At 45.2% G+C, this 72,089-nt stretch overlaps 1 protein-coding gene and 1 long non-coding RNA gene across 2 annotated transcripts in view; one reads left to right on the top strand and one right to left on the bottom strand.

Moving 5' to 3' along the window:
* Window positions 1-10,653: 10,653 nt before the first annotated feature.
* LOC141047775 (parvalbumin beta-like) lies at window positions 10,654-43,651 on the top strand. Its single transcript, XM_073543062.1, has 5 exons — window positions 10,654-10,703; window positions 13,084-13,151; window positions 33,105-33,237; window positions 33,419-33,528; window positions 41,426-43,651. The coding sequence occupies exons 2-5, from the start codon at window positions 13,088-13,090 to the stop codon at window positions 41,458-41,460; spliced, it is 342 nt and encodes a 113-aa protein (XP_073399163.1). The 5' UTR covers window positions 10,654-10,703; window positions 13,084-13,087; the 3' UTR covers window positions 41,461-43,651.
* Window positions 43,652-68,903: 25,252 nt separating this feature from the next.
* LOC141047886 (uncharacterized) overlaps window positions 68,904-72,089 on the bottom strand; it is a 4,445-nt gene continuing 1,259 nt past the window's right edge. The window contains exon 3 of the long non-coding RNA XR_012219924.1: window positions 68,904-69,094. This is a non-coding gene — a long non-coding RNA (uncharacterized lncRNA). The remainder of the gene's footprint in view (window positions 69,095-72,089) is intronic.

A 72,089-nucleotide genomic window follows, 5' to 3' on the forward strand; every position in this document is an offset into this window, starting at 1 on the left:
TACCCTGCTAGGAGTTCTCTTGCAGCTCCTAGCTCTCTGGAGTTTAGGCCATGCCCCCAGCAGTCACGTGCTTCAGGTCCTGCGGCTCTGAAGTACGCATCTACTCGGCTGCTGCCCGCTCCACAGGTATTCTTGAGCACAGTTCGCTTTACTCAGGACACGTGCACTGGCTCAGTGAGCAAGTTCAGTGTGGTGTTCCTGACAATGAGCAACAGTTTTCTTTGTAGACAGTTGTGGTAACTGAGGCCTATTATTCTTATCATTTCTATGGTGTTATCGTCTAATAGATACACGGCTCTTCAGTCAGTATCACACAGAATAGGATTAGATACACAGCTGAGCAGTCAGTATCACACAGGATAGGATTAGATACACGGCTGAGCAGTCAGTATCACACAGAATAGGATTAGATACACGGCTGAGCAGTCAGTATCACACAGAATAGGATTAGATACATGGCTGAGCAGTCAGTATCACACAGGATAGGATTAGATACACGGCTGAGCAGTCAGTATCACACAGGAAATGATTAGATACACGGCTCAGCAGTCAGTAACACACGATAGGATTAGATACACGGCTTAGCAGTCAGTATCACACAGGATAGGGTTAGATATACAGCTCAGCAGTCAGTAACACACTGGATAGGATTAGATACACGGCTCAGCAGTCAGTATCACACAGGATAGGATTAGATACACGGCTGAGCAGTCAGTAACACACGATAGGATTAGATACACAGCTCAGCAGAAAGTATCACACAGGAGAGGATACTTGGGTAATCGTTTAGTTAATTTGTGTTGAAAATCTAGTGTTGAATACATGATGTGAAATGTTTTTATGTGCAATAAAATCATTATAATTTGTTATAACTAACCACAGTTGGTTACTATGCCCAGACAATGCCGGGCTCTTCAACTAGTATATATCTAATGTATAAAGCTCAATGTGGGTGTGTGTGTATGTCCGGGATTGGCATCTGCACCGTCGCAGCTACAGCCACAAAATTTGGCACAGTCACACGTCTGGACCCCGAGAGCGTCGTAGGTTATGTTGTGAGGTGAAATTTTAACCCTGCGCGTTCCAAATTACCAAACAATTTTGCCCCTATCTACATAATGGGGAAAAAGTGTATGTATGTATTGGCATCTGCACCGTCGTAGCTACAGCCACAAACTTTTGCAAAGTCACACATCTGGACCCCGAGAGCGTCATAGGCTATGTTGTGAGGCAAAATTTTAACCCCGCGTGTTCCAATTCACGAAACAATTTTGCCCCTATCTACATAATGGGGAAAAAGTGAAAGGAAAAGTGTAGGAGGCAAATTGACAGCTGCCAGATGTGAACAAGGGGGACTTAAAGAAGGAGAGCAATGGCGCCAAAGAGTATATACCATACAGTTGCTAAGGTGGGGCCCTGACATGGGATACTCACCACACACGGGGATATGAACACAGACACAAAATGCGCCACACACTAACACGTGCTTCAACACACATGCTGTCATGATCCACTACGGGGTTTCGCTTTAGCCAGTCCTGATCAGACTGGGGATTAATTGTTCCGCCTCTCTCTGGCAGAGGGCAGCTATTTAATGCTCACTGGACCTAGGTCCGGTGTCAGTTATACTCCTGCCCTCGGCTGAGTTAGTTGACCTTGTGCATACGTGTGCCTTGTGCCTGATATCTTGCTTGCTTGTTTGGTTTTGATTCGGTTCTGTCCCTGTTACGAGTTCTGCCTGCCCCTCTTGTACTGCGTTAGCTCTCGTGTATGACTCTCTGCTTGTGACCCGACTTCTCTCTGCTCGTCCCCTTGGTACCACGTCACCCTCTTGTGTATGACCTTTGGCTTTGTCTGACTACCCGTCTGTTTGTCGGGGGCTCGGGATGTTACATTAGTTTCCCCTGAGTCTCCGGTTAAGTTACCAGATACCTTTTCTGGAGATAAAAGGAAATTCAGAGGTTTCAAGGAGGGCTGTAAGCTTTTTTTTTCATTGAGACCACACTCTTCTGGGGATGAAGGTCAGAGAGTGGGGGTAATTATCTCTGTTAAGGGGAGCCCCCCAAGCTTGGGCTTTCTCCCTTCTGACCACGGCCCCTGAGCGTATGAATGTGGATGCATTTCTTGAAGCCCTGGGGCATATTTATGATGAGCCTGATCAAATGCGTATGGCTGAGGACATGGTGATGACTGTGTGCCAGGGGAAGCACTCAGCTGAGTGGTTTTGCTCAGAGTTCAGACGTTGGGCTGCTGAGGTCTGCTGGAATGACGCCACCCTCCGGGGTTTGTTCCGTAGAGGCCTGTCCAAACATCTGAAAGATGCCTTGGCTCTCCACCCTCCGCCTGATTCCCTGGAAGAGGCTATGACACAGGCTGTCCGAATGGATCGCAGGCTACGGGCGAGGGGAGTGATGCAAATTGAGAGACCGTTATTCTCCCAAGGAAGGGGAGCCAGTCATACATTGGAAGTCACGGAGATGGGAACCATCGACCTCAAAGAAAATGAAAGGAGACAACGGTGCATGGGAAAATGCTGTTTTCACTGTGGCAATTCTGGACATTGGAAAAAGGATTGCCCCTCCGGTCCACTGACCAACAAAGCGACTGAGCCCGGGTGATTGTCATGGAGGTCACCCAGGCTCTCAGGTACCCTTTTCTGCCTTCTCTAAAATGTTGTTACAAGTGGAACTTTGTTGTGGGAGTGTCTCTACATCCACTTCTGCCTTCGTGGATTTCGGTTCATCATTCAACTTTATTGACTCGGACTTGGTGGCCAGGTGTAAGTTAGGGACAGTTAGGTTGGAGACTCCTATTCACATTGTTGCCGTTGACAAAACACCACTGGTTAAGAATAACGTTATGTTTCGCACTGAAGAGTTTCTCCTTAAAGTGAGTTCCTTACACGAGGAACATATTTCATGTTTTGTTATGTACAACCTGCCTGCGGGACTGGTGTTAGGGTTCCCCTGGTTACAATTGCATAATCCTGTAATTAATTGGGAATATCGGGACATTGTTAAATGGGGTCCCTATTGTTATGAAAAATGTCTTGTTACGGTGTCTGTGTCGTCCGTGGGTCTGGAAGGTATTCCGGAGTGCCTGAAAGACTATACAGACGTTTTCTCCGAAAAAGAGGCTGAGGTTTTACCACCACACCGCCCATTTGATTGTGCCGTTGACCTGGTTCCAGGTGCTAAATTGCCCAAAGCCCGCTTGTATAACCTTTCGGGTCCAGAGCGGGCCGTGATGAAAGAATATATTTCCGAAAGTCTCCGTAAGGGATACATTCGTCCTTCTGTTTCTCCCATAGCGGCAGGGTTCTTTTTTGTAAAGAAAAAAGACGGTGGTTTACGCCCATGTCTCGATCTTCATGAGTTAAATAAGATAACTGAGGAATACGTATCCCCTTCCACTTATTCCTGATTTATACAATCAGTTGTCCGGAGCTAAGTGGTTTTCAAAGTTAGATCTACGGGGAGCGTATAACCTTATCCGAGTCCGGGACGGAGATGAGTGGAAAACCGCTTTTCTCACTACTGAAGGGTTGTTTGAAAATTTGGTCATGCCTTTCGGTCTGACCAATGCTCCAGCGGTTTTCCAAAATTTCATTAATCATGTGTTCTCTGATTTCATTGGACGTTTTATGGTGGTATATTTGGATGACATATTGATCTACTCTCCTGATAAACAGGCTAACATTGGTCATGTTCGGGCAGTTCTCCAAAGGCTCCAGGAGAACTGTCTCTGCTAAATTAGAAAAATGCTTATTTTTTGTCCAGGAACTGTCTTTTCTGGGGTTCATTGTGTCTGCTGAGGGGTATTGCATGGATCCTAATAAGGTGCAGGCCATTGTCAAGTGGGTTCAGCCTTGTGATTTGAAGGCTCTGCAGCGTTTCCTAGGATTCGCCAATTACTACCGTAAATTTATAAGGGGGTTCTCACAGGTGGTTAAACCCCTCACAGACATGACTCAAAAGGGGGCTGATATTAAGAATTGGTCAACCGCAGCGGCGTTTCAGTGTTTAAAAAAATGTTTCATGTCTGCCCCGGTTCTTATTCATCCAGACCCGTTGGAACCATTTATTGTTGAGGTAGACGCCTCAGAGGTGGGGGTGGGGGCGGTATTGTCCCAGGGACCCGCCACTTTGACCAATTTGAGACCTTGCACCTTTTTCCTAAAGAAGTTCTCCCCTGCGGAGAGAAACTATGATGTGGGGAATCGACAACTTCTGGCCGTAAAGTTGGCCTTTGAAGAATGGAGGCATTTTTTTCGAGGGGGCTGTCCATCCTATAACAGTAATTACGGACCACAAAAACCTAGCTTACATTGAGTCAGCTAAAAGGTTGACTCCCAGACAGGCTAGATGGTCACTTTTTTTTTCCCGGTTCAATTTCTCGATCACTTTTCAGCCAGGATCTAAAAATTTCAGAGCAGATGCCTTGTCACGCAGTCTAGATCTGGTGTCCCCCCCCAGAACCTCCGTCCTCCATTCTTCAGCCTGGGGTGGTGGTGGCAGATATTTCTAATATGTTGGAACGGGAGATTCGGGAGGCTCAGTCTCTGACACCTCCAACTAAGCCGGTGGATAAGCTTTTCGTGCCAGCTCAGTTTCGCCTCAAGGTCCTCCGGGAGTTCCATGACTCAGTTCTGGGTGGACATCCAGGGATCTCAGCTACCCGGAAGGCCATTGATAGAGTATTCTGGTGGTCTGCTTTAGGCTCTGATTTTGGGGAATATGTGTCTGCTTGTGATGTTTGTGCCTGTGCAAAACTCATTTGTCCATGGATTTCATCACCAACCTTCCCCCCTCCAAGGGTAATACTGTCGTTTGGGTTGTCGTGGACAGGTCTAGTAAGCAGGCACATTTTGTACCTTTGGCAGCTCTACCTAATGCGGAAACGTTGTCCAGATTGTTCGTTGAGCATGTGGTGCGGTTGCATGGGGTACCCTTGAATGTGGTGTCTGATAGAGGAGTGCAATTTGTTTCCAGATTTTGGAGGGCTTTTTGCAAGAGGTTGGGTATTGGTCTGTCCTTTTCATCTGCTTATCATCCTGAGACTAATGGGCAGACCGAGCAGACCAATCAATCTCTGCAGCAAATTTTGCGTTGTTTGACCTCAGCCCGACAGGATGATTGGTGTTCTGTGTTACCGTTGGCCGAGTTTGCATTTAACAACCGCATTAACCAGTCTACTGGTCCATCTCCCTTTTTCTGTAATTATGGGTTTCATCCTCATTTTGGAGAATTTTCCCGTTTGAATTCTGGGTGTCCTGGGGCGGATGAGACGATCCAGCGGTTGGGGGAGGTATGGCGGGAGGTCCAGAGTAACATTACGAAGGCCCAGGACAAATTTAATTTTTTTGTGGACAAAAAACGATCCGCGGGACCGGTGTTTCAGATTGGGGATAAGGTATGGTTGTCCACCAAGAATATAAGGCTCAAGGTCCCCTCTGCGAAGCTTGGACCCAAGTTTACAGGTCCTTATGTAATTACCGAAGCAGTTAACCCGGAGGTTTTTCGGTTGCGGCTCCCGCCATCTCTGCGGATCCCAAATGTTTTCCATAAGGCCCTTTTGAAACCTGTGAGGTCCGGTGGGGAGGGATCATCAGCTTCCCCACCACCGGTTTTAATAGACGGGCAGTCGGAGTACGAGGTGGAACGAATGGTCGACTCTAGGTTGGTCCGTCGTGCCCTTCAATATCTGGTACATTGGAAAGGCTACGGTCCTGAAGAACGGTCGTGGGTTCCTGCTCGATCGGTCCATGTGGATCGGTTGGTCCAGGCCTTTCACGCCAAGTACCCTGAGAGACCTGGGGGTCCGGTGGCCCCCCCCATTGAGAGGAGGGTACTTTCATGATCCAGGATGGGGTTTCGCTTTGGCCCGTCCTGATCAGACTGGGGGTTAATTGTTCCGCCTCTCTCTAGCAGAGGGCGGCTATTTAATGCTCACTGGACCTAGGTCCGGTGTCAGTTATACTCCTGCCCTCGGCTGAGTTAGTTGACCTTGTGCATACGTGTGCCTTGTGCCTGATATCTTGCTTGCTTGTTTGGTTTTGATCCGGTTCTGTCCCTGTTACGAGTTCTGCCTGTCCCTCTTGTACTGCGTTAGCTCTCGTGTATGACTCTCTGCTTGCGACCCGACTTCTCTCTGCTCGTCCCCTTGGTACCACGTCACCCTCTTGTGTATGACCTTTGGCTTTTTCTGACTACCCGTCTGTTTGTCCCTCCTGTGCCTTGTTTGCCCGTACTGTTGTGACCTCCGTTTTGCCTGACTCTGAGTTGTTGTATGGTGTCCTGTCATATCTGAAAGCAGGACGCTAAGCCCCGCCCCCTTGCAGTCACCTGACCATAGGTCCTGTGCCAGCTTGCTAACTTCAGTGTCCGCAGGTCCTGTGCCTCTTTACTTTCCGGCGCTGACTGGACCCTGACGCTAATAGTTTGAAGCACGCATTGTCACCTCTGCTGCCCTGCTCCACAGGTATCTTTTAGCACTGTTTCTGTACTCAGGACACGCGCACTGGCTCTGTGAGCGAGTGTAGTGCGGTGTCTCTGACACATACCACCCTCAGCACACATTTCACCACACATACACCAACCTCGCCACATAAAAGCCGAAACACAAAAGTCACCACTCAAAACTCGCCACGCTGTCCCAGAGCTGTTAAAAGATGAAAAATGAGCTGTGATTGGTTGCTATCAGCACCAGTTTTCTTTGTAGACAGTTGTGGTAACTGAGGCCTATTATTCTTATCATTTCTATGGTGTTATCATTCCTCTGTAAAGCTGGAAATAACACAATTTATTACCGTTTCAACACAGACCACCCTCTGACACAGACTGCAGGGGGAGCCCAGTATCACACAGGATAGGATTAGATACATGGCTCAGCAGTCAGTATCACACAGGATAGGATTAGATACACAGCTCAGCAGTCAGTAGCACACAGGAGAGGATTAGACACATGGCTCAGCAGGCAGTATCACACAGGAGAGGATTAGATACACAGCTCAGCAGTCAGTATCACACAGGAGAGGATTAGATACATGGCTCAGCAGACAGTATCACACAGAATAGGATTAAATACACGGCTCAGCAGTCAGTATCACACAGGATAGGATTAGATACACGGCTCAGCAGTCAGTATCACACAGGATAGGATTAGATGCACGGTTTTTATGTGCAATATAATCATTATAATTTGTTATAACTAACCACAGTTGGTTACTATGCCCAGGCAACGCCGGGCTCTTCAGCTAGTATATATATATACACACACACACACACACGTCATTGAGACACATATATATATTTATAGTTCATAGAGTTCTACATTGTGACGAGCGTCAGCTTACGCTGAGTCATTTTTCTTCTTAGAGTGGACCCTCTGGGCCGTGGCACCCACCCACCTAGGGCGAGCTGACCTAGTGAGAACCCACCCCCTGTATAGGGAGTGTCAGGGGCAAGACCAAGGGGGTGAGCCACCACGGCAGCTGGACCAGACGGCCGGCTCAGGGAGACACTATTGAGTGTCTAGCAACAGGATGGACAGGATACGAGACATAAAGAGAGGTCACAGGGTTTCTTCAACAAACGTGGTCTCACACTTTAATCAGGTGCAAGGCATAAACAGAGAATCAGGTGCAGGGCACAAACAGTGAAACACGGCAAGGCGTGTGCAAGGGCACGCCAAATGTTCCAGACATAACACGTGCTAGAAAACATACCAGGGTCCAGGGCATACGTGTTAGGTGTCACACCAGAGTTCCTAGGAAGGATGCGTGCTAGGGCACGCCAGAGTCCAAGGCAGGGTGCGTGCTAGAAGACACGCCAGGGTCCAAGGCAGGTGCGAAGGCATCGGACTCTGAAAGACTGGCAAGGACTGACAGGATCCAGGCATCAGGATGTAGTAATCTGGTTCCGGACCTCTGGCAGCGGTCGGCAGGCTTCGGGAATCCGGCAGACAAACCATGATACGAGGCAGGGTGCTTGCTAGGAGACACGCCATGGTCAGGTTCAAGGACGGAGGCCTGCGTGTGCAGAAGGCACACCAGGGACAGGTACAAGGACGGAGGCCTGTGCGTGTAGAGGGACACGCCAGGGACAGGTACAAGGACGGAGGCCTGCGCGTGTAGAGGGACACGCCAGGGACAGGTGCAAGGACGGAGGCCTGCGCGTGTAGAGGGACACGCCAGGAACAGGTGCAAGGACGGAGGCCTGCGCGTGTAGAGGGGCACGCCAGGCACAGGTGCAAGGACGGAGGCCTGCGCGTGTAGAGGGACACGCCAGGGACAGGTACAAGGACGGAGGCCTGCGCGTGTAGAGGGACACGCCAGGGACAGGTACAAGGACGGAGGCCTGCGTGTGTAGAGGGACACGCCAGGGACAGGTACAAGGACGGAGGCCTGCGTGTGTAGAGGGACACGCCAGGGACAGGTACAAGGACGGAGGCCTGCGTGTGTAGAGGGACACGCCAGGGACAGGTACAAGGACGGAGGCCTGCGCTTGTAGAGGGACACGCCAGGGACAGGTACAGGCAAGGACCTGTACATGCGAGAGGGCATGACAGGGTACATGTCAAAACCTGCGCGTACTTTTACAGAAGCACGGGGAGGTATGCCATGGGACAGGCGAGAGCCTGCGCGTGCTAAGAGAAGCACGGAGAGCACAGTGCTGAGACAGCGTAGGTGCAAAGAAGCACAGCGAGCACGGCTGGGCACTGGCTAGCTGGACGGGCTGCAGCACAAACAGGCGGGTAAGACTCCAGCGAACCCGACTGGGCCATAGCAGGCGACACAGCTGTCACTGACCGACGAGCACAGCTGAGGCACAAGCAGGCGGGCACGGCTAGGGCGGGTACGGCTGAGGCACAAGCAGGAGGCTAGGAAGGCCAAGTGCATGCAAAGGGCACACGAAGAAACAAGGCAAGGCAAAGCAAAAAACAAAGCAAAGCTAAACAGGGTACGTAAAACCAGGCAGAGACAAGAAACATGAGAAGTACTACAAGGCTCAGAATAGCAAAGACCAGACATGGTGAAACAGGCTAAGGCAGAGAACAGCGGAAGTACTACAAGGCAAAGCAAGGCAAGGACAAACATGGCACGAGAGACAACCCAAGACATGGCACGAGACAGGAGACAGAGTACAAGCACAGAGCGTGTGCAGAGACGCACTACAGAGCAGAGTGCAGGGGCACAGAATACAGGGAGCGACTGAGCAGGCCAAGCAGCCATGCAGGGAAGCAACACGATACTCAGGCCCTGACTATAGGGAGGGGCGGTCTGATATAGCACCATAGCACCAGTACTTCCAGGTCAGAACCAGGGAGGGACTTTGGGTTCAGATCTTCCAGAATCATAGAGAAGGTCACATGATCAGTGGTTTCAGGAATACAGCGGATTGCAGAACCAGAGCAGGGCTGGAACATAGGAGACGACACATGATCAGGGGTTCCAGGAATACAGCGGATTGCAGAGTCAGACAGAGACGGATGGTTACCCAGCAACAGCGTGCAGCCATGAGGTAAGGCGCACATGCACTGCACACTGCTCCAGGCATCTTGCGGCATGACAGACATGGCGGACATGACAGACATGGCGGCCATGACATACATAGCAGAATAGCCGCTAAATCACTTGCTGGCTTCTGTAAAATCATTCCCGAACCCGATATGATATGACACAAGGTTTACATATAGTAAACCATGTCATATCAAAACGATTTATATATGTTAGTGTTTACTACATTTATTAGTTTGTGTTAGGAAAAATTTGGAACTCTAAGGGTCAAATTTAAAGCTATAATCGAGGAAAAATATTGCGTGGGCTCCCGCGCAATTTTCTCCGCCAGAGAGGGAAAGCCAGTGAGTGAGGACAGATATTAATAGCCTAGGAAGGAACCATGGTTATTACCCACCCACCTACAAACATCTGCCCCCAGTCACTCCAGAAAAGGAGCATCTGTAAGATGTATTCTATGTGTATATACAGTATCTATTCATTCTATTCTTTATTAAACATGTCAGTGTGATTTTACTGTACAGCGCACTGAATTGCCGGCTTTTGCAAAGGACACCGGTACGTCTGGTCCATGTGTAATCTGTATTTTTCTCCCTACCATAGACTTGCATTGGGGTTTTATGGGAGCAATATGGTGCAAATCGCAGCATGCTGCGATTTTCTCAGCACGTATAATACGGCCGAGAAAAAAATCGGCTGATGGGAGCTGCCCCATAGATTAACATTGGGACTGATGTTCACTTGTGTGTAACTATAGGCACTCTGGTGTAGTAGACTTCAACAACCCCTTATATAGATGGTTCCTCCCTGAGCTTCCCAATAATTGTCTTTTCTTACCAAAATTCCTGCAGTTGGCCATAGTTTTCACAGCACACTTGTAATATAAATGCATAAACAGCTATGTTGATGCATTTCTTAGCACAATACAAAGCAATTATGATATGATTTTCAGGGGGTGCAGATCATTCTTACACTTATGCCTTTTGTCTGTATTTCTCAGCTACTTGTAGAAGGACTTGTAATCAGATATGATGTAATCAGGGCTATTAATCTTCCTCCAACAGATAATAACTTTGTCACTTGTTTTGTTCTTTAATGTGTTCCGCCCTATATGTGGTGTATATATAGAGGGCGATGAGCCGTCAGTATAACAGAATATCTACTACATCGAGAATACAAGTGACAGGTGAGTATACTGATGTACAGCAAAAATATACTGTGGCACTGAGGTAGGGAAAATGTAAGTGATGTTATATGTTTTTATGTCAAAAAAAGGCAAAAGTAAGATACAAGCAATACATTTACAGGCAAATTAGAAAAAAATACCAGTTCAAGTTTTCCGTTGCCAGAGGATCTTTAATCAGACAAGTTGACAAACCTGCTAGATGAATGGTTTTTCTGGTAAGATATTATAGGTACCACTCAAGTAATTTTATCTTTAGCACAAAAAATGTATTAAAGGGCTTTTTTTTCAGGTTCATGACAGAGGTTTATAGTCACTCTGACTACAGATTGCCGAACTGTGGTAGGGTGCGGTGTGGATGCGATCACTATTCCCCGATATTGCCTGTGCAAGTCGGGGGTCACGTGGCTGAATGTATATGATACTTGCAGACTTTTTGTCCCAAGACTGGACAATCCCTTTAATCTCATATTTAAGTGTCTTGTAATGTATGTACATTTGTGACCAACTGACACTGGGTTAGAATAAGAAATTTGGAAAATTTTCCTTTTCCTCTCTCAGTTATTTACCGTCACTCTAATCTGTGAAGCAGAAGAGTAAAAAGCAGGGGTGGAACTACAGCAGTCGCAGCGGTCGCAGCTGTGGCGGGGCACTGAGATCTCAGGGGCTCGATCACGGAGCTGCAGCCGCTCATTGGCTGTACAGCTCCGTTCTTTGATTGGCTGCTCTGTGCGCACAGGACCTGTGATGAGGTCACAGGAGGGGAGGAGTCAGGGGGTCACATGATCAGGGGCCTCTGTCTGAGGCCCCCTGATCATGTGACCACCTGACTCCTCCCCTCCCGTGACCTCATCACAGGTCCTGTTTTCACAGCAATCAGTGTCTGCAGGACTCCGCTGTGCTGGTTGTCATGGTGCACTGCTGGATGAGGACCGGACTCAAGATAGTCTGCAGTTAGCTATTAGTTAGCTATTAGATTTTCATGATAAGTTCACCAATCATTTTTTTGGCAAACATTATTCATGTCATTGAGCTGGTCACTTTCACTACTAGTGGTCCAGGGTACCTCTTTTCAAATTGAACTTCTCATAAAAATCTAATAGCTAACTAATAGCTAATAGCTAACTGCAGACTAACTTGAGTCCGGTGGATGAGAGTAAGTTTATGTGTGGGGTGAGGGGTTTACAGGGCGGATGTAGCAGAGCCGTGTGTATATGAGGTGTGGGTAGCTGTATGTGTATGGAGAGGAGCCGTATGTACGAAGTGTATGGAGCGGAGCTGTGTGTGTACGAGGTGTATGGAGCGCAGCCGTGTGTGTACGAGGTGTACAGAGCGGAGCCGTGTGTGTATGAGGTGTACGGAGTGCAGCCGTGTGTGTACGAGATGTACGGAGCGGAGCCGTGTGTGTACGAGATGTACGGAGCGGAGCCGTCTGTGCGAAGTGGAAGTGAAACTGTGTGTGTACGGAGTGCAGCCATGTGTGTACGAGGTATACAGAGGGGAGCAGTGTGTGTATGAGGTGTACGGAGCGGAGCCGTGTGTGTACGAGGTTTACGGAGCGGAGCCGTGTGTGTACGAGGTGTACAGAGTGGAGCCGTGTGTGTACGAGGTGTACGGAGCGGAGCCGTGTGTGTACGGTGCTCAGCCGTGTGCGAGGTGTACGGAGCGGAGCCGTGTGTGTACGAGGTGTATGGAGCGGAGCCATGTGTGTGCGAAGTGAGCGGAGCCGTGTGTGTGCAAGGTGTACAGAGCGGAGCCGTGTGTGTACGAGGTGAGCGGAGCCGTGTGTGTACGAGGTGTACGGAGAGGAGCCGTGTGTGTGCGAGGTGTACGGAGCGGAGCCGTGTGTGTACGAGGTGTATGGAGCGGAGCCATGTGTGTGCGAGGTGAGCGGAGCCGTGTGTGTGCGAGGTGTATGGAGTGGAGCCGTGTGTGTGCAAGGTGTACGGAGCGGGGCCGTGTGTGTACGAGGTGAGCAGAGCCGTGTGTGTACGAGGTGTACGGAGAGGAGCCGTGAGTGTACGAGGTGAGCGGAGCCGTGTGCACGAGGTGTACGGAGCGGAGCCGTGTGTGTACGGTGCTCAGCCGTGTGTGTATGAGGTGTACAGAGCACAGCCGTGTGTGTACGAGGTGTACGGAGCAGAGCCGTGTGTGTACGGAGTGCAGCCGTGTGTGTATGAGGTGAGCGGAGCATGTACAAGGTGTACAGAGTGGAGCCGCGTGTGTACGAGGTGTATGGAGCAGAGATGTGTGTGTTTTTTGGCACTGGGGGGCCCATTTGAAAGTTTGCACCGGGGCCCATAACTTTGTAGTTACGCCACTTTTAAAAAGTTTTGGAGTTTTTACAGTTGTAAACTTTCTTTTCTTCTCTATATACTTGTAGCACAATGACGTCAATTACAGACATTTTATCTCCTGAGGATATTGATAAGGCCATGGCTCTTGTACAAAGTAAGTGACAGATTCCAAGTAAATAAATTATACTTGATTTGTTTATTTATGATTATTGAGGTTATTATTTATTAGGCCAGGTTCAGATGAGCAGAACTGACATTTTTCAATTTTTGGATGAAACTTGTCCATTGACATCTATAGGTGCACAAAAAAATGGATCCCACACAGTTTATAAATATATATTTATTTTTTTAACGGATACCTACTTTTCATACATTTGTCTGAACTTGGTCACTGTAGAGAAATAATAGAGATATATACAGGTATCAATATTACATTTTGTGGGTGACCGGTGACTAATAGCAGTAGGGGTATGTGCAAGCGGACCTGCAGTTTTTTTTAAGCAGAAGATGCTTCAGGAAACAGTGGCACTTTTTTGTCCTGAAGTGTCTAGTGTCATTTTTATCTATCTTTTCCTGGGTGTTTTTTCAATATGGTATTGGCTGCCGGTGTTTATTTTCATTTATTTTTTTTAGGTTTTTTCCCTAGGTTTTTGTGACATATTTTTGCTGTCTTTTTCTGGAATTTTTTTCTCAGTTGAATAATTAAAAAACCGCTAGTGTTATTTTTAATTATTTTTAATGCAAAAACAATGGCAAAATACTTGGAAATATGTATGGGCATCTTTTGAACTTTTCCATTAACTTGTATTGTAAAGTAAAGAACATCCTCCAAGCAGAAAACGCACCTAGAGCGGTCAGGTGACTTCTTTTAGCCGTTTGGCGTCTTTTTGAAACCTGAAGCAGTTAAAAGAAGTTCTAAGGCTAAAGTTCATATGAATAGGAAGTCAATCTACCTAGAAATGTATATGTTGATTTTTTTTTTAGCATTTTCTGCTAAGTTTTCCAGATGATTTCTGCTGTGAAATCCACCTGAATAAAACATTGTGTGCATATCCCTAATTTAAAGGGATTCTGTCAGCAGCTTTTTTCTATGTAATCTGAAGACAGCAGCAGGAGAGGGTTTGAAACACAGATTTCAAGGATGTGTCACTTATTAGACTGTGTGCTGTTGTTTACTTGAATATTTTACCACTACGGCATTATCACCGCCTGGACTGCAGCTCACGCAACTGCTAGCGTGACCACGCCCCCTCCACTGATCAGCAGCTCACTGTTAGTAGACAATGTATATTAAAAGGTCTGATGTGGGCAGGGTTAGCTTTCTGAGCTCTGCTACTTGCAACTAAAGTTGAGCGACTTTGGTCGGATCGGGTTTCGTGAAACCCGAATGAAACAAAATAAGTTTCAGATGAAACTCGTCCGACTAGAGCAAAAAAAGTCGGAGTTTCGTCCGACTTTTATTTCCCATTGACTTGCATTGGGGTCGGGTTTCGGACGAAGCTCCGACTTTGTTTTGCTCTAGTCGGACGAGTTTCATCTGAAACTTATTTTGTTTCATTCGGGTTTCACGAAACCCGATCCGACCAAAGTCGCTCAACTCTACTTGCAACATCTAAGAACTCTGTGTCACAACTGCTGCACCCAGTAAACAAAGTGACACATCCTTGGAATCTCAGGGTCTCTTTTCTTATATTATGCTGTTCTCAGATTAGATAGCAAAAACCTGGTGACAGATTCCCTTTAGGTTACATTACCACGATGAGTTTTTGGTGAGTTTTAAATGTTGAAAATTTTCTGCACCATTTGTGCACTCATTAAGTTAAAAGGTTACTTGCATATTTTCAAAAATATGCAGAGTAAAAAAAAATTCTCACCAAAAACTCATCATGGAAACTTAGGCTGAAGTTGGATAAGTAGGAGTGCTACTTAGGGTTATCACATGAGTATCACGGTGCTTGGATGTGCTCGTTACTCTGCAAGCAATGGGCGTTGCTTGAGTTCAAACTCGAATCCCCGCCCCGCATCTTTGGGGCCTGTTATGCAGTCAATAAGCATGCGGGGATTGCCTGTGAGTCAATGTAATGCCATAGCCACCTTGGTTGTGGCATTACTGTGATTGGCTGGCTGTGTGACATGATCAGAGGTTTATAAAAGGACAGGTGCCACCTGGCTTGGCACACTGACACCATTGCACAGCTCTGTGACACTTCGTATTGGAGGGAGAGTGCTTGTTTAGGCCTGTGTGCACACTATAACGAATCAGAGGCCTGTAGTGTTGATACAGGTGCTGAAGCTGAGCCATCATACTAACAGCCCTTCTAAGGGCTAATCGTTTGTATCACACACAATCTGCATCTAGCCTAGGAATGAAGAGAAAATTGCAGGATCAGGTAGAGTGACAGAATCCAGTTTGTAGACAGGGATTAGGTCAATGCAGTCTGTTGTTAAATATATAACTGCATTTCTGTGGGGGCTCAAAAAATTTAATATATTTTGATTCATTAAGTATTATAATTTGAGGTTCTTTTTGTGCTATATAACACACCCAAAAATCATTGAAACATTTTCCTGAGCTACATTTCTCAGCCATACACTATTCCGCAAAGTGCAGTAAATGTGATCTCTAAAACTGCTAAAAAGCTTTTAAAAAAATGTGCAGGCTTCCATTTCTCAGACATACAGTGTTATGTGGTCTGTGAACATTTCTGTGATCTCTAAAACTGAGAAAAGGCACTGAAACATTTTTCTGGATTGAATTTGATTGTCATCCATACAGTTTTGAGTTCTTTCTGTTACATTACAACTCACTTGCTGTAGGTGACCAATTTTTTTGGGGGTTAAAAATAAACTTTGTTTCAAGAGACCTAGCAACTGCAAAATGCGTAAGGCATGCGTTAAGGGATGAGGAAGTGAAAATGCTGGTGATGGTGCACTCCGATGTCGAGGACGTGTGGCAGGTGCAACTACGCCTGTTGCTGGAGCACTAGAAACTTGCCCATCCATGACACATACGCAGGGGCGATTTTAGGCAAAGTGGGGCCCTGGGCAAAAGTTTAAAATGGGGCCCCATTTGCTGACATATTGCACAGCACACAGAAACATTTTGGTTCTAGTTACATGCGCTGAGTTCTGGCCACTAAACGAGTGTGATTGACAATATTAAAGTTGTTCAACGCTTGTTTCCAACCTCTTTCCAATGGCCGAGGAAGAATAATGGGGAAAGAACAATCATTATTAGATCAATCTCCCCCCATACAGTATCATGTTCTCTGCAGCACATCTGCAGTTTTCACAGGGCAATGTGCTGATGAGAACAATGATTTTTGTTCCAGCATAAACAAGCCAATCTCTCGATGAATAAGCAGCATTTTGCTTGTTTAGTATAATACACCACATAGACCTCCACATAGTATAATGAACCCCGCAGTTCTCCATATAGTATAATGCACACCCCATAGTCCTCTATATACTATAATGTCCCCCAGAGTCCGCCATATAATGTGCCCTATAGTCCTCCATATAGTATAATTCACTGCCCATAGTCCTCCATATAGTATAATGCACTCCTCATAGTCCTCCATATAATATAATACACGCCTCATAGTTTTCCATATATTAAAATACACTCCTCAGTTCACCTTATAGTATAATACACTCTTCATAGTCCTCGATATAGTATAATGCACCCCCATAGTCCTCCATGTAGTAGAATTCACTTCTCATAGTACAGTGCACCCCATAGTTCTTCTTATAGTATAATGTATTCCCCATAGTCCTCAATACAGTATAATGCAGGTCCCATGTAGTACATATAGTATAATGGACTGCCCATAGTCCAATAGAGTATAATGCAGCCCCCTTATAGTATAATGCAGCTACCCCATAGAGTTTAATACAGCCACCCCATATAGTATAATGCAGCTACCCCATAGAGTTTAATGCAGCCACCCCACATAATATAATGCAGCCACCCCACATAATATAATGTAGTCCCCTCATAGATCATAATGCAGTCACCCCATATAGAATAATGCAGCCACCCCACAGAATATAATGTAGCCCCCTCAGAGTATAATACAGCCTCACCATAGAATATAATGCAGCCCCACCATAGAATATAATGCAACCCCTCTCATATAGTATAATGCAGCCCCCCATAAAATATAATGTAGCCTCACCATAGAGTATAATGCAGCCCCCTCATAGGGTATAATGCAGACACCAAAAGGATATAATGTAGCCCTCTCCATAGAATATAATGCAGCCCCTTCATATAGTATAATGCAGCCCCCATAGAATATAATATAGCCCTATCATATAGTATAATGCATCCACCCCCATAGAATTTAATGTAGACCCCTGCGAAAAGGTTGTTGGATGGATAGCAGACAATGCTTTCAGTCAGTGTGCCAGCACCACCCTTTCTTTTACATGATCCAGTCTCAGTAGCCATGATTCTAGACCGCATAATGCTCACCCTTGCTACCACCATGCCGAGTCCCTGGAGACAAGTGATCTGAAGATCAGTTCACATTTCCATTTATAGATACTGGCCTCTTGCCCTGTCTGTTTCAAGTGGGACATGAGGAGATCACATGTAGCAATGCTCAAATATTTGAGCAGCTGCGCTAACAAGAAGGCGATGGTGGTAAAATGCAATTATTGTTGCAAGAGCTGGATGATGAGACACAATTGACAATAAGTGATGTTGTTATGTCAGCAAGTCAGGAGGAGGGCCAGGGTGGGGAAAAGGAAGACGAGGTGGTGGACAATGAAGTCACTGACCCAACCTGGGAAGATGACATGCAGAGCGAGGACTACAGCGCAAATAGGGAGTGATCAACAGGACCACAACAGGCAGGAAGAGGCAGTGGGGTGGCCAGAGACACAAGCGAAGCAACTGTTCCCCAGAGCATGAACATGGGTGAAGTTGCCAAGCCAAATGTTTGGTGTGTTTGAATCTGGTGCTTTTTTAAAGACAGTCCAGTTAACCCAAAAAAGGCCATTTGCAACATGCCATCAGCAGGAGCAGCCCAACTACTAACCTAATTACCACCAGCATGCACAGGCACATGCAAGCAAAGCACCCAACTACTTGGGCCAAACACTAGGGTCTTGAAACAGCATCTGTGGTTCACACCACTGTCTCTTCCCCTGTTCTACGTGCACGCCAATCCCCTGTTAGTGATTTAGGTGAAGATGCCTCCCACCCTGCACCTGTTGTTGTCCACTTGCCACCACCGTCATCAACCACATCCATGTCTTTGTCCCAACGCAGTGTTGAGTTGTCTCTATCCCAGTCATTGGAACGCAAGCGTAAATATGCAGCTACCCACCCTCAGGCTACAATACTAATCGGCCAGATTTACAGTGCTTGCCCGGGAAATGTTGCCGTTTAGGCTTGTGAAGATGGAACCTTTCTGCAACCTCATAGCGGTGGCCATCCCTCGGTCCCCAGCCACCACTATTTCTCCCGGTGTGCCGTCCCCGCCTTACACAAGCATGTGTCCCATAACATCAGTCGTGACCTGACCAACATTGTTACTGGGAGGTCCATTTAACCATGGACACATGTACAAGTGCTTGTCGCCAGGGACGCTACATTTCCTTGACAGCACACTGAACATTGTGGAACCTGGGACCCAGTCAGACCTTTGGATGAAACACATGCTACAGACACCGAGGATTACAAAGCTACCAGTTCCACATTATTAACGTACCTATATATTAGTGACTTATCATGATACGATTTACAAAGAGAACCAGAGTCAAATATGCTAAAAGATATTACAAAATTTTATTTTTACACAAAGTTACAATAATATAAATAAATAACAGTTTATGAGTATTATGGGTTCATACACAAATCAGTGATTAAATCTCTAGGTAAATAGGCTGAAGAATATGTCAGGACATGATAAATTGTAAGTCATACAAATTGAGAATTCCTCTAGTGTTACAAATTCATGATTATCAAAGACAAATCAATAAACAAATGCCCCTAAACTAAATTGATGCATTCTGTTGCCCAAATGGGTAAAATATGTTCAGTGCTAATGTAATTGGACCATAGTCTAATGTCTATCAGTGATTGTAAGAATATAGAAAACTCATATTGGACATAATGCATGTTAAAAAACGGTAGATTCAAAAAAAGTATTAACTCATTGTGTCTATCCTGCCTGAACTGCAGCCACGTTCCCCCAAAGCGTGTTTCGCATTGGTGTCGCTACTACTCCCATCAGCCTACGCCTGCTGCCGCTAATAACAGCAAGAGGGGAACCCAAGTCCAGTTTTTTTTCATTACTTTAGTAGAACGCAAGCACCGACTGATGAATACTCAGCAGGCGTATGCTGATCGGAGTAGTAGTCCCATCAGCCGACGCCAGTGACTGGAGGTAAACTTTTTACCTCTGATCACAATTGCAGGCTCACACTGTTATTTGACCATGTGGGAACCACAGATCTCTGACCAGTGATAATGATTTTACCGCCGATCAGAGGCAGTATTTGCCACGCTATCATGCACATAACAGGACTTGATGTTGCTACATTATCTAATCACTTTTTTCAGGGCTAATTCAAATAAATTCTATAATGTTATAATAATACCGCTCTTATCTGCACTTCAACTATGGTGAGATGTGGCAGCAGGGATAGCGTATGACAGGCATCTAGTCAGGGATTACTGCCTTATAAATTCTAAGCCTTCCAGCTGCTTTTTTTTTATCTATGGACTCATTGACCGATTCATGTTTTTTATCATGTTCTGTACTCAGAAATTCATTAAAGCAGGCAAAGTTAACTGATTTAATGTGTCCATTCACAGTTTCTCTCTAGCATCTGTATGTAAGAGGTAGTGGTGGACACTTTACGCTACAGGAGCTGGAATTGTCACTTCTAAACTCTCAAACGCTTTGTTTCCATCTATTTCTGGGTGCTTCTATAAGTATGTTTGGGGTCATTGTCCTACTGGAAGACCCATAACCTAGGATGCAAACTCAGCTTTCAGACCCCAGTCACTATATTGCAACCTAAAATCCTTTGGGAATCTTCACATTTCATGATACCTTGCACACAGTCAAGGCACTCAGGGCCAGAGGCAGGAAAACAACTCCAAAATATCTCTGAACCTCCACAATATTTCACTGTAACTACTGTATTGTTATTTGTAGACCTCAGTAGAATTATGTGCTTTACCAAAAAACTCTATCTTGGTCTCATCGATCCACAAGATGCCTACTAGCCATCTAAAAACAGTGAGAGCCGCCTACTGTCCCTCCAAGTTTCAAACTTTACAGTATTAATACGAAAAAGAAAATTTGCCCACCTCAGATGGATAAATTATATTGCAGTAGTAATATATGGCTACTCAAAGTATATCTGTCTGCTAGCCCTCCATAAATGGTTAGTGCAGGCTGTCTGGTGGCCCTCTAAATTTAGAGTGAATGCTGTCTGTTAGCCCACTGACAATAGGGAGGGCCACCTGATGGCTCCCTACAAATAGTGATGGCCGCCTAATGGTCCTTTCTATGGCAGATGCACATCAATATTATTATTTAGAATCATAGAATCATAGAATCATAGAATCGTAGAGTTGGAAGGGACCTCCTGGGCCATCTGGTCCAACCCCCTGCTCAAAGCAGGATTCACTAAATCATCCCAGACAGATGTCTGTCTAGCCTCTGTTTGAAGACTTCCATTGAAGGAGAACTCACCACTTCTCGTGGCAGCTTGTTCCACTCATTGATCACTCTAACTGTCAAAAAGTTTTTTCTAATATCTAATCTGTGTCTCCTCCCATTCAGTTTCATCCCATTGATTCTAGTCTTTCCTTGTGCAAATGAGAATAAAGTTGATCCTTCTACAATGTGACATCCCTTTAGATATTTGTAGACAGCTATTAAGTCTCCTCTCAGTCTTCTCTTTTGCAAACTAAACATTCCCAAATCCTGCAACCTTTCCTCATAAGACAGGGTTTACAGACCGGTCACCATTCTGGTCGCTCTTTTCTGAACTTGCTCCAGTTTGTTGATGTCTTTTTTAAAATGTGGTGCCCAAAACTGGACATAATATTCCAGATGAGGTCTGACCAAAGAGGAGTAGAGGGAAATAATGACTTCACGTGATCTAGACTGTATGCTTCTGTTAATACATCCTAGAATTGCATTTGCCTTTTTTGCTGCTGCATCACACTGTTGACTCATATTCAGTCTGTGATCTATTAGTATACCCAAGTCTTTTTCACATGTGCTGTTGCTTAGCCCTATTCCTCCCATTCTGTATATGCTTTTTTCATTTCTACTGCCCGGATGTAGTACTTTGCATTTTTCCCTGTTAAAAACCATTCTGTTAGTTGCTGCCCACTTCTCCAGTTTATTTATATCTTTTTGAATCCGCTCTCTCTCTTCTCTAGTATTAGCTATCCCTCCTAGCTTTGTGTCATCAGCAAATTTAATCAGTTTACCCTCAATTCCTTCATCTAAATCGTTGATAAAGATGTTGAACAATACAGGGCCCAGGACAGAGCCCTGTGGTACCCCACTTGAGACATTCTTCCAACTGGATGTGCAGCCATTTACGACCACTCTTTGGGTCCGATCACTAAGCCAGTTATGAATCCACCTAACAGTTGCCTTGTCCATTCCATACTTAGTCATTTTTTCAATAAGGATTGTATGAGATACTTTGTCAAAGTAGTTATTGTTATAGCAACATTTATTCTATGGTGCTTTACATGTGAAAAGGGATATACTGTACATAATAAAAACAAGTACAAGTGACTGACTGGTACTGGAGGAGAGAAGACCCTGCCCATGAGGGCTCACAGTCTACAAGGGTGTCACGGCCCCGGCCCTTACCTGTTCCCCTGCGCGCACCTCCCGGCGCGCTCCTGCTCTCCAGCGCGTCCCCGCGCCCGGCCTCCGGCTCCCTCGGCGTCGGGCACCTGCGCACTGCCGTCCTCCTGCCGCGCAGCCTCCTGGGTAGTGTGACGCACATGGCCCCGCCTCCAACATGGCGGCGCCCATTGCTACTTATGGCCGGCGTCTGGACTGGTAAGACACCTGTCTACGATTGCGGTGACGCTGTCTCTTGGCAGCGGTCTCTGTGTCTCAGGCCCCCCATCCTAACGCTTCTGTCTGCACTGTCCTCTGTGTCTCTGCTTGACTGACTTGCCGCTGCTAGTGCTGCCTCTGATTACTCTTCCCCTGTGCTCCAGCCTTTCCTTGCCTCCTTGGGTCCTGGTATCCTCCCTGTCCTGCTCCGTCCGTCCTTCCGTCCTTTCCTCTGATCATCCCTGCTTGTCTGCCTTGCCGTTCGCTCGGTGTTATATCTGTGCTTCCTCTTTTGCAGTCTCCAGCTCTTGCCTCCCGCTGCGCTCCGGTCCTGCATGCTGCCCATTATCCACGGTCTCTGTGGTCCTCCGTGCTCTCTCTACGGACCTGCCTGTGCCTCCACTCCGGTCTTAAGCCCCAGTCGTCCCTTTGGTTCCGGCTGTCGCAATTCCATCCCCTGGGGGTCTGCCCCTAACACTCCCTGTATAGGGGGTGGTCCTCACCTGGGCGCTCGCCCTCTGGGGCTCTGGAGCCGTGACCCAGAGGGTCCACTTCCGGGTTGCTCCTTCTTCCCTCTCTGCTACAGCAACCGTAACAGTTAGACAGGCCATGGACCCCGCTGGAGCCATGGCTGCCCAAAAGGAGTTGGTTTTCCTTCGGGAGAACCAGCCGCGCATGATGTCCTTTATGAAAACCATGGACTCGCGTCTCTCCGCTCTCCAATCCTCTGACCCTGGTAACACCACCCAGTTGGCTGGCTTGCAACAAGAATTGGCGCAGCAGCGTGACACCCAGTCGCATATCCTCAGCTACATGGCCTCAGTAGACGGTCGGTTGCTTTCCTTGCAGTCGGCCGCCTCTGCTCCTCCTGCTGCGGGTTCCCATCCTCCTCCACGATTGGCCAAACCACCCTGGTATAGCGGTGATGCCAATTTTTGCCGGGGATTTATAAATCAATGCCGCCTTCATTTTGAATTACTGCCCCAGCAGTACCCCACTGACCGAGCCAAAGTGGCCTTCATCATCTCTCACCTAGAGGGGGATGCTCTGGCTTGGGTCAATCCTCTCTGGGAGCGTGATGACCCTGTGGTTACTCAGTTATCCGTTTTTCTGGACACTTTCCGTCGGGTTTTTGACAAACCGGGTCGTTTAGCCTCCACCACTGAGGCTTTGTTTAACCTCTGCCAAGGTTCTCTAACCGTGGGCCAGTACGCCATACAGTTTAGGACCCTGTCCTCCGACTTAGGTTGGAATAACGAGACGTTGGTGGGCGCCTTCTGGCGAGGCCTCTCGAGTCGTATAAAGGATGAGCTCGCTGGTCTGGATACCCCTACAGCGCTAGAAGATTTGATTTCCCTAGCTACTCGGATAGATCTCCGGTTTCAGGAACGGGCCAGGGAGAGAAGGGTTTCCCGTCCATTGTCTTCTGTTCGCAGGCCACTCAGTCCTTGACCCAGGATCCCCTCCTCTGCCTCTGCACCCGAACATATGCAGGTAGACCGCCTGAAACTCGCTTACCAGCGTCGCAGGGAGAGAAGCCTCCAGGGTCTTTGTTTCTACTGCGGTAGCGGGGCCCATTTGCTCCGAACTTGTCCGGAAAACTCCTCCGCCTAGGCCAGGTAAGAGAGGCCTTCCTGGGCGTTTGTGATACCTCTCTACCCCTCACTCTGTCTGTCCTTTTGCATGTTGGTGGGAAACGGGCTTCTCTAGAGGCCTACGTGGACTCGGGGGCCGCTGGGAATTTTATTAGACTTGAGGAGGTCAACAAATTTTCTGTTCCTGTAAGGTCCTTGGAGAATCCTCAGGTTCTCGCATCCGTAGATGGTTGACCCCTGCTAGAGACGGTTACTCTTGTCACTCATGAGGTAGAGTTGCAAGTAGGGGCTCTGCACAAGGAGAAAATTATGTTTTATGTCTTAGCGGGTATTTCCCATCCAATCCTCCTCGGTCTCCCCTGGCTGCGGCTCCACGAGCCCACCTCAGATTGGCATAGCGGCAGCATCTTATGCTGGGGGGAGTCTTGTCGGGCTCGGTGTCTGCTGTTGGTGCGTCCCGTGGGTATTCCCCGGTCTCCCCTTGTTCCCTCTGGATTGCCGGCGGCTTACAGTGCCTTTTTGGATGTTTTTGATAAGAGAGAGGCCGATACTCTTCCTCCGCACCGCCCCTACGATTGCCCTATTCAGCTCGTTCCAGGTACCACTCCTCCTCGTGGAAGGATTTATCCTCTCTCCTCAGCAGAGACCCAAGCCATGTCTGAATACATCCAAGACAACCTGGCCCGAGGCTCCATTCGGAAGTCTTCGTCCCCTGCAGGAGCAGGCTTCTTTTTCGTAATGAAAAAGGATGGGTCACTGCGTCCGTGCATCGATTATCGAGGCCTGAATCGTATCACGGTGAAGAACAAATATCCACTGCCCCTCATCTCTGAGCTCTTTGATCGCTTGAGGGGAGCGCGTGTGTTTACGAAGCTTGATCTACGAGGGGCCTATAATTTGGTGCGCATACGCTCTGGGGACGAGTGGAAGACTGCGTTCAACACGCGTGACTGACGGGCACTACGAGTATTTAGTTATGCCATTTGGTCTTTGCAACGCACCTGCAGTATTCCAGGAACTCGTTAATGATGTCTTTCGAGATCTCCTCTACTCCTGTGTCGTAGTCTACCTTGACGACATCTTAGTCTTCTCCCCCGATCTGGCCACACATCGCCGAGACATTTGTCAAGTCCTCCAACGTCTCAGAGAACCATCTTTTTGCCATGTTGGAGAAGTGCCTCTTTGAGCAAACTTCATTGCCCTTTTTTGGAAACAACGTCTCGAACTCGGGGTTAGAGATGGACCCTGAGAAAGTTTCGGCAGTTCTCAATTGGCCACGTCCCCACAGAGTAAAGGCAATTCAGCGGTTTTTGGGTTTTGCCAATTATTATAGGCAATTTATCCCCCACTTCTCTTCGTTGATTAAACCTATCTCGGCTCTCGTCCGCAAGGGAGCTGATCCCAATCATTGGCCCTCCGATGCAAACGCTGCCTTTGAAGCTCTGAAACAAGAGTTTGCGAAGTCTCCAGTACTCCATCGTCCGAATACCTGCAGGCCGTTCATTCTCGAGATGGACGCATCCTTGATGGGAGCAGGAGCAGTTCTTCTGCAGAAATCATCCTCTGACCGTGCTCTCACCTGCGGGTTCTTTTCTAAGGCCTTCTCCACTCCTGAACGTAACTATGCTGTAGGAGATAGAGAACTCTTGGCCATAAAAATGGCTCTCGAAGAGTGGCGCCATCTCCTCGAGGGGGCCCTTCATCCATTCATCCTTTTTACGGATCACAAAAATTTGGCCTACCTTCAGTCTGCCCAAAGGCTCAACCCACGGCAGACCAGATGGTCATTGTTTTTCGAACGCTTTGACTTTGAACTCCACTTCCGACCCGGGGATAAGAACATCAAGGTGGATGCCCTATCACGGTCATTCCTGTTGGTGGATAAGGAGGAGGGTCCAGCACATCTCATCAATCCCGGCAAAATCCTTACCGTAGCACCACTAAGCCTGGTCTCCCCGCCATCAGGTAAGACCTTTGTTCGGAGTGGAGATAGACTGAAGGTTCTACGTTGGAGTCACTCGTCAAAATTTTCTGGACATTCGGGGGTTAAAAAGACTCTCGCGCTCATCTCCCGCCATTATTGGTGGCCTTCGCTTCACAGAGACATCCAGGATTTCATCGCCTCCTGCCCTTCTTGTGCCCAGAACAAAGTCCCTCGACACCTTCCTTCAGGACTCCTAAATCCGTTACCTGTGCCTGCCAATCCATGGACACATATCGCTATGGATTTCGTCACTGATTTACCTCCCTCTTCGAGATGTACGGTTATATTGGTGGTCGTGGATCGATTTTCCAAGATGGCCCACTTCATCGCACTACCTGGTCTGCCTACCGCTCCCGAGTTGGCAAAGATCTTCCTGCTCCATGTTTTTCGCCTCCATGGTTTCCCTCAGCATATCGTCTCGGATCGAGGAGTCCAGTTTACCTCCCGTTTTTGGCGAGCTCTCTGCGGATTGCTGAAGATAACTTTGGATTTTTCCTCAGCCTACCATCCCCAGTCTAATGGTCAGGTCGAGCGAGTCAATCAGGCACTGACATCCTACCTTCGGCATTTTTCCAATGCTCACCAAGATGACTGGGTCTCTCTTCTTCCTTGGGCAGAATTCGCCTATAACAACCATCCAAGTGAAGCTTCCTCTAAATCTCCCTTTTTTGTGGTTTTTGGTCAACACCCCGGCATTCCCCTTCCTGTGTCCCCTACCTCGGGTGTACCGGCAGCGGACTCCTTGTCTGTAGACTTCTCTCAGCTTTGGAGGGAGACCAAAAAGGCCCTTGAGAGTGCCAGCCTCAGGATGAAGAGGTATACCGACAAAAAACGGCTTGACGCTCCTCCGTATCGCCCTGGGGATAGAGTTTGGCTATCTTCTCGGTATATCAGGTTGAAAATTCCCTCCTATAAGTTAGGTCCACGTTACATTGGTCCCTTTGAGGTCTTGAGTCGCATCAACGACGTGGCCTACAAATTAAGATTGCCCGCCTCACTAAAGATTCCCAATGCCTTTCATGTATCTCTCCTCAAACCTGCAGTATTTAACCACTACCACTCAGCGCCTCCTCAAACCTCCCAACCGTGTACCTCGGATAACATCTTTGAGGTGTGAGATATATTGGCGATGAAGACTGTGAGGGGAAAAACTCTGTTTTTGATTGATTGGAGAGGTTTCGGTCCCGAGGAGAGATCGTGGGAACCCCAGGAGAATATTGATGCTGCTCGCATCATGAGACGATTTCTCACCAGCATTAGGAGGAGGGGGCATAAAAGGGGGGTACTGACACGGCCCCGGCCCTTACCTGTTCCCCTGTGCGCACCTCCCAGCGCGCTCTTGCTCTCCGGCGCGTCCCCGCGCCTGGCCTCCGGCTCCCTTGGCGTCAGGCACCTGCGCACTGCCGTCCTCCTGCCACGCAGCCTCCTGGGTAGTGTGATGCGCATGGCCCCGCCTCCAACATGGCGGCGCCCATCGCTACTTATGACCGGCGTCTGGACTGGTAAGACGCCTGTCTACGATTGCGGTGACGCTGTCTCTTGGCAGCGGTCTCTGTGTCTCAGGCCCCCCATCCTAACGCTTCTGTCTGCGCTGTCCTCTGTGTCTCTGCTTGTCTGACTTGCCGCTGCTAGTGCTGCCTCTGATTACTCTTCCCCTGTGCTCCAGCCTTTCCTTGCCTCCTTGGGTCCTGGTATCCTCCCTGTCCTGCTCCGTCCGTCCTTCCGTCCCTTCCTCTGATCTTCCCTGCTTGTCTGCCTTGCCGTTCGCTCGGTGTTATATCTGTGCTTCCTCTTTTGCAGTCTCCAGCTCTTGCCTCCCGCTGCGCTCCGGTCCTGAATGCTGCCCATTATCCACGGTCTCTGTGGTCCTCCGTGCTCTCTCTATGGACCTGCCTGTGCCTCCACTCCGGTCTTAAGCCCCAGTCATCCCTTTGGTTCCGGCTGTCGCGGTTCCATCCCCTGGGGGTCTGCCCCTAACACTTCCTGTATAGGTGGTGGTCCTCACCTGGGCGCTCGCCCTCAGGGGCTCTGGAGCCGTGACCCAGAGGGTCCACTTCCGGGTTGCTCCTTCTTCCCTCTCAGCTACAGCAACAGTAACAAAGGGATGGGTGAGGATACAGTGGGTGAGGGTAGAGCTGCTAGTGCAGTGGTATGGTGGAACGATGGTTACTGTAGGCTTTTTGGAAGAGGTGGTTCTTCAGGTTCCTTTTGAAGGTTTCCATGGTAGGCTAGAGTATGATATGTTGGGGTAGAGAGTAGCAGAGTAGACATGTGGGAAATGTTAAAGAACTAAAAAATTCCTCAAAGAATATCAGTATGATCCCTTCAAAAAGCAAAAACCACAAACCAATAGAGAAAAATGAAGGAGTAGAATCAAAATTATAACGATAAAAAATAAATTTTATTATAATAGATTAAAACGACTTATCACATAGCAATATATTCAAATGGAATACCAAATATTGGGACATAAAGACACAATGAGGCTAGCAGCAGGCATAACCCCCAAAGGCACATACAGATATGAGGTTACTTGTAACCAATTATGGCATTTATAATAAATATCAAACCACATCTATATCTGGCTCAATTCCTAATACCCAACCATTATGATAAGGGATGGAGATGACAATGTACAAACAAAGAGGAGCAAAAAAATTCATCAGTACCGTGGGAAAACCCCTTTAATGTGACCGGCTTCCTCTACCTGTAGACACGTCGGGCATCTGCCGCCAGGATCAGCTCAATGATTCACTGTGCCTGCGCAGAATTCGCGGAGGCGCAGTAAATCAGACCACCACCATCTTTGTGCAGACAGACAGCGGTGATCACATTAAAACTGCACATGCGCCCCTTCTATACACACATGGCGGCGGTCAGTGTATCTTTCAGCTGATCCTGGCGGCGGCGTGTTCGCGACGGTGTTCCGCTGGTGGTACCGTGCAAGAGCCTGCGTACGGCGTATACAGTGTGTGTGTTTGTGTGTGTGTGTGGTGCGTATGGCATATACAGTGTGTGTTTGTGTGTGTGTGTGTGTATGTGTGTGTGTGTGTGTGTGTGTGTGTGTGTGAGACACTCATCACTTGGGTGTCCCAATATGGCAGTCGGTGAACTTCCACCGCTTGGAATTCTGGGATCTGGAGACATCTGGATATAACAGGATGTGAAGACATTTCAAGGTAAGTATATATTAAATAAGCGATCTGTCAATAACCTGGCGTCACACATATATATGTTATTGTATAATAATTCAAAGATCACATATAGAGAACTAAAGCCTTGTTATAACAAATGTATGGGTCAGTCAATTAACAGAGCTATATTACCCTGCCCGATATATTAATGCACAGTAGCACAAATCACATTGAGGGCAAACATATGCATACAGCAATATATTTGTATTGATACATATAAATAAAATGACAATGGTGGAAGGAGCAGCGTGTATGGGGAGTAGTAAAAAAATCAAAAACACTGTGTTCACTATAATAAATCTTCAGGATTCCCAGTCCCCATATCCTCAGGTCGTCCCAGGTTGTCAGTTCCTATATACAAGAAAAAAAGACAAATAAACAAAGGAAAAAAAGAATACTTGTAAGAAAAAATAAAAAATAAAAATAATGCGCCGATTAGATGCTATTGAATAGCAGAGGATCAGGGGAATCAAGTTACACATACCTGTAGATTAAAGTCAACATTAAGGCCCCTGGGTTGTAATGTGCCCAGTGTTGAAATCCATCTCATCTCTTTTCTCTTTAGGATTTTTAATTTATCCCCTCCTCTCCTCTGTGTACGGACACTATCTATAACTCTAAACCTAGGTTGGTTTACTGAATGTCTACACTCCCAAAAATGTTTAGGGACTGGTAAATCAAGTAATAATAATAATAATCTTTATTTATATAGCGCCAACATATTCCGCAGCGCTTTACAGTTTAACTGTTTCAAAACACAAGTCATGAGTAACAACTTTAACAATACAATAATTAAAGCAAAATAAGATGACCCTGCTCGTGAGAGCTTACAATCTACAATGAGGTGGGGGAGATACAAAGTACAGGTGTGTATTTACAATGGTGTATTTACAATGATGGTCCAGCCATCTTCAGGGAGTGAAGGATGGATGGAGATAGTGAATGGGCTACACATGCACACTTACACATAGAATGATTTTGATTAGTGAACGTGATAGGCCGCTCTGAACAAATGTGTTTTGAGGGAGTGCCTAAAACTATGCAAATTGTGGCTATACCTAATTTCTTGGGGTAGAGCATTCCAGAGGACTGGCGCAGCGCGGGATTAGTCTTGGAGTCGGGAATGGGAGGTACGGATTAGTGCAGAGGTTAGTCGAAAGTCGTTTGCAGAGTGCAGCGGTTGGTTAGGCCGATAGACAGAAATGAGGGAGGAGATGTTGGGGGGTCCCGCACTGTGGAGAGCTTTGTGCGTGAGAACAAGTACTTTGAATTGGATCCTATAATGAATGGGCAGCCAATGTAAGGACTGGCGAAGAGCGGACGTGTCCGAGTACCGATTAGCCAGATAGATGACCCTGGCTGCTGCATTAAGTATGGACTGGAGAGGGGATAGTCGAGTAACGGGGAGGCCAATTAATAGAGCGTTGCAGTAATCCAGGTGGGAGTGAATTAATGCTACAGTGAGGGTTTTTGTTGTTTCCATGGTGAGAAAAGGGCGGATTCTAGAGATGTTCTTTAGGTGTAAGCGGCAAGAGTTGACAAGAGATTTTATATGGGATGTGATGGAGAGATTGGTGTCAAACATAACACCCAGACAGTGCGCCTGCTGCCGGGGTGTTATTATAGTGCCACCCACAGAGAGGGAAATGTCAGATTTAGGGAGGTTAGTAGATGGCGGGAGCAGAAGAAGTTCAGTTTTGGAGAGGTTGAGTTTCAGATAGAGATCGGACATGACGTTGGAGACTGCGGACAGACAGTCACTGGCGTTCTGTAGTACAGCGGGGGTAAGGTCGGGGAATGACGTGTATAGTTGTGTGTCATCAGCATAAAGATGGTACTGAAAGCCAAATCTGCTGATGGTCTGTCCAATTGGGGCTGTGTAGAGAGAGAAGAGAAGGGGGCCAAGGCCTGAGCCCTGAGGTACCCCGACAGCGAGAGGAAGAGGAGATGACATGGAGCCAGAGAACAAAACACTGAATGAGTGGTCAGAAGATAGGAAGAGAACCAGGAGAGAGCAGTGTCCTTAATGCCTAGTGACTGGAGCCTAGAGAGTAGGAGATGGTGGTCAACAGTGTCGAAAGCTGCAGATAGGTCAAGAAGAATGAGCAGAGAGTGGTCACCATTACCATTAAATTTTACGTATTTTAGTTCTAATAGTACTTTTATGTTTGCTAATGCATGCCTTGACCTTCATAGAAGTCTCACCCACATACACCAGCCGACAAGGGCACACAATTATATAGATGACAAAACTCGAAGTGCAATATATCTATCCTTTACAACAAAAAAACTTCTTCCCAGTATGTGGGTGATAAAAGAAATCACCCTTCAACATATTTCCACAGCATGCACAACCAAGGCAGGGAACATTTCCCTGCCTGGGAGGGCATAGCGTTCTTTGCATGGAAACTTTGCAGGTGCCCACATCAGATTTAATAATCTTATCCCTTAGGTTATGGCCACGTCTATAAGATAAAATAGGGCAAGAGGCAAACTCAGAGATATGTGATAGGCACTGATGGAGTAAATTCCAATGTCTTTTGAGAATATTACCAATTTGTCCACTAACCGGACAATAAGTGGAAACAAGCGGAATCTGTTTGGAGACAGGCCTATCTTTTTATGATCGTATTTTCTCTTGTGACAAACCCACCGCCACCGCTTTATTTTTATATCTTGCCACCTCTCTTACTACACACTGTAGCTTTATTATACGTTTCAAGTTTGTACATACCAAACTCTTTTTCACAAATAGACTACATGCCATTCTTTTTTTTTAATCTATCCTGATGTTTTAGTAATGCTCAGGAATTATAATAATATTTTTTTTATTTCATATTTTTTACATGGTTACTTGTTAGGAGTGGCGGAAGGCACTAAATAAAATATAATTAAAGTGCCTTCGCCACTCGTGGTCCACCGTGCAGAAGCTGGAAAGCCACAGCTAAGTGAAGGCAGAGCAATCAGGCAGCAAGGGTTAAACTGCACCCAATTGCACTAAGCAAGCTCTGTTACAATCACAGAGGCTGCAAGCAAAAACCAAACACAGTAACGCTGAGTCTGTTTAAAGTCACAGACTCTCAGCGATGCACATACGGTATTTATGGTCACAGGAGTAGCCTTAGACAGCAGGACTACTCTGTCTAGACCTACCGTAGAGATAGGTGTGTGTGGCATCGCAACTGCGAACGCCCAGCAGGACTGCATTCGCAATGCGGCGATAATTGCGCCGCTGGCAAAACGCCGCTAACACGCTGGCGCAATGCAGATGCTGAGCTGCTGAGATAGATGGAGCAAATGTGCGCTGGCGCTAGCACTGCTACTGGCAGAACTCAAACACTCAGACAGACGTAGTATCAGAGGAATGGGGGTTTGAAATGAGTCATTCACCAGTCCAAGCATCCATCAACAAACATACAGCAGCAAGTATGAATATACTAGCGCATGGCGGAACAGCCATGCGCGCTTTTTATAGCGAACGGGACCTTCCGGAAATCTCCAAGGCTCCAGGAAGAGCCAATGGGATTCGACACAGGACCTGAACACCTGACTCCCGAACTCCAATGGGAGTACGTCCCATGAGCATGCTCAGATGAGGGTACAGAGGGCAATGTCCTCTGCAATCTCCTCTGCAGCAGGAAAAGTGCAGGAGACTGCAGAATGTGAGGATCTAGATTTCAGCAAAGGAGAGGCAGAAATGTGACTCCTAACAGTTACTAATGTACTTCATAAATGTATAAAGGAATGTTTAAAAGAAATCAAGTAAAAAGAATGGAATACAATTTCTTAAGGGGAACCTGTCATGTAAAAAAAGAAACGCTATTACCCTGCAGATATGGGATTAATAGAGCTCTAAAAGCTGTGTGGTTGCTCTACTGAAAGGCCAGATACCGTGAGAAAATGAACTTTATTCCTCTCCTCAACCTCCTGCTTTCAGTCATTGAGGCATGGCCGGTCCGCCTTCAGTCACAGCTCAGTACATAGTGAACAGTGGCTGTAACAGCGAACCACCCCCGGCACTGACTGACAGCCGGTTCAGCAGTGCTGATCAGTATGTATTGAGCTGTGACTGAAACCACGTCTCTATATAAATAAAGTTAATTTACCCCTGGTACCCATGCTTTCAGTGCGGCAGCCTCACGGCTTTAGAACGCCATTAACTTGCAGTTTAACATCATATATGCAGGTTAATAGCTTTTGTTTTTACATGACAGATTCCCTTTAAGTCTACCATAGTTCTATTACTTAAAATTATTATTTTTTTTTTTTTATATAAAGATCCCGGCACCTTTGACCACAAAACTTTCTTCCAGAAGACTGGTATGACCAGCAAGAATGTTCAGCAATTAAGAATTGTTTTCGACGTCCTGGACAGAGACTCAAATGGATTGCTTATTGAAGACGAGATTTCGTAAGGATACAGCTTAAATGACTTATTCTAAAATAGCAGAAGTAGATTCTTATATTGCACCATACATAAGTCTAATATTTTTGAAAACTTTTAACCAAGCACCAAATAATCCGAACCTTTAGTTATTGTTCTAACAAATATGACAATATATAGACTCTCACAACAATGTTCTTATTATCAGATTAATCCTGGTGAGCATGAAGCCTGGTTCCAGGCGTCTGACTTCTGCTGAGATTGAAGCTTTCATAGAAGCTGCTCATCCTATTATCAATGGCCAAATTTCACCTGCTGGTAAGGAAGGTTTTTATTACATAAATTTTATACATGTTTAGGTTCCTGCCTAATGCATTGATAGTGTATTCGCTGTGATTAGACGCTGTACCACTTACATAACTTTGCTATACAAAATAGATATGTTGTACAATGCACATAATTCATACTTGCCAATTTTTAGGCATGACCATTCAGGATTCTGAGGATTGTGGAGAGTGAAGCTCAGTGTTTTGCTTTTTTTATTCTTGTGACCATATCCCCATGTTCCAAGAATAGCACCTCTCCAAAACTTATCTAGACAAGTTACTCACCCCTTGAATTTTGCAAAATTAATTTCCAGAAACACTGCTTTTTAACTCCCTTACTAACCAAGCCAATTTTGACCTTAATGACCAGGCCAAATTTTTAAATTCTGACCACTGTCACTTTCTGTGGTAATAACTCTGGGATGCTTCAACGTATCCCACTGATTCTGAGAATATTTTTTCATGACATATTGTACTTCATGATAGTGGTAAAATTTCTTTGATATGACTTGCGTTTATTTAGGAAAACAAACAAACATTTGGCAAATTTAGAAAATTTTGGAATTTTCAAACTCTTGCCTTTTGTGAGATACCACACAAAACATTTCATAAATGGCATTTCCCACATGTCTACTTTACATCAGCACAATTGTGGAAACATGATTTTTTGTTGTTCTTAGGAAGTAAGAAGCGTTAAAAGTTGGCCAGCAATTTCAAATTTTTCCAACAATATTTTTCAAAATCATTTTTTTAGGGGCCACAATACAATTGAAGTGACTTTGATGGGCCTATATGATAGAAAATACACAAAAGTGACACCATTCTAAATACTGCACCCCTCAAGGTGCTGAAACCAACATTCAAGAAGTTTATTAACCCTTCATTTGCTTCACGAGAACTGAAGCAATGTGGAAGGAAAAAGTGAACATTTCATTTTTTTCACCAAAATTTACTTTAGTCTCAACCTTTTTTTATTTTCCCAGGGGTACCATGAGAAAATAGACCCCAAAGTTTGTTGTACAATTTCTCCGATACTCTATATGTGGGGGAAATTCACTGTTTGGGAGCATGTAAGTGAAGGAGCACAGACTTTCTGAATGCAAAATTGGCTGGAATCGAGAGCTGATGCCATGTTGAGTTTAGAAAGCCCCTGATGTGCCTAAACAGTGGAAACCCCCCACAAGTGACTCCATTTTGGAAATCACACACCTCAAGGATTTTATCCAGGGGTATAGTGAGCATCACAGAATTTGATAACAAGATTGTCATATTCAATATGCCGTTATTAGTATTGAGCTCAAGTGCTTGCTACTCCAGTTTGCATCAGGTGCTCGGGTATTCACCGAATATCCTAGCGATGATAGTGAACAAGCCATAACTCCTAGCTTTGTGTTAGCAAATTGAATCAGTTTACCCTCAATTTCCTAATATAAATTATTGATAAAGATAGTAGTTTAGTTCTGCAACCCTAGCTGTTTAGTAGTTTAGTTCTCCAACCCCTTACGATGTAGTAAGTTTAGTTACCCATCTTATGGCGTGTAGTGGTTTATTTCTCCATCCTCAAGCACCGTGCAAGCCTTGGGGATTCCATGACTTGTAGAGCAGCCCCTTCCCCGACTGCCCCTACAGCCACCAGAGTCACCCAGTGCCCAGTCATCTAGATGTAACTCCTCTGTCCATGCTTGCTCATCCAGGTGACTGGGCAACTGGTACTGGGGGGACTGCGACGGCCATCATCTTTCGGAAACCCTCTGTATCCCTAAGGAGGAAAGGCTGCATATCCGTGGCCAACAGATTGGAGTGGCCATGCAATAATCACAGAGATCACAGGCCATGAGTCATACAGAAAAAAGCGCTGTGATCTTAGTAGGAAATAGCTCTCAGCTGGCCCCTGTCATCCTGACAATGACATGATTGGGCAACGAATCATCCGAGGAGGCAGCAGGCTGTTCACAATAATTAGTTCTCAGAAAAGTAATAGTGAGCGTACAGCTTATCCACGTCCAGATTACAACACATGGAATATGTGTATATCCCATTGTATGATCACTGCTAACTCCACGATAACCTTACACTCCTCACTGCCAACAACAATCCTGTTTTAACCCAATAAATAAATACAGGCCGATTGGATACCATTCTTCTTTTGAGGTTCACACCATTAGGGTGTTCCATCCCCTCTCCCTCAGAGTAGCAGTCATATATCGGCCCCCAGGCTCACCCACCCACTTTCTTGACCACCTGCGGCCACACTTCATGTCCTCAGAATTCACAACCCTTATCCTGAGAGACTTCAACAGCTCCACCTCCCCAACTGCATACCAGCTTCTATCTCTAGCCAATTCTCGAGGCCTCTCACAACTTTCAAACTCTGAGACACACAAAGACGGTAACACTCCTGATCTGGACTTTGTCCGGTTCAGTTCAATCTCCTACCTAGATGACTCACCTCTTACCCTTTGTTCCCCATGAAATTAGGAGTATAATCACAACGTAGACATTTTAGGTGCTCCCTAAAAACACATCTGTTTAGAGCGACCTATCACTTTCCCTGATCAAAGTCCTTTTTATATGCAGGTGTATCTCACAAAATTGGAATATCATCAAAAAGTTAATTTATTTCAGTTCTTCAATACAAAAAGTGAAACTCATATATTATATGGAGTCATTATAAACAGAGTGATCTACTTCAAGTGTTTATTTCTGTTAATGTTGATGATTATGGCTTACAGCCAATGAAAACCCAAAAGTCATTAACTCAGTAAATTAGAATACTTTATAACACCAGCTTGAAAAATTATTTTAAATTCCAAATTGTTGGCCTACTGAAATGTTTGTTCAGTTAATGCACTCAATACTTGGTCGGGGCTCCTTTGACATCAGTTACTGAATCAATGCGGCGTGGCATGGAGGCGATCAGCCTGTGGCACTGCTGAGGTGTTATGGAAGCTCAGGTTGCTTTGATAGCAGCCTTCAGCTCGTCTGCATTGTTGGGTTTGGTGTCTCTCATCTTCCTCTTGACACTACCCCATAGATTCTCTATGGGGTTAAGGTCAGGCGAGTTTGCTGGCCAATCAAACAGTGATACTGTTGTTTGTAAACCAGGTATTGGTACTTTTGGCAGTGTGGACAGGGGCCAAGTCCTGCTGGAGAATGAAATTTCCATCTCCAAAAAGCTTGTCGACAGAAGGAAGCATGAAGTGCTCTAAAATTTCTCAGTAGATGGCTACGGTGACTTTGGTCTTGATAAAACACAGTGGATCTACACCAGCAGATGACATGGCTCCCAAAACCATCATTGATTGCTTTTCTGATTCTCAGGCGGTCCCATCTGCACCCGTGGTTCCAGAGTACCTACAGTGCCTGCCTGCATTCTTCATCCCTCCTTCAGGTCATAGCAGTTTACCTGCTTAAGGGGGTCAGCTACCAGCTTCTGTAGGTCAACAACCATGGAGAAGCACCTGGTGACACCTCTTTGTCCCTCCTTGGGTCACAGATTTTGCCTGCTGCCACTTGTCCAAGTTGGGATTTGGTAGGCCACCTAGTTATGCCCCTCCAGGCTTTCAGAGGGATACGACACTGTGGTTCCATCACCTTGCCTGTTACAGTCTCCATCTGCTGGTTTGGCTGTAGTGGAAGAGGTGTATGATATTTGTGCCACCTGAGTGTGGCTGAGCATTAAAGCAGGTTGAGCTGTCGCATGTGGTGTTAGGGCTCCCAGGACAGGAGGCCTATACCGATCCCTCTCCCACCTCGTCTTAATGTGACATTCAATTGAAAGCTGTAAATGCTGGACCAGACCCCCGATACCTTATGCCTGGCTGATTGCTGCAGTGCCATGCTAAAATTTGTACTGTGGGTGAAGTGAGGCCACTTTCCTGGTGTCTGCCCCTCATTTGATGTGTTTTGGCAACATTTGGGGCCGTTATAAGGTGCAAACATAAGTATTCTCATTGACCAATGAAAACATGATCAGAACAGAAAAAACAGAAAAATAGGGGAGATATCTTAGTAGATTTGGATTCAGGGTGAAAAATAGTATGATATAATAAATACAATCAAACCTACACTGACCCTATTGGGTCCCTTAAACCTGTCTCCCTGCCTGACTGCGGAAGTTGACACCCTAAAATTCGATATGACGCTCCCACTGAACGTCGGCAGTCCCTCCAAATCCCTACTTGCTGCTATTTCTAGAGCTATTTTTAGAGCTATACAGTATGAATATTTCAAACGTGCATTCAATACACGGTGTGTCTGACAACACTAAGCTGTGGGTAAAGCTGTATTGAGTGTATGTACTCTATGTTATATGTACTGTATGTTTATATGTATGTATTGTATGTAGTATGTATGTAGTATATATGTAGTATGTATGTATGTTGTATGAAGGTAGTATATATGTAGTATGTATGTAGTATGAATGTAGTATATATGTAGTATGTATGTAGTATGTATGTTGTATTAATGTAGTATATATGAAGTATGTAGTATGTATGTAGTGTATATGTAGTATGTATGTATGTTGTATGAATGTAGTATATATGTAGTATGTATGTGTTTTTTTTTTTTTTTACATTCAACACATTAGCCGGATGATGAGACTACTACTGTCCCATCATTGGCTAATGAGTCAATCACTGTCATTGTAGCAGGCATCGCCCGATGGGACTTGTAGTCCCATCGGACGATGCCTGCACATACACACAACCCCCGGCAGGCTCGTACAGACCCCGCCCGCACACACAGACATGCACAGTGACCGCCCACACTCTTCCCCCCCCTCCCGAACTGGATGTGCAAGTAAAGAAAGGGTTTTTTTTAATTCCGATATTTCTGTCCCATTAACTTGCATGGGTTTCCGGTATCGGAATTGGCGATACCCGATACTTTTTGGGTATCGGTCCGATCCAATTCGATCCGATATTTCCCAATATCAGAAAGTATCGCTCAACACTACTGGTAAATTATTCCCAGTTAGATTGTCCAGGTAGATTGTCCCTTGGGACAAGAGACAATCTAACTGGGAATAATTTACTAGGTAAGTGATTTGTCATAATGCTCACTCACAGAATGCTTTTTTCAGTCTGAGAAACAATAAGACTGTATTTATGAAGTTCCTGACATGTGAATTTCTTTATATGCATGGAGACAGATTTAAGGGACCCAATAGGGTCAGTGTAGGTTTGTTTGTATTTATTATATCATACCTTTTTTTTACCCTGAATCCTAAAACTTTTTTGGAGATGTTATGCTTATCTATTTTTGTTCATCTAATCTAATTTTCATATAATAATTAAAAGTAAAATTTTTAAGTTTTTTTTCTTCTGGTTTTGATGTATATTTTGAGGTCTAGCCACAGATTTTCAATGATGTTCAGATCAGGGGACAGTGAGGTCCATTGTAAAACCTAAAGTTTGAGCCTTTTGAATTCATCTATCATGGTTTTTAATGTGTGCTTTAGCATCATTATCCATTTGTAGAAGCCATCCTCTTTTAAATTCAGCTTTTTTTACAGATGGTGTTATGTTTGCAATGAGAATTTGTTGAGATTTCATTGAATCCTTTCATCTCTCTACCAGTGACATGTTCTCTGTGCTATTGGCTGCAACATAAGCATGATTGATCCACCAGAATGCTTAATGGTTGGTGAGATGTTCTTTTCCTGAAATTCTGTGCCCCTTTTTCTCCACACAAACGATTGATCCTTGTGACCAAAGAGTTCTATTTTAACCTCGGTCTACAGTACTTGTTTCCAAGATGCATCAGGATTGTTTACGTGTTCTTTTGCATACTCCTGATGCTGAATTTTATGATGAGGATGCAGAAGAGGTTTTCTTCTGATGATTCTTCCATGAATGCCATATTTGTGCAGGTGTCTCTGAACAGTAGAACAATGTACCCCAACTCCAGAGTCTACTAAATCTTTTTGAAGGTCTTTTTCCTCTCTAGCAATCCTATGAGTAACTTATTAAAAATATAATTAATAAATAGCATCCTGTTTTTTTCGAGGATCAAATTTTACCCTCATTGTTGCATGAAGGATGTCAAAAAAGCTCCATCTTTGGGAAGTATTTCACCCAGTTTTTTCTCGGGTACCTGTACTAATAGGAACTGTTGGCTAAGACATAAAAGTTTTTACAGATGTGGCGCTACCAAGTGCAAAACTTGTGCAATACAATGCACCCAATTCACGGATACTGCAAACCTTCCATCATTTAATATTAAGCAATATATCAATTGCAATTTAGAAAATGTAATTTAGATAATTAGATATTCTATTTGCCAGAAAATGTGCGAAGGCTGCACAACACGTATTTTGAAAGTTCATATCAATGAGCATCTCATTGACATATCTAATACAAGCAAATCACAATGTTTCTGCTGCTGCTAATAGGCCGGCACGGGGATGAAATGCCAGATCCCAGAAGGTGTTTGCCAACTAGAGAGGCGTTTGGGATTTTTAACCAAGGTTCCAGAGTCCCTGATGGTATTAATTTACGTAGAGAGATTATGTATCATTACTAGAACTAATGTATATTTATACCTAGGATTTTTCCTTTTCCACCTTCGAAACGGTGTTTTTGTATAGATTGTTTACAATTTTTTAACATCCCTCGTTGTTTTTTTTTCCTTTTTTCTTTATATGCTGATTAGTTTTAATTAATTGTTTTATTAACACATGTTCTGATCTTGTTTTCATTGGTCAATGGGAATACACAATTTGCATTTTTGCTGCATTTTTTCAGGGTACATTTTGTCTCTTGTAAAGTTAAGTGCATCAAAAAAATCTGATTCTACTTCATCAGGTTTTGACACCAAAAACGCAGCAAAACCTGATACCTGCATTTTTTCAACTTTTCTTGCACCACCGATTGCTTTCAATGGTGAAAAATACTGAAAAAACGCTGAAAGAAGTGACATGTTGCGCTTCGCAAAAACTAAAGTATTGCACAAAATACTGAGGACAAAAAAGCCAAGCTGTGTAAATGAGTTTCCTGAAACCTCATAGAATTTTCTGGTACTGTAAAATGCAGCTGAAAATTTGTATTAAAAAAGCGCAACATGCGAACATAGCCTTATGGTTGCTGGGAAAAACTTTCTTTCTAGATGTGACAAAGAATGCCGGATAGCGTTCGAAACACATCGTGTTTTTCCTGCCACCAAGTGCACTTGCTATTTTAAAATGTTCTAAATAAAGCATTAAGTTTTAATATCTATTCAGGAGCTGGAACCAATTTTCTCTTAGGCCTGGATCACAGATGTGAGGAATACGGCCGAGTCTCGCATGTTAATACCCGGCAGTGCCACCGGCACTCAGGAGCGGAGCGTGCGGCACTATGTATTGCTATGCGGCCGCACGGTCCGATTCGAGTGCCGGCGGCACTGCCGGGTATCAACATGCGAGACTCAGCAGTATTCCTCGCATCTGTGATCCCGGCCTTACAGTTCCCATTATTAATGGTTGTCTGAGGAGTGTTCTGCCACTCTGAATGGACGTAATTACACAAATTATCAAGATCCGCTGCTGACAGCTCCCTTTGAAAAACTGATAGAACTTGTACCCATTATAGTCTTTGGGCATGTTCACATGTCTGAGTTTTTTTGTATACTTATTGGTTTCCCTCCCAAAAAAATAAAAGGACTTATCCTTTTTGATCCAACTCTGCACTCAAACTCACCAATGCAAGTGGATGTGCCTGAGAAAATACTAAAATGCCATCCTAATTGCATCTTAGGGCTGCCTTGTTTTCATGTGTAATATAAGTAATGATAAGAATACTAATTTTCAAAACTGTTCTATGTGTTCAGATTTCATTAATAGCATCAAAATAAATTTCTGGAAAATAAAGCAAACAAACCACATTTCTGTCTATACTCTATTTCAGAATTCGAGGCTATGGTGAGGGCCTCAGCACAATAGCGTAAAAAGAAGACAAGAATTGAACCCCTATTGTACTCCTAAGAGGCAACTCATTATTGGCTGACAATTATCTGTGCATTGATATAATATGTGTATGTAAACTCTTCTTGCAAATGCTGAAAAACTTCTCATCTATTCTGAGTATTTAAAGGGGTTGTCCACTACTTTACATGTCCCGCTCATGTAAATTGACTGCAATAGATAAGCCCTTTACTAAATACCTTGCTTCACCAAATACTGCTGTAACATGAGTTGTTCTTCGGGTCACCGGATTTCTGGCCGAAAATTTTCTGGCTTCATGTGATGTCAAGTCAGAGTCTTCCTCCATTCCGGGCTTTGGAAACCGACACATTGATGGGATTTGCCTTACGGGTGGGCCAGGCTGCATTCAGAAGAGCTCACTCTGTTTAAGTCAATCCTGCCAGCTCTCCATGAATGTGTATGTATACAGCAATGTGTGTGTATATACACATGTACACACTGCTATATACCCTGCGTAATATATATTCACCCTTCTGTATACCCTTTATAATAGGAATATATTCAGATCTCTTCCCATCCAATTGATCAATCTCATTTATCTAATGATCCATTCCTTGCCATCCATTCCATCATCCAATGTTATGAGGAGTAGGGTATAATCTTTATTGCCAGGGTTGGTGTAATGGTGCTTAGTGCAGAACTTCTATCCCCTACAGTGTCCTATACAGGAGATAGTGCTGGGGTTGTGTGTGACACTGGTGGAGGGGTGTAGGCAGAGTCACAGGTCTGTGGTCACTGCTGGCTTACAGCCCAGCACAATAAATGAAGGGAAATGTAGTAAGAAGGGAACAGAGGATTATAAAGGCACCACTACAGCGTTGTTTATTTTATATTTCATCTTAATATTTTTATGCCAATTTCCCTGACCCTAGCCTTATATTTACCAGCTGCTGTCTTCAGCCAGGACATGGGAAGAGAGATAGAGAAGAATTAAGCAAAATGAAACTTGACAGAAAAGGTATATGGGGATATTTAGGGGCATTTATCCTTAAAAATTTATGGCAAAACCAGTAAAAGTGTCAGGGTAGTGGACAACTTCTTTAATGTTACAGTATGTCTTTACTCCCCAAGAAACCAGAGAGCACCAGAGGAACTACATACGGAGATCTGATTGTGTGTAGAGTTTCTATCTTGCTTTAACAAGACCTTAAAGAGTAATCATTGTTTTAATTATTATTTTCTTAATCAATAATACAAGTAAAAATAAGCAATTCTGTAATATATCTTATCAGAGAAATCTGCTTCTTTCTCGTCCTGGATTGAACATAATTCAGGGGTAAAATCTGTGTGTTCAGTAGAGACAAAATTTCCCATTACTGAGATAGGAGATGGCAGTTGGTAATTTTAAAATTCTATGGAGAGGGGAGGAGTTAGGGGCCGACACAGACATTCCGCTGTAAGTCCCATAGAAACCACTTGTCATCTCCTATCTCCATAATGGGCAAATCTGTATAAACTAAAGCGAGATTTTACCCCTGATTTGAGAATAAATGATCAGTCCGGGAGGAGAAAGAAGCAGATTTCTCTGATATATTACAAAGTTTATTATACTATTGTACTATTTATACATGAAATAAATATTAAAATGTCGGTTACTCTTTACGTGCTATAAGAAAGCTGTATCTGCTGATAACAATACTGACAGTATTCTGATCACCCTCTCCAAGACCATGGAGCACAGCTGAAAAGTACAGGGTCTATTTTGGTATCCATGGTGGCAAATTACCACTTGGTCCAATTCCTCTCCTTATTTTACCTAATTTGACATCTTTAAACCACTCTATGTACAATGTGTGACGGAGATCATGTTTAGAGTTTTATGATGGTTCTCCTGTACAATCCCTAGGGGTTTTGAGTTTCTTAACAGTTACTATCAAATATATGTGTTAGCCTGGAGTGAATAATGGGTTAAAATATTTAAATAATTTGTTAGTAATGGTGTTTGATGGCTATTGGTTAATATTTAGGATGATTTATTGATTTGCACAACATATAATGTTCTGTATAATATTAAGCTTTGGGATGGTAAAGGTGTTAATGGTGGTGGGGCTAGCGCAAGAAAATGTTTCTACAATAATCTATAATTATCTATATCTTACCTTACCTGAATGTTCCTTCATATAGCAATAAAATTTCATGATGAAATTCAGTTTGCCTCCAGCTGCATCTTTACCAAAAGTGTTTTAATTTATATTGCTTTCATCAACTCCATAATAAATCGCTGACTGTATATAGGAGATCTGTGTGGTGGGTTTCAGGGATTAAGAATCCCACGCCCAAAGCTGGCCCATAAGGTAAGCTGTAGATCCAGTGGCCGGTGTGAATGGTTAAAACCATTTGGGTTTATACATACTGTTTGTGACTGATACTGACTGACTGTGCATTGCTGTCTGCATGTGGCTGTGACTCCCTGACTGTGTATGACAGACTCACTGACTGTGTGTGACTGAATGTGACTGTGTGTGACTGACTGAATGTGTGTGTGACTGACTGTGTGTGACTGACTGTGTGTGTTACTGACTGTGTGTGTTACTGACTGTGTGACTGTGTGTGTGTTACTGACTGTGTGTTACTGACTGTGTGTTACTGACTGTGTGTGTTACTGACTGTGTGTGTTACTGACTGTGTGTGTTACTGACTGTGTGTGACTGACTGTGTGTGTTACTGACTGTGTGTGTTACTGACTGTGTGTGTTACTGACTGTGTGACTGTGTGTGTGTTACTGACTGTGTGTTACTGACTGTGTGTGACTGAATGTGTGTGTGACTGATGGTGTGTTACTGACTGTGTCTGACTGAATGTGTGTGTGACTGATGGAGTGTTACTGACTGTGTGTGACTGAATGTGTGTGTTACTGACTGTGTCTGACTGAATGTGTGTGTGACTGATGGTGTGTTACTGACTGTGTGTGACTGAATGTGTGTGTTACTGACTGTGTGTGACTGAATGTGTGTGTTACTGACTGTGTCTGACTGAATGTGTGTGTGACTGATGGTGTGTTACTGACTGTGTGTGACTAAATGTGTGTGTTACTGACTGTGTCTGACTGAATGTGTGTGTGACTGATGGTGTGTTACTGACTGTGTGTGACTGAATGTCTGTGTGACTGATGGTGTGTTACTGACTGTGTGTGACTGAATGTGTTTGTTACTGACTGTGTCTGACTGAATGTGTGTGTGACTGATGGTGTGTTACTGACTGTGTGTGACTGAATGTGTGTGTTACTGACTGTGTGTGACTGAATGTGTGTGTTACTGACTGTGTCTGACTGAATGTGTGTGTGACTGATGGTGTGTTACTGACTGTGTGTGACTGAATGTGTGTGTTACTGACTGTGTGTGACTGAATGTGTGTTACTGACTATGTGTGACTGAATGTGTGTGTTACTGACTGTGTGTGACTGAATGTGTGTGTGACTGATGGTGTGTTACTGACTGTGTGTGTTACTGACTGACTGTGCAACTGACTGTGACTGACTGTGACTGACTGTGCGACTGAATGTGACTGACTGTGACTGACTGTGCGACTGAATGTGACTGACTGTGTGTGACTGAATGTGACTAACTGTGTGTGACTGACTGTGCGACTGACTGTGACTGACTGTGCGACTGAATGTTACTGATTGTGTGTGACTGAATGTGTGTGTGACTGATGGTGTGTTACTGACTGTGTGTGACTGAATGTGTGTGTTACTGACTGTGTGTGTTACTGACTGTGTGTGTTACTGACTGTGTGTGTTACTGACTGTGTGTGACTGAATGTGTGTGTGACTGATGGTGTGTTACTGACTGTGTGCGACTGACTGTGTGTGACTGAATGTGTGTGTTACTGACTGTGTGTGATTGAATGTGTTTGTTACTGACTGTGTGACTGAATGTGTGTGTGACTGATGGTGTGTTACTGACTGTGTGTGTTACTGACTGTGCAACTGACTTTGACTGACTGTGCGACTGTATGTGACTGACTGTGTGTGACTGAATGTGACTAACTGTGTGTGACTGACTGTGACTGACTGTGCGACTGAATGTTACTGATTGTGTGTGACTGAATGTGACTAACTGTGTGTGACTGACTGTGTGTGTTTTACTGACTGCGTGACTGTGTGTGTGACTGACTGTGTGTGACTGACTGTGGGTGACTGACTGTGTTACTGATGTGTAAGATGCTCAAGCAAGGTAATTGTGGGCGAGCATCTGTCCCCACTCGATTGACATCCTGCAGACAATGGTGGGTCCTGGCTGGGTGTTAGTGTTGTGAGGGCCTTGTGCCCATGCAGGCCGCCGGTAGTCGATGGTATTGGCCGGCCAGTACCACGAGTTCCACATATTAGTAAAGGAGACTTCTGTTCAAACATGGGAACTTTACTGAACTTGTTGAGGGTTATACACAAAGAATATCGAGTGCACAGTCTTCAGCACTTTTCATTCATGACCAGAAGCCTTTCACTGACCTTATTTCCTTCTACTATAGTCTGCCCCAGGGCCGGTATAGCACACTGTTTTGCCATACTTCACAGTGTAGCTTGTCGCCACGGTACAGTTCAGTGAATTTCTCTACACCCGCTCAGCGGCTCCGTGTCTTATTGCTATGTATGATCTGGATCTACCGCTTGGGACCCTCGCTAGTTCCACAGTCTCAGTCTGTACCTTCTTCAGCGTTTATCAAGCTCAGGGTTTCTCGTGACATGTCGTCCTATGCAAGGACCCCTTTATGGTAGAAGGTCACTCTGGTCTCTTCTGTCAGTTCCTAGTCACACTACCTCATTGTTCCATCGTCTCCTTTGCTGTAGTTCATGTAGTTCACCCAAACAGCAGCACTGCACACTTGTCATTTCATCAGACTCTAACTCCTCACTGACTAACTTCAGGAAGCAGGTCACTTGCTCTAGCACTAAGCCCTCCACCACTCTGGGCTGGTCCCAACATTAACTCCCTCTCCCTGAGTCTGTTGCTAGGTAAACGTATCCTTTCACCTACAGTACATTCTACCTTGTGTCCTAAGTCCTATCCTATGTCTTTCATGTGTGACATCACTATACATTGTAATACCTTACATGATCACATTACAAACATCTTACAGTTCACATGACACAAGATGTACACAAGACACAGGACATTATTCAGATTAAACATATCATAGACAGCACTGATGTCTTCAAGGGGGAGCAGGGCAATATGTCCATCTCCTTACAGATGTGTGTGACTGACTATGTGAGACTGACGGTGTGTGACTGACTGACTGTGTGTGACTGACTGCATGTGACTGATACTGTGTGACTGTGAGACTGACGGTGTGTGACTGACACTGAATGTGTGTGACTGACTGTGTGTATATTCTCCTCAAAATTGAAATTGCAACAGCAAGAAGGAAAAGTCATGGAGTTGTGGAAATCACAGGATGGATAGGCATGTTACTGGTATGCAAATTGGGATAAATTGAAAAAGAATTTTCAAAATATGTTCATTTATTCAGGATTGAATATGACCACCACACACAAATCCACGCGCTTACAGCCATGGCTGCTACCATTGAGGTTTTTAATGGTTGTTTGAGGAATGCACTTGGGCATGAAAATAATCAAGATCTGCTGCTGGCAGCTCCTTTTGCAATTGCTGATCACTGACAACCCAGATGTGCTCAATGGGAAACTAGTCCAGGGACGTGCACGCCATGGGCGCACGTTAAGGCCACGAAGGCTGCTCACAGTAGAATAAACTATCCACATCCTGGGACACTTTTGGAGCAATGGATCTACCACTGGTTGCACGTCCAAATCAATGTAGCATCATAATGTTGGTATTCATGTAGTGAAGGTGTCGTAGCTGCTTTTTGTTCTGACCAAGCGACAGGTATGCCAGATCACCAGTGAGTCCGGATTATGAGGTTTTTCGCCCTTCTGATGACAAGCGCTTGGAGACAAAGAGACTCAACACACACGAGCCGTGGTCAAATCACTTTATCTGACATAATGAAATACAAGGCAATCTTTTATACCATTTACAACAATATGTGATTCTATGGAGCTCATGTGGCCCCCACCATCACCTTCAGGGTCATACCATGTTTACAATGTATCCAGAACACGCTGTGGCTGACTTTTGAGAACATATATGATAAGAAGCATTTTCTCCTTGAAGAGGAGACAGGCAAAACTGCAGCGTCATAAGAATGAATGAAAGGCAAAAGGCAAATGAAGAAAGGCATTTAAAGGGATATAAAAGCAAACCATTAACTCTTCTATATCAAAGGCTAGAGGGGACCAGCTATTGTACATTATGTCACCCCTCTCCATATTCCTGGGAGTTGAACCAGAGATATTTTAGCAACCACACAGTATATGAGAATATGAAGGGTCCGGAAAGTAAATGTCTAGATGTGTAGAGCCAGCACTGGACCAGTAATGATTTAACACGATAGACAGGCAGTTAATGCCCAACTATGTGGGAGCATCGACAATAGCAGCAGTAGAACAGTGTGGACAGTCAGACACTATGGCGAGTAAATCATTGCCATTGTGCATAGGTGAATGAACATCTACACTGTTGCATGCCCGATTCATTTTGACAAGTGTAAGTTTTTCCACATTTGTCAAGTACAATCTGGTCCACCTGGGTGTGACAAAGTCAATGGCTGTGCTAAGTACCCTCTTTGGCAGTCCATGGAGTCTGGACCTGACAGTTCTTGTCATTGGTCCAATCTACTGACCAAAAAGTCTATGGATTTGGGGCTCATGGGGACTGCTGGAGAAAGGACACAGTCCAGATACAACTAAACCTTGCTGTTCAGGTGGAGCATCTCTCTTTGCTGATGTGCATCAGGTTGGGGTTGAGACATATTAAATGTCTGGTCCATCTTGCCATTCTGTAATCACTGCTGCTGCTTTTGCAGAGCTGGCTCAGATGGATGAGCTTTGTGTTATGATTGAGTCACCGTAGGAGGCAGACACAAAAATAGAAGCTACGTCCAGAAAACCAGAGAAGTTGGCAACTATCAGATTGCAGACCCCTGAACCTATCAACACAACTAGCTGTAGCCGTGGGGGGTTCCTACGATGCCCTAGACCCCTCGATCACAGCCGGAGCGCTAAATAGCCTAAAGACAGAAAAGGAAATCTAAACTGCCCCAGAGCAGACCCCAAAGTAAAAGGCAGCCCCCAACATATAATGACGGTGAAGCAAGATGAAAAAACACTCACACAGATAGAAAGATAGGCTGAGCAAGCGATGGGGCCCAAGCTAGCTAAACAGAACAGGAAAGGAAGGTTGCTGTCTGCAATCTGCCAAAACCCTATCAAAGACATAAGCCAACAAGCTGATATGAAAAAGACCCTGAAGCAGCTAGGCTTCAAAAACTAAATCAGCACTCAGGTATTTTCAGAAGACAGAGCTAAAGGAATTCAGCACACCCCAGCAGGGAATGGCAGAAATCCAGAAAAACAAAGCAAAACAAAGTCTAAGCACAAATGCAAAAAGCCGAGCAGAAAACTTAGCTTTAGAGGAGCAGGAATTCAGACTGGTCTCCAAGGATCCCACAGAGAAATCACCCGCAGGGCAGAAGGGAGTCGGCAGCCTTATATCCAGTCAGTAACTCCACTCAGCCAGTCATCATCATCAGACTCAGGTGTATGATAATCAGGCTCACTACCTTTCTTTACCAGAAGAGGGAGTTCCTCGGGCCTCAGTAGTGAAGGGGAAAATGAACTCACAACAGCTTTGGCTCTGAAAAGAGCATAAAGGAATTTCCAGGTCTGGGATGCTGTCAACTTTGCTAAGCAGGAAAAACAGCTTAATCTGGTAATACGACAATTTTGAAAAAATCCAATAGTCATCCCTTTGTTTGAAGCAAATGATAAGACTGTCAGCCACAAGCAATTGAGCATGTAACTTGCCATTCTTCCCATCACAACCAAGTTTTCCATCCGTTCATTTTCCAAACCTCGCTGTGACGATTGCACACTTTGCTGCGACGACTGGTCACCATAGCTGGAGTTGTCATTAATTTCACACTGACTGTCAGCCACGGCCTCTTGTTGTACTTGGAATAACTTAATGTCCCCCTCCACATACACATTCTGCCTCTGATTCTTTTCCTCCCCCCCTCACATATTGCTGCATGTGATGTTGTTCTTGAAGCTCCACATTAGCCCCAGGAAGCCGATAAACACGTAGAAGCTGCTGTTCTTCCTTCTTCCCTTGTTGCATCTTTGTGTTTTTTCCAATATAAATATGAAGGGGTGACATTGTTGAGACCACAGTTGTCCCTAATGACAAATTTAGTAGCCTCTTTGAAGCCCTTCATTAGGCGCCAGTAGCAGATTTCAAAGAACCCCAAGCTCCAGATTGCCTGCTGCATGATATTCCACTTTATTATGCTAGTACAGACGCTCCAACATATGCAGTTTTGAAATCCATCCATTGTCCTTGTCCATTATTGTTTCTCCACATGCTGATGGTGCAAAGTCCTTTCAAGCTTAATGCCAAGTCAACAAAGCAGCTGATATTCTCCTGCATGAGTTTGCTTTTCCCACATGAGAAGATGCCATTTCATGTACTGATAGAGAGCTGCCTTTCCTAGTCTATTTGAGCCAGGATGACCATGGCTTATTTTCCTTTGGTATGGCCTGCACAGTGTAAAGATTAATTATCTATCAGAGTGGAAAGGAATTCGCCCACCCGAGATGCTCACGCATAGCACTCGCCCCTACTCAAAGTGTGACCAAAGCTTTCAGGAGTTGCAGAGCCACCTCTACCAACATCAGTTGCCACATCATCTGCTCCCAAGCTAACTTCAGAAGTGGCAGATCTGCCCTCGGAAAATATTATGCCCTAACATCAGCTCCGCACTTTATTGTTGACAACCTCACCATCCTCCTCTAATGTCATCACCTCTTCTTCACCCCAATCTGGCTCCCAGCTACTGTCCACTACACAATCATCACCATCATCATCATCATGCTCATGCTGATAGTTGACTCTGTGTAGGCAAAAAAGACAAATTATTTGTTGCATAAAGCAGACAAATATTCTAATGCGCACATTTAAATAGTTAAAAAGGTAGCAAGAGGTGAAGATTATAGTTGATTAACAGTTAGTGACAACAGTTATAAACGTGAATATTAAGCTACAAGACATATATCTGTCTTGAACACTTCACTTTGTGCTCTATCATAGATATGTACATGGTGATGATTGCACAGCACAACTTGTAGACTGGCAGGATCAGCTGCAGGAGCATAGCTAGGTTTCTATGGTAAGTGATAGGATTGGCATTCTCACAAAACCAAGCAGTACAACCAATCATATGCTTCTGTTAATAGTAACAGCAGAACAAGAGGTGTTTGCCAGAGGAAGACCACTCTGTCAGCCCATCGACATCTCGCAATCATGCTGCACTGCTTTCAATGGGGTGACAGAGGCGGCCCATCAGAGACCTGACAAAATATTTTAAAGTGTTTTAAATAAAAGTAAAAAGACTCTTCTAAAAATCCAATTTTCCTATTGAAGCATTTGCAAAATAAAAACTGTCCCCAAAAATGTTTTAAAAATAAATCCTAGAAAAACACATTTTGTCATGCTTTTAAACTTTTACAAAATGGTGAAAATGCTGTATCACCCATTGAATTACAAATAGTGAGATATGTCTTCACATCCACAAAATACAATTGTTCGGCTATAAAACACCTGCAGGCTTATTCTAGATGACTATCAGCAGATAGAGCTGTGGTAAAGGGAACCTGTCTACTTGCCGAAATATAAGCAACTTCTTACTTATAGTCTTTACAATGTTTTATGGTCTGTCTAATGTTTTGGACATTTTTCGCCAAAGAAGATCAAAGTTTTGGAATGGCCCAGCCAGAGCCCAGACCTAGATCTGATAGAAAAATTGTGGGTTGACCTGAAGAAGGCATTGTACACAGGAAATGCCATTGCAATCTGACTGATGGGCAAAGATTGACAATTCTAAATGCGCCATGCTGATAGACTCCTACTGAAGACTAAATGATGTCATAAATTCAAAGTATCAGTTTAAGGGTATGCACAATTAGGCAACCACATTATTTTAGTTCTTTATTTTTCTTTTTATTCCAGAAAATTTCAGTTTGTTTTTCAATTATATAGACTATTGGTGACATTAAAAGTGAAAAAACTTCTGAAATTATTCATGTTTGCATAATTTTTAGACATGACAAAAACCTGGCATTGTAAGAGGGGCCTGTAGACCTCTATATCCACTGTATATTATATATCTAAATATAAAGATATACACTTATCAAGAAAATAAAGGGAACACTTAAACAAAACACACTTCTGTGAAATCAACCTGTCCAGTTATGAAGCACCACTGATTGTGAATCAATTTCTCCTGCTGTTGTGCAAATGGATCCGACAACAGGTAGAAAGCAATTAGCAAGAAATTCCCTATAAACGAGTGGTTCTGCAGGGGGTGACCACAGACCATTTAACTGTTCTTATCCTTTTGGCTGTTTTGGTCACTTTTGCATTTTGTCATTGCTCTTGGAGCGCCCCGCAGGGCCTGGGGGTACTCGGTACAGTGCCCGTCGACTTCAATGGGGGACGGTGTCACGGCGGTGGCGACCCGGTCCGTGGCCCTGGGGCGTCCATTAATAAAATAAGGGGGGATAGTTGTTTGATGTTGGTAAAGATGAAGAATAAAGTTTATATAAGAATACGTGACGCCACCTGTGGTATTCTGGTCAGAGGTGACCAGCGCTGCAGTGTTGTTCTCCTGGGACCGTTGGTGTGATGCAGCTGAGGTGACAATGGCTCTACACAGGTAGAGCAATAGTCCCAGGGCTGTTGAGTGTGGTTTCAGGGGTGATGGTGACAAGCAGATTGGAGGATGTAGCAATGCTGAGTGCTGGCTGGAGAAAGGAGAAAAGGACTCAGTTGAATGCAGTTCAAAAGGGCTTTACTCACTGTCTGGTGCGCACAGACACTCACTTCGGTGCTGAGTCCTCCAGGACAGGGGTCCAGTAAACTCCCGGGTAGATGAGTACACCCCTCCAACACTCCCTGTCAGTATATTCCTTCCTAGGCCGTCTCACCGTGCTAGTTTCCACTCTCCTTCCTCCCTTTCTAGCACCTTCACAGTCAGTGTCCCAGGCCAGCTGCCGCGGATCCTGTCAGAATTTGTCACTCAGGCGGCTTCCTAATCCTATATGGCTGCCTTTCTGGGAAGGTAACTGTGGGATTCACTGTGGCCCATACAGCAACCACAGCTGTCAGCTTGCTAGTTAAGTTCGTTGTTCACTTCGCTAGGCTAGGGGCTGAGACCCTTCTGCGACCTAATTTCTTCACCCACCTGATAGCAATCAGCGTGGGACTCTAGAAATTCCACTCTTTCCTCCCGAGAGCTTTCCTCCAAGCCAAACTATCCGGCAGCTCCTCCTGACAGGAGCTGCTCCAAGTGCATCCTTCCACCTGCTCTTCCCCTGAGGGAACTCCCAACCACTCACTTCAAATCTCCCACTCTTTTTCTAAGCTCCGCCCACTCGCTATCACTCATTGGCTGCTCTACATCACTCCACTTTCTAAGCTCCTCCCCTTTTCCTACCTTCCCCACTAACTCCCCAACAACCTTTCCTAGCCAGTCTGGGATGAGGCCATCCTCCCGAAGGGTACACCCAGGTGCCCTGACTAGCTAGTGTGTGTGTTGAGTGCAGTGAGGTGCCCTCATCTTACCCGGTCGTGAGATACCACACCTCTGGCTGAGATGCAGTACCTCTGTGGCGACTGGACCCACTGGGGCACCACACTCTCACCCCTAGAGGTGCTGTACAGTAGCATGAGGCTGTGTCTACAACCCACAGAAGTTGCTCAGGTAGTGCAGCTCATTCAGAATGGCACATCAATGCAAGCTGTAACAAGAATGGTAGCTATGTCTGTCAGCACAGTGTCAAGAACTTGGAACAGATACTGTACCAGGAGACAGGCCAGTACACCAGGCGACATGGTGGGGGGCATATGAGGGCAACAACCCATGAGCAAGACCGCTACCTCTTCCTTTGTGCAAGTAGGAACAGGAGGACCAGTTCTAGAAGCCTGCAAAAAACCTCCAGCAGGCCACTGACATCCATGTGTCTGCTCAACCTGTCAGAAACAGACTCCATGAGGGTGGTATGAGGGCCCGATGTTCACAAGTGGGTGTTGTGCTTACAGCACAACACCGTGCATGGCAATTGACATTTGCCAGAGAACACCAAGATTGGCTGATTCAACATTGGCGCCCTGTGCTCTTCACAGATGAGAGCAGGTTCACACTGAGTACATGTAACAGATGTGACAGAGTTAAGAAACGCCTACAAGAACATTCAGATGCATGTGACATCCTCCAGCATGATCAGTTTCAGTGTGGATCAGTAATGGTGTGGGGAGGCATTTCTTTAGAGGGCCACACAGCCATCCGTGTGCTAGCCAGCCTGCCATTAGGTACCGGGATGAGTTCCACAAACCGATTGTGAGACCATATGCAGGTGAGGTGCACTGGACCCTGGATTCCTTCTGGTGCATGACAATGCTATGCCTCATGTGGCTGAAGTGTGTAAGCAGTTCCTGAATGATGAAGGCATTGATGCTATGGACTGGCCAACCTGTTCCCCAGACCTGAATCCATTTGAGCACATCTGGGACATCATGTTTTGTTCCATCCACCTACGCCACGCTGCACCACAGACTATCCAGGAGTTGACTAATGCTTTAATCCAGTTCTGGGAGGAGATCCCTCAGGAGAACATCCGCCGCCTCATCAGAGCATGCCCAGGTGTTGTAGGGATGTCATACAGGCACGTAGAGTAGAGGCCACACACACTACTAAACATCCTTTCCTTGTCTTGAGGCACTTCCACTGAAGTTGGTTCAGCCTATAATTTGATTTTCCTCTTTGATTTTGAGTATAATTCCAAATCTAGGCCTCCACAGGATATTAATTTTGATTTTAATTGATCATTTTTATGTTTTATTGTTCTCAATGCATTCCACTATGTAATGAATAAATATGTGCAACTGGAATATTTCATTCAGTGATATCTAGGATGTGATATTTCACTGTTCCCTTTATTTTTTTGAGCAGTGCATGGGTATATACAAGTGCTTCTCACTAAATTAGAATATCATCAAAAAGTTAATTTATTTCAGTACTTTAAATGGTCACCTGATGCATCAGCTGACTGTCGGTGATAGAGCAATCTACAGTGATCAAGCCTGAGTGAGGAGCTCTCTGGGTGCAGTAGTGCTTCTGCTGGGTTTGTTATCCTGGTGCCTTTATTTTGCTGTGCTGTGCTTTGCAGTAGAGGAAGCTAAAAGCTAAGTTGTTATTTCCTTGTCCCTTTTGGGTCTGTCACTATCCCCTGTGTGTAATATCTGCAGTGGTGAGGCTAGCTCCCCTCACCGGCCAGTGCACTATCCAGGGCAGAGTTAGGTGACAGTTAGGGAGTGGACGAGGTATCCTGATGGCGGTGGGGGAAGGACCCACATAGGGCATTAGGGGAGTGCAGGGACAGGCTCAGGTTTGAGCTCAGGTGGTGACCAACCCTCATTCCCTATCAGTAGGGCCTTCCTCTCCCCAATACCATCCCGTTGTGTGAGTGTTGCACCATTCGCTGACCGACCACCCGTTGGGTCAAGACACATCGTGACATCTATGGCCACTGAACAATGATGTTTGCTGATATGTTGATTACACATTGTCCAGGCCAGCCTGTCCGTTTTTTATTCAAAATAGAGGAAGAAAAACTATGCAAATAGATTACATAATTGAACAATGCAAGTTAACCTCATTCACATCTTTCTCTTGACCTCTGGAAGCTGGTCAGTTGTGAACTAGATAAAGAGCCTTTTTTCTCTTTCCAAGAGACTCTACAAGATGTCAGCTTTGGGGACCATGACTCTAGATGGAAGAACACAGGACTGCTTCATTGACCATCATTGAAACCCCAGAGATGTCTTAAAGAATCTAGGTTAGGACAATCGGATCACCTGGCCACATACCTCACTTCTCTCGGTTACCTTCCTAAGCTTTTCGTTACCTCCTCTCTGTGCACGCTTTCCAAAAGCTGGAAGCTCCTGGTGGGGGTAGTTGGCCCTGGAAGCAGCTCTAATCCCGGCGAGTCAGCAGAAGGGTGAGACTCTGTAATCTGCGCCATCTTGGGTATTTGCTGGGACTGTTCTATATGCTATTGTGTGTTGGTGATTCAATAAATTATTGCCACACTGTTTTACCCTCACCCTGTGTTGTCTGAGTAGTTTTATGCCCACAGTGAAAGGAGAATGGGCGGTCGGTGGAATGATCTTTGGTCTATGCGGTATCGACTAGCTCACCGGGGCGCCCGCTGACCCCCTCCCATGACTCTATATACTGTATGTCCTTTAGCAAGATTCTCAGAGATGTATTCCTTCATGGCCTGCCTTTCAGTGCCAGACAGATTGTATAATCTGTTTGTGGGCAATTTCACTGCAAGAAGCAAGTTTAAGGGGCAATTATACACACAGTGGGGAGGCTGTTCTGCTTGGGTTGTCATTATGATTTAAAAAGAAAAAACAGTTGTTTGACAATAAATAGCTTCACCCAACCACTAACCATGAGTGGAGAAAAAGTTTTAGTGTTATCATTCATGTTCTCTGAAAAAATGCCAAGAAAGCAAAAATTCTGCCTGGGTATGTAAACTATTGAGCACAACTGTATATGGTAAATAAAGACACAGCAAGTATAAAGTCCTTTATATGAAATGAAAATAAAACACAATTTTCCATTTTTATTTAAAAATAACAAGCACAGTTATACTCATCTAACGCCCATTCCACCAAAGCCCTCATCTCCTGTAGCAAAACAAAAATAAAAAACAACAATATCCCTCACCTGTTCATCATTCTGTCCCATGCCAAAATCCATATCTGAGTGATAAATTTGTCCAGACCCATGGCCTGAGGTGTAGGACGCTGGCCAAACCCCTAAGCGTCCAGGCCATTGACTCTGTCCCACTGAGCCAGGGGAGGTTGACCCAAGTCGTTGAAAATATACATCTGCATATAGGGACCCATCATGAAGAGTCCCTGTCATGCTACATCTTGGGGTATGCCATCACCTATCGTTTTAGGTCTCCCTTGATTGGAAAGACACAACCCGGTAATAGATTGACGGTCTAGGGAAGAAGTCAGCTGGGATCAGTCGTGTGAGAGCTGTTGCCTGGAGGCTACTGTCTCTGCTGCCTTTCTATAACTGTCCCCTTCTTCTCTAGTGGGGGCAGCAGAGGTGCTGCCAGGGAGTAGGGGCAAGTCTCAACCCTCGCCATTAGCCAACCCTGAGAGGCGGAGGGGTTGGATGAGGGTGGTGGTTCCCTCTCTGAATTGTGGGGGTCTGAGTGTGGTGACACAGGGGGACGCCTCTGTTGTCAGTTCCTTAAAGAGTTCACCATCTTGTGGAAAACGTGTGCATGGCAATAAACGTTCATGTCCCTGTGTGTGAACGAGTATGTATGGGTGTCCACCAAAATCATCCAGTGGAAGTGTGCTGCTGGGGTCTGGAGTTCTCGGGTGATGGGGGCGCATCGGGTGTCGGCCATCCTCGGCCCGGGGACTTACCAGCTGGGGTTACTCCCAGTAATGCCCATACTCAACTCATTCCCCAAGTCGGCGCTCTGGTGATTTGTGGTGCCTCCGGAGCATACCTTGTCACCTCCATCAGCCCATGTTTGGAATGAACCTGAGAGTCAGGTGGTTGCTGAGGGGAACTCAGGTGGATCTAGGCATCCTCACTGTAGGTGGTTTTCCGGTGAGGTGCGTTGTTGAAGGTCCTGAGGCCCCTCATTGTAAGGGGGGTACTGTCACAATCCATTTTTGGATTTGTGCATCAGCTGACTGTTGGTTATGACAGGTCCTTTTTGGATACCAACCTTGTTGAAGACTGGAGCTACCTGGTGCAGTGGTAGTTCAGCTTATCGGGAGCAATGGTAGTTCTGCTGAAGAGAGGAGCTTTCTGAAGCAGTGGTGATACTGCTGAAAGCTGAGTTCAGAAGCCTTACTCTGCTGCACGGTGCATTGGCAGCAGATGAAGCTAAGTGTTGTTTTGTTTAACCCTGACTGTTGTATCTCCCCTTGGTGTTTTATTAGTGCAGCGGTGGGACCAGTGTTCCCACTAACCTATTCCCTAGTGAGGGATAGGTGCAAGGTAAGTGAGGGACAAGGTATCCTGCTCGGCGATGGTTTGAAAGAAGCCATATAGGGACGTCAGTTTAGTCAAAGACTCAGCCGCAGCAGAGTGCAGGAGGTGTCCCTTTCCCCGCTCCCTATAGCAGGGCCCACTGTTGTAATTGTTTCCCTGGTGTTCCCTTGTTTGTCTTGTTGTTTGGTGACCGACCGGTCATCGGGTCACGTCACGCAGGGCCAGTCACACTTCATGACACACAGCTTCCGGTCCACTGCTCCTTCTCTTTCCTTGCTGCCCCTTACAGTCACATGCTGCAGTCGGTCCAGGTCAGAAAGTCTTCCCCCCAGCAACCCTACTGCCCGGCTATGTGGTTCCAGACACGGAGCAGGAAAGGTAACCCCCTTTTGGCTCTTCTTCCTCTTCTCCCGCTTACAAATGTACAGCAATAATTAAACAAAAATATGTGTGACCTAAAGAAACCAATATTCAAACAAATAAAAAAGATATTAATGCCTCTCATATATCCAAAGCCATTAATTTAGAAAATGAGCACCATATGATCACTGGTCTGCAAAAGATAATAGCAGTAAGAGGTGCTAAACTGGGTACATCAAATCCATATATGGGATAATGAAAAGGGGTATATATTGATAGCCAGTTAAGCCAAATCAACCTCTGTTCTGTTTGCCTCTACTGCAATTCAAGTAACCAGTGAAGTTAGACACTAGCCGATGGGCGTACTCACCGTGGGGCAGGGGTGGGCAGCTGCCCCCCCTTAGAAGCAGGGGCACACAATGAAACAACACCTGGTCGCGGTAGTGGAGAGCGAGTTTACTTTTCCCGCCACCATGCCCCCCCCATGCACCCCATCCTCACCCTCCCAGACAGACCCACTGGCCACCGCAGCCCCTCACTGCTAATAAATCCCAGCAATGACGTCGCTGAGCTGTTCTGAGGGCACAGGACCTGTGATGAGGTCACAGGAGGGGAGGAGTCAGGGGTCACATGATCAGGGGCCTCGGTCTATGCAGGACTCTGCTGTGCAGGTGGTCATGGTACTGGATTAGGGGAAATTTATGTGTGGGGTCAGGAGGGGTTTACAGTGTGGATGTAACAGAGCTGTGTGTGTACAAGGTGTACGGAGCGGAGATGTGTGTACAAGGTGTACGAAGCGGAGCCGTTTGTGTACGAGGTGTACGGAGCAGAGCCGTGTGTGTACAAGGTGTACTGTACAAGGTGTACAGATGAAGCGATGGCCAGGGGACTACCACAATGCAGGGAGACTACGGTACACAAGATGAGGTGCAAGCAACAAATGGTTAATTTATTTACGGGCAAGGAAAGTGTAAACAGGGGTATGCAATGACATAAAACAATTTACAAAAGTGATATTCTCTAGCTGGGTCGTACAAATGGCACGGTGCACCAACTATTACAGATCAGTGTATTTCTCAAAAGGCAAAACAATACAATAAAGTACAGTATGCTGCTACTCTACCTATAGCCTGACTGTCCGCTTCTACTCCGGCCGCATGGCTACCGTGCTTTGTCTATTGCAGCCTCTCCTAAGCATACGCATACGGGGTTAACACTCACAGTAGTTGGTATCTCAGTCCATTCCCGGGGGCCCCTGAAGCTTTGCAAGATGGTGCGCACTTCTTCCTGGAAGCTCTGTTTTCCTTGAGTGCAAGTTCAATGATGCTCCTAGAAACTATGGATTCCTCCTCTGGGTTCCTTTCTTGTCCTTTCTTCGTGGCTTCTCACGGAAAGCCACCTTTTAATCCACAGAATAGTTTACAAAGTCACAGTCGCAGACTAAACGTTCTTTTCCTCAGCTCATGCATGCACACCTGCTTCCTGCAGAAATCTCGGGTCTTTTCTAAACACAGAAAAGCAGCCCCTCCCCTCTGTAGTCTGGCAGATGAAATCAAACAGCCTTTACAGCAGGGAAGCGCAGAATGTCCCACTACTCTAACCAAGGGGGTGCTGTCTCTTAAAGGGGCAGCTTGTCTCTACTGTCCATAGCAATGCCACCCCCTTACACGGAGCAAAGCCGTGTGTGTGCAAAGTGTATGGAGCCGTGTGTATGTACGGAGCGGAGCCACAGATGTACAGGGTGTATGAAAAAGAGCCCTGTGTACGGAGCGGAGCCGTTGTGTGTACGAGGTGTAAGAAGCGGAGCCACATGTGTAAGAGGAGTACGGAGCGGAACCGCATGTGTACGAGGTGTGCGGAGTGGAGCCGCATGAGTACAAGGTTTACGGAGCGGAGCCGCGCGTGAACAAGGTGTATAGAGCTGAGCCACATGTGTACAAGGTTTACAGAGTGGAGCCATGTGTGTGTATGAGGTGTGCAGAGCGTGGCCACGTGTGAACGAGGTGCATGGAGCAGAGCCGCATGTGTACAAGGTTTACAGAGTGGAGCCATGTGTGTACGGAGCGTGGCCGCGTGTGAACGAGGTGTATGGAGCAGAGACGCATTTGTACGAGGTTTACGGAGTGGAGCCATGTGTATGCGAGGTGTACGATGCGGAGCCGTGTGTGTACGAGGCATACAAAGCGGAACCATGTGTGTATGAGGTGTGCGGAGCCGTGCATGTACAAGGTGTATGGTGGGGGACAGTCTCGATTTTGAGATTCTGCCCCGCTGTCCTGGCTGGGAGTTTACTTTTCCAGCGGACGCAGGAGTACACGCCGGAGCCCCGAGGACCACTTTAAAACTCGCACGGGACATTCCACCAGAAGTGACGTGCTGGAAGTTGACCAGAAATGAGGTAATTTCGGGAGGAGATTATGACGGAACCATGGAGGCTCTTCAGGGAATGCTTCAGATCCATCACCGCGTCCTCCTCCAACAGCGTGGACAGCGGGAATGCCTTGGAATCGGGGATGCCGGCCATGTGAGCGGATCATGATATGTCCTGCATCGGGAGGCTCAGGTGGGAACTACAATGGGAGCCAGGCTGCTATAGAATCTTTACAGAATCTTTCTCTGTTCTTTCTCATTCTCTATTCTTTCATTCCCTCTCTAATCTTTCTTTCTCTATCTCTCTTCTTTCTCTCTGTTCTTTCTCTCTCTCTTTCTAATCTTTCTTTTTTCTTTCTCTCTCTGTTCTTTCTTTCTCTCTCTGTTCTTTCTTTCTTTCCCTTCTTTCTTTCTCTCTCTATGTTCTTTTTTTCTTTCTCTCTGTTCTTTCTTTCTTGCTCTCTGTTCTTTCTTTCTCTGTTCTTTCTTTCTCTCTCTCTGTTCTTTGTTTCTTTCTCTCTGATCTTTCTTTCATTCATTCCCCTCTTTCTCTCTCTCTGCTCTTTCTTTCTCTCTGTTCTTTCTTTCTCTCTCTGTTCTTTCTTCCTTTCTCCTCTTTCTTTCTCTCTCTGTTCTTTGTTTCTTTCTCTCTCTGTTCTTTCTTTCTCTCTCTTTTCTTTCTTTCCCCTCTTTCTTTCATTCCCCTCTTTCTCTCTCTGCTCTTTCTTCTTTCACTCCCTGTTCTTTCTTCCTTTCTTTCCCCTCTTTCTTTCTCTCTCTGTTCTTTCTTTCCCTCTCTGTTCTTTCTTTCCCCTCTTTTTTCTTTCTTTTTTTTCATTCTTTCCCCTCTTTATTTCTCTGTTGTTTCTTCTTTCTCTCTCTTCTTTCTTTTTTCTCTCTCTCCCTGTTCTAGCTTTCTTTTTCCTCTTTCTCTGTTCTTTCTTTCACCTTTCTTTCTTTCTCTCTCTGTTCCTTCTTTCTTTCTCTGTTCTTTCTTCCTTTCTTCCCTTCTTTCTTTCTCTCTGTTCTTTCTTTCTCTCTGTTCTTTCTTTCCCCTCTTTCTTTCTTTCCTTCTCTCTCTCCGATCCTTCTTTCTTTCTCTCTCTGTTCTATCTTCCTTTCTTCCCCTCTTTCTTTCTCTCTGTTTTCTTTCTTTCTCACTCTGTTCTCTTTCTTTCTCAGTCTGTTCTCTTTCTTTCTCTCTCTGTTCTTTCTTTCCTTTTTGTCTCTGTTCTTTCTTCCCCTCTTTCTTTCTCTGTTTCTTTCTCTCTCTGTTCTTTTCCTTTCTCTCTCTGTTCCTTCTTTCTTTCTCTCTCTGTTCTTTCTTCCTTTCTTCCCCTCTTTCTCTCTGTTCTCTCTCTTTCTTTCTCTGTTCTTTCTTTCCCCTTTCTTTCTCTCTGTTCTATCTTCCTTTCTTCCCCTCTTTCTTTCTCTGTGTTCTCTTTCTTTCTTTCTCTGTTCCTTCTTTCTTACTTTCTCTCTCTGTTCTATGTTCCTTTCTTTCCCTTCTTTCTTTCTCTCTCTGTTCTTTCTTTCTCTCTCTGTTCTTTCTTTCTCTCTCTGTTCTTTCTTTCTTGCCCCTCTTTATTTCTCTCTCTCTGTTCTTTCTTTCCCCTTTCTTTCTCTCGCTCTGTTCCTTCTTTCTTTTTTCTCTGTTCTTTCTTCCTTTCTTCCCCTCTTCCTTCTTTCTTACTTTCTCTCTCTGTTCTATGTTCCTTTCTTTCCCTTCTTTCTTTCTCTATGTTCTTTTTTCTTTCTCTGTTCTCTTTTTCTTTCTTTCTTTCTCTCTCTGTTCTTTCTTTCTTGCCCCTCTTTCTTTCTCTCTCTGTTCTTTCTTTCTCTCTGTTCTTTCTTCCTCCTCTTTCGTTCTCTCTGTTCTTTTTCTTTCTCTCTGATCTTTCTTTCATTCATTCCCCTCTCTCTCTGCTCTCTCTCCCTGTTCTTTCTTTCTCCCTGTTCTTTCTTTCTCTCTCTGTTCTTTCTTCCCCTCTTTCTTTATTTCTTTCTCTCTCTGATCCTTCTTTCTTTCTCTGTTCTATCTTCCTTTCTTCCCCTCTTTCTTTCACTCTGTTCTTTCTTTTTCTCTCTGATCTTTCTTTCTCTCTGTTCTCTTTCTTTCCTTCTTTTTTTCTCTGTTCTTTCTTCCTTTCTTCCCCACTTTCTTTCTCTGTTCTTTCTTTCTCTGTTATTTCTTTCTTTCTCTCTCTGTTCTCTTCCCCTGTTTCTTTCTTTTTTTCTCTCTCTGTTCTTTCTTTCTCTCTCTGTTCTGTCTTTCTTTCCCTTCTTTCTCTCTCTATGTTCTTTTTACTTTCTCTCTTTTCTTTCTTTCTCTGTTCTTTCTCTCTCTGTTCTTTCTTGCTCTCTGTTCTCTTTCTTTCTTGCCCCTCTTTCTTTCTCTCTCTCTGTTCTTTCTTTCTCCTCTTTCTTTCTCTCTCTCTCTCTGTTCTTTGTTTCTTTCTCTCTGTTCTTTCTTTCTCTCTCTGTTCTTTCTTCCTTTCTCCTCTTTCTTTCTTTCCCTGTTCTTTGTTTCTTTCTCTGTTCTTTCTTTCCCCTCTTTCTCTCTCTCTGCTCTTTCTTCTTTCTCTCCCTGTTCTTTCTCTCTGTTCTTTCTTCCTTTCCCCTCTTTCTATCTCTGTTCTTTCTTTCCCCTCTTTTTTCTCTCATTTTTATTCTTTCCCCTCTTTCTTCTTTCTCTCTCTTCTTTCTTCTTTTTTTCTCTCTCCCTGTTCTAGCTTTCTTTCCTCTCTTTCTCTCTCTCTTTTCTTTCTTTCTCACTGTTCCTTCTTTCTCTCTGTTCTTTCTTCCTTTTTTCCCCTCTTTCTTTCTCTTTTCTTTCTTTCCCCTCTTACCTTCTCTGTTCCTTCTTTCTTTCTCTCTCTCTGTTCTATCTTTGCCTCTTTCTTTCACTCTGTTCTTTCTTTTTCTCTCTGTTCTTTCTTTCTTTCTCTCTCTCTGTTCTCTTTATTTCCTTATTTTTTTCTCTCTGTTCTTTCTTCCTTTCTTTCCCTCTTTCTTTCACTCTGTTCTTTCTTTTTTTCTCCCTGTTCTTTCTTTCCCCTCTTTTTCTCTCTCTCTGTTCTTTCGTTCTCTCTCTGTTCTTTCTTTTTCTCTCTCTGTTCTTCCTTTCTCTCTCTCTGTTCTTCCTTTCTCTCTCTCTGTTCTTCCTTTCTCTCTCTCTGTTCTTCCTTTCTCTCTCTGTTCTTCCTTTCTCTCTCTGTTCTTCCTTTCTCTGTCTCTCCTTTCTTTCTCTGTTGTTTCTTTCTCTGTCTCTCCTTTCTTTCTCTCTCTGTTCTTTCTTTCTTTTCCTCAGTACCAGCCACGGTGCCCATAATGCCAGCCACTGTGCCCTCAGTACCAGTCAGTGTGATCAGCAGTGCTAAATTGGTGCTGTTAGGGCATTGATATGAGTGTGACTAGTTGTGAAATGGGTGTGGTCATGGGCATGGCCTTAAATTTGCCACACGCCCGACCATGGCTCCCCCCCAGTTTTGATCCTGCATATGCCCATGCACTAGCCACTTAAAATCTGTAGGAACTTGTTATAAACATAGCATGTGTTAAGTTCATCATGAGTCTTTAATCCTATTTTGTATATATAATGTTCAAAATATACTTATCATATGTCTTTTACAGAGATATGCATTCCCAACTCTAAATGCGTTTCCCTCTGAATGTAAGGGATCATCGGGGACAGGTTTCAGATAACATGTGATGCAGACCTTATGGCCTAGAATGAAATAAAAGTGATCATATGGAGCTCATCTTCTAAATTAATGGTTTTGGATATATATCAATATGTTTGATTGTCATGGTCACGTATGTCAGGACGCAGATGATGTCGCAAGGCGAACCCATAACACACGTGACCCTGGATACACCGCCTCCAGTGGGGCGAATTTAAATAATAAAGCGTGCAGGTGGATATGCCGCCTCCACCTGGCGGATTTAGGTATTACACGCCATGCATACATATCTGGAAACACCGCCTCCAGTAAGGCGCATTTAAATAATAAGGGGGGAACCTGGGTAACTTTAACAATGGTGGGCCCTGCGATAGGGAATGGAGAAATGGAGACCTCCTGCACTCCCCTGAGCCAGTGTCCCTACACTCCTCACATTCCCTAAACAGGCTCCGCACCTGTCGCCGCACGCGTACCTTAACGCCCTTGCTCGTCCTGAGCCTAAACCCTCACTAGGGAATAGGTCGGTGCGGAGACTAATCCCACCACTGCACTAACAACACACATGAGGAAAGAGACAATACAGGGAAACCACCACTTATCTTTGCTCTGTTGCGTGCGCTCCTAGCAACAGAGCCCACCACCTGTGTGCATCTTCTCCTCCACCCTGATCCATCACATAACTGGATCCGTCACCATCGTGCAGCCTGGGAGCAGAGTCCATCACCACTTGCAGCAGTCCAGTACACAGAGTCCCAAGATGAGTCCAGCCTCTGCCAAGAATCCAAGCATGCTCGAGTCCAGTTCTCAGCAACCAAGTAGAGCATGCTGAGTGCAACTCTCTTCCAAGTCGCCACTCCTCCAAGCCATGCCCGCACTTCCCGCCGACACCACAAACTGCGACTCCACCAAGCCATGCCAGTCCTTCCTGCAGACACCATTAGCTGGCACTCATCCTCTCTGGCTGACTGCGCAGGACTCCTATCCCGCTCCATCCTTCCACCAGGCTCTCCAACAACTCAGAAAGAAATATCACCAGCAGTGAGTGAACCCCCTAAGCACACCTTTATAGGGAGTCACACCTGATCCCTAATTAAGTGAACATTAACCTAAACCTATGGTGCGATACCGCTAACCACCACCGGGGACAGTCAAAACACCTTTGAACTCAACCAAAGTAAAAAAAGTTCACTTTGTGCTTTTAATACCGCCAGATCCAACACTGGATCATGACAGTACCCCCTCCTTAATGAGGGGCCTCTGGACCCTCAAGACCACACCTCATTAGGGAAACACCTACAGCGGGGACGCCCAGACCCTGAGTTCACCCACCATTCCCTGACACATCAGGTTTATGACAAACACCGCTGATATTGGCAATATATGTTCCTTTAGGAGGAACCACTCATCTCCACAGCGCCGACCTGGGGAACGAGATAATGTATGTGTAGGTTTGCTCAGAGCTGATCAGACTCCACAACACATTTCCACAAGATGTTTTTTGGTGGAACCCATACATGCTCGTTCACACACAGGTCCGGACCTGAACGTTTATTGCACACATACATTTGTCATTTTTTGATGAACTCACTCTGGACTCAGAGGCGTCCCCCTGTGTCACCACACTCACACCCCCACTATTCACCAAGGGACACCACCCTCCAACCCTTTCACCATGAGGACTGCGCCTCTTAGGGTTGGTTAATGGCGAGGGTAGAGATTTGTCCCTACTCCCCCGCAGCACACCTGCTGCACACACCAGGAGGAGAAGGGGACCGGGAAATGGAGGAAATATACACTCGCTGGTCGACTCCACACGACCAGGAGGGCGGCTTCTTCGATGGTATGAAGATTTGGTGTAAAATCCCGCGGACTATCACACCAGTCAGCTCACCACAGGGGCGTACCCCTTCACCTCGGGGAATACCAGGCAGCTCCGTGGGGCACCATTCCTCCCACCTGCCTGGGTGCGCCCGCCTGCATGAACCAGTCCTGCTCCCCAGCAGCGACTCTAGGGGGTTTTAGTACCATAGCCACAGGAATATGGAGGAAAATATATATACTCGCTGGTCGCCTCCACACGACCAGGAGGGGCGGCATCGAAGATTTGGCATGAGCCCCGTGGACTATTCACCAATCTGCTCACTACAGGGACGTACCCTTTCACCTCGGGGAATACCAGGCAGCTCCGTGGGGCACCATTCCTCCCACCTGCCTGGGTGCGTCCCCGTGCATGAGCAAGTCCCGCTCCCCAGCAGTGACTACACACCTAGTCTGCTCACCACAGGGATGTACCCCTTCACCTCGGGGAATACCAGGCAGCTCCGTGGGGCACCATTCCTCCCACCTGCCTGGGTACCTCCCCGTGCATGAGCAAGTCCCGCTCCCCAGCAGCGACTCTAGGGGCTTTTGCCAGACCGCAGCCGCCATTTTTGATTTCCTGGTTACCTGAGCAGAGGCCCCAGACCGTGATAACTGCTGCTGCAGCGGCTCTAAACACCTTGCTGCTCCCCACTCACATCAGTGAGGCCCGGCAGCAATTACCACAGGTCTCCACATGGCCGAAGCTCACCAGAAAAAAAAAGTAAGGGCTGGTGATAATGTCATGGTCACGTATGTCAGGACGCAGATGATGTCGCAAGGCGAACCCATAACACACGTGACCCTGGATACACCGCCTCCAGTGGGGCGAATTTAAATAATAAAGCGTGCAGGTGGATACGCCGCCTCCACCTGGTGGATTTAGGTATTACACGCCATGCATACATATCTGGAAACACCGCCTCCAGTAAGGCGCATTTAAATAATAAGGGGGGAACCTGAGTAACTTTAACAATGGTGGGCCCTGCGATAGGGAATGGAGAAATGGAGACCTCCTGCACTCCCCTGAGCCAGTGTCCCTACACTCCTCACATTCCCTAAACAGGCTCCGCACCTGTCGCCGCACGCGTACCTTAACGCCCTTGCTCGCCCTGAGCCTAAACCCTCACTAGGGAATAGGTCGGTGCGGAGACTAATCCCACCACTGCACTAACAACACACATGAGGAAAGAGACAATACAGGGAAACCACCACTTATCTTTGCTCTGTTGCGTGCGCTCCTAGCAACAGAGCCCACCACCTGTGTGCATCTTCTCCTCCACCCTGATCCATCACATAACTGGATCCGTCACCATCGTGCAGCCTGGGAGCAGAGTCCATCACCACTTGCAGCAGTCCAGTACACAGAGTCCCAAGATGAGTCCAGCCTCTGCCAAGAATCCAAGCATGCTCGAGTCCAGTTCTCAGCAACCAAGTAGAGCATGCTGAGTGCAACTCTCTTCCAAGTCGCCACTCCTCCAAGCCATGCCCGCACTTCCTGCCGACACCACAAACTGCGACTCCACCAAGCCATGCCAGTCCTTCCTGCAGACACCATTAGCTGGCACTCATCCTCTCTGGCTGACTGCGCAGGACTCCTATCCCGCTCCATCCTTCCACCAGGCTCTCCAACAACTCAGAAAGAAATATCACCAGCGGTGAGTGAACCCCCTAAGCACACCTTTATAGGGAGTCACACCTGATCCCTAATTAAGTGAACATTAACCTAAACCTATGGTGCAATACCGCTAACCACCACCGGGGACAGTCAAAACACCTTTGAACTCAACCAAAGTAAAAAAAGTTCACTTTGTGCTTTTAATACCGCCAGATCCAACACTGGATCATGACAGATTACTTGTTTCTTTATGCCGCACATATTTGTGTCTAATCAGTGCTGTACATTGATGTGTTCTATTTCTATGTAGAGCATATTAGGGTCATTGAAGGTAAACTGGCGTTAAGTGGGGGCACCATATCACAATCTTAGGGTGCCAACCTCCACATCCAGGCAGGGTAAGTATAAGTCTAGGGTCAGGGAGCGTACTCTAGTTTAGCAGCATCACTTCATCACACCTGAATTAAATAGTATGCTGGAGTGGTGTTTTCCTAATCCTCTGCTCCCTTCTTACTACATTTCCCATCATTCCTTGTGCTGGGCTGTAAGCCAGCAGTAACCACAGACCCTCTGCCTAAACTCCTCCATTCCTCCTCCAGTGTCACAAACAGCCCCAGCACAACCTCCTGTACTGGACACAGCAGGAGATAGAAGTAATGCACAAAGTACCATTACACCAGCCTTGGCAATAAGATTATACCCTACTCCCCCTTATTGACATGGATGATGGACAAATGGCATGGAATGTATCAATGAGATTGGATTGGAATGGATGGGGGAGATCCAAATATATTGTGATGCAGTAACCTCTGTTACAGCTAGGGGGCGCTGTGTATGCATTTCAGGATGCGCTTGGTGGCGTAATTATGATGGTGAATTACGGACTGGCATTACTGTAAATGGCCAGTATGTGTCGCAGAGGTTCTCTGCGCTGTAAGCCCAAAATGATATGGTTATGCTGGGACTTATAGTTACACAAGTGTTTGTGTATTACTTATAAGGGGGGCTTATAAGGTTTAGTCAGGGACCTGGGTGGGAATTGACTAACCACACATGTACCGCCCATCCATGGGAGTGGTTACAACCCTACAATGTGACTGAGGTCTGGTCACATGGACAGAGTGTGTGTGCCTGATTGGTTCAGGGTGGAAGGTCCTGGAACTGAGGAAGAATCTGACTTGACATCACATGAAGCCAGAAGATTCTCAGCCAGAAATCGGGTGACCCGGAGAACAACTCATGTTACAGCAGTATTTGGTAAAGCAAGGTATTTAGTGAAGTGCTTATTTACTGCAGTTAGTTTTCATGAATAGAACATGTAAAGTAGTGGACAACCCTTTATATTGGTTGATATTTTAATATTTGCAAGAAGAGTATGCATACAGACATTTTATCAATGCCATGAGTACAGAAATGCGCAGATAGTTGTAAGCCATTAATAAGTTGTCTGTTAGGAGTACAATAGGGGTTAAATTCTTGTCCTCTTTTTAGTGTTGTTAACCAGATGCCTGCACCATTGCAGAGAAAGCTGAAATAGAAGAAACAGAATTGTGATTTGTAAATTTCTCATTTTCCATAAATTCACTTAATACTATTTAATGAGATCTGAAAGTATGGAACAGTTTTGAAAATTAGTATTATTACCATTACATATATTGAGCATTAAAATAAGACCGCACTAAGGTGCAATCAGGATGGCAGTCTAGCATTTTCTCAGGCACATACACTTGCATTGGAAAGTTTGAGTCCAGACTGGGATCAAAATAGGACACATGTGAGCAGACCCCGCCCACTTTTACTGCAGTCGTAATGCGAGTTGATTTGGAATAATTCCAAACACAAATCGGTGTTCCCATAATGTATTCGAGGGTCTCTACTGGATTGCTATGACACCAGGGGGTCTGCCGTAGACCTCCATGCTTGTCAATATGGAGCTCCTGTGAAACCCTGCCTGTGGCCGAACTTCAAAGGAGACTGTGATTTTTGCTATATACAGCAATGTAAAGCGATTGCAGCTTAAGTACCCTAAGGGGACTAACATGTACAACGGATATTTAAAAAAAAAATTTAAAAAGTGGAAAAAAAAAATTCAAATCACTCTCCTTTTCCTCCCATTAAAAATAGATAAAGAAAAGTTGGATCTATGAATAAATAAAAATAAATAACCCAATAGGCAAACACCGTAAATGGAAAACAATCAAGAACGCCCAAATTATCTTTTTTTTTTGATCGTTGAAATTCCACCAAAAATATGTAACAAAAAATCAAAATGTTATATCTATCCCAAAATGGCATCAATAAAAATGACAGCTCACCCTGCAAAAAACAAGCTTTCACATAGCTTTGTAATGCAAAACACACAATTGTTACTGGTGTCACAACCCCAAAAATTATTTTTTGCAAACTTCTGATTTTTATTTTCACCACTAAAATAGAAACATTGGACATGTTTGGTATCGCCGTAATTGCACTGATAAGCAAAATCACATTACCAAGTCATTTTTACCACAAAATGTATGACGTAAAAACAATTTCCAAGAAACAACATCAGAATTGCTTTTTGTTTCTCACAATTTCTCCCCACTTGGAATTGTTTTCCCGTTTTCTAGTACACTTTGTAGAAAAGTGAATGGTGTCATTCAAAAGTACAACTTATGGTAGCCAAGAATTCATATGCCTGTGTGGACAGAAAAATAAAAGAGTTGTGGCTCTGAGAAGAAGGGGAGGAAAAACCAAAAATGCAAGAATGGAAATTTTCCCCGTTGTTAAGGGGTTAAATGTTTCTTATATGATTTTTATACCATTAAAAAAGTTAATATTGAAAAAAATCTTAAAACATTAATGCTTTAAATTTTATCCTTTGCCGAAAGAATTCACAACATATTCCCTTTAAAGGGATTGCCCTAGGAACAAAGCAATTTTTACAAAAAGCATCACCTTATTGAAGTTATTTTACATTATACTGAACAGGATCATTTACACATAAATTGTTCCAAACTGAAGGCCAAACAGGGAAACTTCAGGCCCTAAAAACAAACTCCAAAGGCCTGTTTCCCAGGACATTTCTGATGGCACTGTGAGCGTGAGAACTTTCTCACGCTCGTGGTGATGTCAGTCAGGTCATAGGAGTTCATCACATATGGATTATTATCCTCTCAGCAGACAGTTGAGGAATATTGTTGTTTATTATTTTAATTCTGTTACAGGAGATATTGGCTTCACTGGACTGGGCGATGACGTGAGTATGGTTTAATTTAGATGAATTAAAGGAGTCTGTGTTATTCTTTCAATTAGGACTTTATTCTGGGTGTCTGTTTTTTATATAATATCACTATGGGAATAGTAATGGCAGCATCTCATAGACGCCTCTCCATTACTAATCTCTGTTCTTGATGTCACATGTCAATACGAAGGTGACATCAACCCCTCAAACTATCACCCCACTTGCCACCGCACCAGGGTAAGTGGGAAGAGCGAGGCTTAGTGCCAGATTTGGTGCATCCTATGGAAGCGCCTTTTCTGGAGCTGTTGAGAGCTGATGCTTTTAGTCGTGGAGGAGCCAATACACATGGCTCCTTCCCAAGCTATTAATACCAGCCCGTAGCAGTCTGCTTAGCCTTTGCTGGTTATTAATTATAGGGGGACCATGCATTATTTTATTTTTGGAGTCTGCCATTTTAATAACCAGTTAAGGTTAAGTATACAGCTATGAGCTAATTTTAAGAGCATGGGAACCTCTGTGTATTAACCTCTTTCCATGTTATAAACATCATTTTTATCAGAAAATAACTTAGTATGTAAAACAATACCTGTACCGTAAGCTACACAAGCACTGTACTAATTATATGACTGACATCTCTATATCTATCTATTCTATGTGTATAGATCCATTCTATCTATTCTACCCTGTTGGGTCACACTGTGATTTTTACTGTACGCAGCAGATGAATTGCCGGCTTTTCAAAGGACATTGGTGTGTAAAATTTGGACGGCACTCGCATGGTCCGAGTGCCATGCGAGTTTTTTTTTTTTTTTTTTTCCCCTCGCAACTATTGACTTGCATTGCCTAGTCTCATCCAAGATACGAGGACAATCATAGCATGCCAAAATTATTTTCTCAGTCCGAGTCAGCTGAGAAAAAAATTGCAGATAAGCAGTGACTCATAGGTTAACACTGGTCAGCGTGCAATCCAATTTTTTATCTGATTGCACTTGATCCACTCACCAGAACTGTCATTCAAGGAGGAGAGCCCGCCCTGCTAGAAACCAAAAACTGAGGAAACCATAAGGAGATTGCAGAGCTCTGAGCTGCTCAATAGACAACTTGAGAATACTCCTTTAATTAAAAAAAAATAATGTCATACTACAGCTCGTCTTGAATATTCAAAATGCTACAAGAGAAAGGAGAGTCCTCCGGAACTCCCAGAATAGTTGGCAAATCTGTCAGGCATAGCAGAAACCTCTTAAGAAGCAGAGCATCTGGAATTAATTTGGCAAAATTCAGGGGGTGGGTAACAGGCGTA

This window comes from Dendrobates tinctorius, unplaced genomic scaffold (assembly GCF_039654945.1).
Source record: "Dendrobates tinctorius isolate UK_male_01 unplaced genomic scaffold, ASM3965494v1 ptg000129l, whole genome shotgun sequence".
Lineage (NCBI taxonomy): Eukaryota > Metazoa > Chordata > Amphibia > Anura > Dendrobatidae > Dendrobates > Dendrobates tinctorius.

Bases quoted from the DNA above. Each gene is read 5' to 3' on its own strand.
- LOC141047775 (XM_073543062.1), top strand. From the start codon at position 13,088: ATGACGTCAATTACAGACATTTTATCTCCTGAGGATATTGATAAGGCC. The intron at 13,152-33,104 runs GTAAGTGACAGA...TTTTATATAAAG, and splicing joins GGCCATGGCTCTTGTACAAA to ATCCCGGCACCTTTGACCAC. The intron at 33,238-33,418 runs GTAAGGATACAG...TCTTATTATCAG, and splicing joins CTTATTGAAGACGAGATTTC to ATTAATCCTGGTGAGCATGA.